General features: G+C 32.9%; 6 protein-coding genes and 1 long non-coding RNA gene across 9 annotated transcripts; 6 read left to right on the top strand and 1 right to left on the bottom strand.

The window, feature by feature from the left end:
• The first annotated feature begins 1,093 nt into the window (after nucleotides 1-1,093).
• On the top strand, nucleotides 1,094-1,864 carry LOC131608015 (thaumatin-like protein). The gene has a single exon (XM_058879959.1). The coding sequence runs from the start codon at nucleotides 1,151-1,153 to the stop codon at nucleotides 1,682-1,684; it is 534 nt and encodes a 177-aa protein (XP_058735942.1). The 5' UTR covers nucleotides 1,094-1,150; the 3' UTR covers nucleotides 1,685-1,864.
• A 6,278-nt stretch (nucleotides 1,865-8,142) lies between these two features.
• Nucleotides 8,143-11,760, top strand: LOC131603599 (uncharacterized). 2 transcript variants are annotated; one of them, XR_009284467.1, is made up of 4 exons: nucleotides 8,143-8,412; nucleotides 8,513-8,551; nucleotides 8,641-10,445; nucleotides 10,951-11,760. It is a non-coding gene; the product is annotated as an uncharacterized LOC131603599 (long non-coding RNA). The 2 variants fall into 2 exon arrangements; XR_009284466.1 differs by having other exon boundaries at nucleotides 8,148-8,412; nucleotides 8,641-11,760.
• Nucleotides 11,761-23,059: 11,299 nt separating this feature from the next.
• LOC131603598 (bifunctional UDP-glucose 4-epimerase and UDP-xylose 4-epimerase 1) lies at nucleotides 23,060-26,291 on the top strand. The gene is made up of 9 exons (XM_058875963.1): nucleotides 23,060-23,422; nucleotides 23,512-23,561; nucleotides 23,723-23,858; nucleotides 24,418-24,519; nucleotides 24,709-24,936; nucleotides 25,248-25,329; nucleotides 25,515-25,597; nucleotides 25,705-25,796; nucleotides 25,928-26,291. The coding sequence occupies exons 1-9, from the start codon at nucleotides 23,228-23,230 to the stop codon at nucleotides 26,010-26,012; spliced, it is 1,053 nt and encodes a 350-aa protein (XP_058731946.1). The 5' UTR covers nucleotides 23,060-23,227; the 3' UTR covers nucleotides 26,013-26,291.
• A 4,252-nt stretch (nucleotides 26,292-30,543) lies between these two features.
• On the top strand, nucleotides 30,544-31,401 carry LOC131603597 (uncharacterized). The gene has a single exon (XM_058875962.1). It carries the CDS (start codon nucleotides 30,750-30,752, stop codon nucleotides 31,215-31,217), a length of 468 nt encoding a protein of 155 aa, XP_058731945.1. The 5' UTR covers nucleotides 30,544-30,749; the 3' UTR covers nucleotides 31,218-31,401.
• A 115-nt stretch (nucleotides 31,402-31,516) lies between these two features.
• Nucleotides 31,517-37,909, bottom strand: LOC131603595 (CBS domain-containing protein CBSCBSPB1-like). Of its 2 annotated transcripts, none has more exons than XM_058875960.1 (15): nucleotides 37,751-37,909; nucleotides 37,527-37,666; nucleotides 36,443-36,602; nucleotides 36,192-36,324; nucleotides 35,920-36,090; nucleotides 35,697-35,781; nucleotides 35,477-35,590; nucleotides 34,857-34,923; nucleotides 34,660-34,765; nucleotides 34,519-34,586; nucleotides 33,099-33,208; nucleotides 32,882-33,015; nucleotides 32,629-32,714; nucleotides 32,451-32,540; nucleotides 31,517-32,052 (listed from the first exon to the last, which is right to left on the bottom strand). In XM_058875960.1, the coding sequence occupies exons 2-15, from the start codon at nucleotides 37,661-37,663 to the stop codon at nucleotides 31,879-31,881; spliced, it is 1,635 nt and encodes a 544-aa protein (XP_058731943.1). In that variant the 5' UTR covers nucleotides 37,664-37,666; nucleotides 37,751-37,909; the 3' UTR covers nucleotides 31,517-31,878. The 2 variants fall into 2 exon arrangements, with proteins under 2 accessions (XP_058731943.1, XP_058731944.1); XM_058875961.1 differs by having other exon boundaries at nucleotides 35,953-36,090.
• A 16,090-nt stretch (nucleotides 37,910-53,999) lies between these two features.
• LOC131608014 (uncharacterized) lies at nucleotides 54,000-54,608 on the top strand. Its single transcript, XM_058879958.1, has one exon. It carries the CDS (start codon nucleotides 54,128-54,130, stop codon nucleotides 54,335-54,337), a length of 210 nt encoding a protein of 69 aa, XP_058735941.1. The 5' UTR covers nucleotides 54,000-54,127; the 3' UTR covers nucleotides 54,338-54,608.
• Nucleotides 54,609-67,275: 12,667 nt separating this feature from the next.
• On the top strand, nucleotides 67,276-67,872 carry LOC131608013 (uncharacterized). The gene has a single exon (XM_058879957.1). It carries the CDS (start codon nucleotides 67,452-67,454, stop codon nucleotides 67,659-67,661), a length of 210 nt encoding a protein of 69 aa, XP_058735940.1. The 5' UTR covers nucleotides 67,276-67,451; the 3' UTR covers nucleotides 67,662-67,872.
• Nucleotides 67,873-72,089: the final 4,217 nt, after the last annotated feature.

The following is a 72,089-nucleotide window of genomic DNA, read 5'->3' as shown; positions in this document are numbered from 1 at the left end:
GCAGGGATTAATGGAAAGTTTGCCACTTTTCCCCTCGTTTTGTTTTTCCATTGAGGTGAAATCCTCAACTTTTCTCGTCGGTCGGTTCTTTCACCGAGGTGAAATCAACAACAAACTATTCTCTAGGATATATTTGTTTGCATTTCAACACTCTGCATTTAAGGCAAATTTCTGTAGTATTTACATTCTAATAGAATAGTTTTCATCAGTAGGAATTTTATGATGCATGAATCTCCAAACAACCATTGAGTGAGAGGGTGGAGAGTCTTTATCCCAAGGAAAGTTGGACCAGAGTATGGAAGGATTAGGTTTAAGAATAGTATTATATGCTGTTTTGAAATTGAGGTCTCCATGAATAAAGTTTTTCCAAACCAAAGAATCCTCCACATTAAAATCTGGAATGCTAACAGTAGAGATTATGTTAAGAAGACTACGAATAGCCAGTTGCAAGTTATTATTGATAGTTCAGCCCTGAGGAGTCCACCAATCACTAACCATGGTTTTCAAATTCTTGTGGAATTTTGCAGGCACGTTGAATTTGTCTGTCAGAGGTTCACCAATCCAATTGTTAATCCAAAAATTGACCTTGTTGCCATTGCCAATTATCCAGATGTTGTTCTCTTTAACTATGTAAATATACCTGGATTATAACTTTCTTATAATCTATTCTCCTTGAAGGATTATACCTGGATTCTAAAATAAATTTCCCTAAAAATATGCATTATTTTCCTTTTAAAAATATGCAGTTGCTAGAAAATAAAAGAAATATTTACATACATTTCAAAAAAAATAATTAATTAAATAGAGACATTAGTAAAGTTATTAATACAACAAACAATTTTTAAGTAAGAGTCCTACCTTATTAGTTATTAACTTACACGTGGTACTACTAGAATGTTGGATAAAATATAGAAGGATTTGATTGATTAATAAAACAGCAGAAAATTCAATACACATGGCGTCTAAATAATAGTCGTTATATGCAGTTTTTAAAGACTTTTCAGTTTAAACAATTTTTCACATACGGCACTTGAGTTTCATACTAATAGAAATATTGTTTGTGGCCTATATAAACTTCCATCATCTCCCACTTTCTACTCACAAAATAATCTCTTCTCTTCCTTATTATTACTATTGTCTCCCCAAAAAAATGTCTCTCACAAAAATTTCATTGTTGCCTATATTGGCTCTCTTCTTGATATCTGCACATGCAGCAACATTTGACATCGTCAACCGATGCTCTTACACTGTCTGGCCAGCTGCCACTCCCAGCGGCGGTGGTAGGCAGTTAAACTCAGGCCAAACATGGACTATAAACGTCCCAGCAGGAACTTCATCGGGCAGAGTTTGGGGCCGAACTGGTTGCAGTTTTGATGGCTCAGGTCGTGGTAGTTGTTCAACTGGTGACTGCGGTGGTGCCCTAAGTTGCACCTTATCTGGTAAATCTCCACTCACACTTGCCGAATTTACCCTTAACGGTGGAAACAATCAAGATTACTTTGATTTATCTGTGATTGATGGTTTCAACATTCCAATGCAATTTGCTCCAACCTCTAATGGATGCAACAAAGTAAGAACTTGCCAACAATCTTCTTGCTCTGATGCTTATCAGTATCCGAGTGATAACACTAAAACAGTTTCATGCCCAGGTGGTACCAACTACAAAGTTGTCTTCTGCCCTTGAAATACATATATAGCTCCACAACACTTTTATGTTTCTTTCTAAAGCCAATAAACAAAATGTAATAATTTGTCTGCACTATGTGTAAGATATGTAACAAAATTTTGCTTAATTTAGGCGTAAGATTATTTATAAATAATTTATCGCCAAAGCAATATAATGGAATAAATAAGAGCTTCTATAGATCCGGTCGTTTTTTTCTAATTTCTTTTTTTATTGTTAAATAAATGACAGCTTCTATGAAGACAATGGAAAAACGATATTTTTTTTAATTTATAGTTTTTTAATAATTATTAAAAATTATATAATTTTTTGAATATTGGAGATATATCCCATCGACATTTAACCACGTCACCACTTTTTAGTAGAGTTTGATGAAATATAATTTTTTTGAATAGGCAATGGAATTACTTTAGAGCATAAGGGGTGCTCACCCGAAAGTACATAACGGAAAAACTTCTACCGCTCAAAACAAGATAGCGGGAGAGTATTCCAAGAGTAAAAGTTACAACAAGATTTGCGCCTATAGAAGGAGCAAAGCCACCTCCAAGAATTGGAAACCACCCCACCCCAACATTCATTAAAGCTAAAAGACTCCTGTTTGAAGATAATACCGTTCCTTATCATCCAAATACCCCACACCGTCGCCAACCAAATAACCGCTATCGTGTCCCTAACAACCGAACCTTTCACCTTATGCATTGCAAACGGGTACCTAACAAAGTCCTCGTATGGAAGATTCTTGATAGTACCAATCCACCGATAAGCCTTCGTCCACACTTCCTTCACTACCTCACAACCACCTAAGAGATGAGAAATGTTCTCATCCTCCTTATTACAAAAGACGCATAGTAAAAGACTAGAATCCAGAATGCCCCTCTTAAATAATTAGTCCTTCGTAGCTATACGGTTGTGGATGATTATCCATCCGAATAAAAGAAGTTTAGACGGAGATTTTACCTTCCATAAAAGCTCAGCCGCTTTAACAATTTTAGGATCAAGAGGAGGACCGGAAAGTTTTTCGAAAAATCTGTTGTAACAAGATTTGACCGAGAAATTTCCGTCCAAGGAAGGCGTCCATATGAACCTGTCAGCTTCGTTTGCGGCTGGAACACAGTCTTTGATATGCTGCAACAGGTCTGTCCGCAGCCCCTCATCCGTCACTGCCTGCATTACGAATATAGCACCTTCATTCCAGACCCAGCCATTACATTGGAACCCTCCTGCCGCAGCCACAGATAACAAATCACTACCAGCTGCCACGAACAGTTCTGGATAAGCTGCAGCTAGAGATTGTTTCGCTGCCCAGCATCCATACCAGAACGGTATGTCAGCCCCACTGCCAATGATACAGTCCACTGCCCCTGCAAAACCATGTGTTAAAAGAGAAATATAATTGTCAGATAATATCAAGTCCCTCCACCAAATTGATTAATTCCATGGAAATGTTGTATATTTTTAAGACAATGAATAAAATAAAAAGATATAATGTTCCGTACTTAAATTAGAATGTGATTGGTTCGTAATGATGAATTCTTGCTACAGTGATATAAATCTCTCATACGGCAACATAGAGGTGGACCAATAAGATTAGCATTTCAACGTTCAGTTGTAGAGTCTAAAAGAGTGAAACGTAAGTCTGACTTGAGAAAGTGTACCCTAAAACTAATGTGTGTTACTTATATATGAAGGACAATTTTATCGGGCTTTGCACTATTGGGCTTGATAGTTGAATCTTACGCATATTGGACATTTGGTCTGCCCAAAACAGTTTTTCCCAAAGCTTGTCGGGCGTTTTATGGGCTAGGAAGTGTTTCAAAATTTAGGTCGACATCTCATCATTAAGACATTTTGCTGATTTTCAGACAAGTGTTGTTAGCCTCAGAGGTTATAGTAATGCGTTCATTTATATGGCATTAAAGTGTATTCTGGTTTGCTTGTATTTACAAGGTAAAATTATACCGTTGATTTCAACTTTACATCTTCCTTTTTCACCATTTCCTCAGACTGAAATTCAGCTTTATCTTCGTGAAAGCAATTTTTCCTCCCATCAAAATATTTGTCTGAGGTGTTTACTTTGTCTTTATAATAGGATATCCTTCACCTTGCATTTGACCTTCATACTACTACAAAAAACACATGACACCTCAGAAGTGAAATGCATTTAACATCGGCTAAAGAAGCGAGGTAACGAAAGGCGTCAAAAAAATTGTCACTTAACACCTCGGTGATTTAAATACTTAAGGGTCAAATTATATGCACATGGGTTTGAACGCCAACAGCATCACTTTTATTATTTTCAAAACTAGCGTATCTTATATCTCGGTTTATCTAAAAAAAATCGAGGGGTAAGGTTATTTCTTTTTGTAAAATAACTATTACATTGTTTACCCAAAATATTATATTGTTTACAGCGAATATTAAAATAAATAATAAAATAAAAATCATTTTCTCTAGAGACCTAGATAAAAATCAAATTCCTTGAAGATCTAGATTTTAAATATTTGAATTATTGAATTTTGGAGAAGATCAAATATTGGGTGCAAGATTATTCTATACGGATCTTGCACATTGTTTATGATTTAAAAATGATAAGATAATTAAAATTAATATTCAAATATATAATTTTCGACTCAAATAAATATTTAAGAAAAGATATCTTGAACCCAAATAATTTTTTGCTCTTGCAATCCATCATAGAGAACTTTTTCAAGCGTCTTTAAATTTCAAGCATTTCATGTTTCATTTAGGTTAGAAATATTAATATTCATCATGCTTTTGTACTGGATGTCTCTTAGGTTTCACGCAGATCACTAATAGAAGGTTCTTTAGCATTGATACTCGTGAAACAGACGACACGAATTTGTTTAAGGACGGTGATCAATATTCTCAATTATCACGCCAAAATTATTCAATTCCCTCGGTTTTTGACGAAAACAAAGGTAAAAAGTGTATATTTTTTTTTAACATTATATTGTTTACACAAAATATTAAATTACATTATTATAACAAATACAGTGTTATTATAGTAGCTGCTGTTTATGGAGAACAACACATCTTTGCTCTAATCTAGATCTCATTGCATACCTTTTTGTGCGCACTTTTCAAGTTCAAGAATTTGAATCCATCCAACTTTTTATAAGTTATTCAAAGGTTGATATCCTATCTTTATTTAACCGGAAGCAAAAATAATTTTCTGCACTTGGAATTCATCATTGAGAACTTTTCCAAGATTTTTTAAGTTCCTAAATTTCATTATCGTTTCGTAATGGTTAAATCTTGTATCGTGGAAGCTCATTCTTCTTTTTGCCAAGTATCCGATGAGTTAACTCTTCTGTCGGATTTTAGGATTTACCTCCACACATATGTACATATAGGATTCAAAGATGTTGGTCCAAGGTCCATTTTAAATAGGGGCCTCATAAATATGTCATATATTTTTATTTCGTTACCCTGAAGATATTTTAATTGAGGAAGAACTTTATGCTTTCTACGAATGTCTTGGCTATGAAGAAGGGTTTCTTCCTTCCAAGGTAGGTCCCTCCATGCATAGGAAGCAGTTGATCGTCAATCGTTCCATTGTGGAATCAATCAATAATCTTTAAAAAACATAGATCTTTGGTGATAATAGAGAGTCACCCTCACTCATTGTCATTTTTTACATGGCTTGTTTTTGCACTTGCACATAATATGGCTTCCTTAAGGAAAATTTTTGATCTTCAACAAGAATGATTTTAAGGTCGCCGCTACAACTTCTTCAGTTCGAGCTCTTAGTCCTCATCCGGATGGATCTGATGTTCGTGCCACCAACCACACTCCTTTGGTCTTATGTGGTCGAGATCAGTCTTCTGTCGGGCACTCTACAAATAATACATTTCATGTGAAGCTTTCATCTCAGCCAAAAATAAAATGAGGTATAATGCCAAGGCGTGCCATGTTTTTTATTTTAAAAACAACACATTTCCTCGTTTTTTGATTTAACCGATGGGACAAACAATTCAGGCTACAAATCTCAGATATTGTAGTTTATGTTTTTATTTATTTATTTATTTATTTATACGTGTAAACTAAATGATCTATCCCTTTGGTTTTCATAATAACCGAGGGATAAAATAATCAGATTTTACTATAAAAACACTTGTTAAATAGATTTTATCCTACTGCTAACTTATATGTAGCCTCCCTGCACCCGTAGGCATCATTCTTTTGGAATGGATTACAAGACTGGAAAAATCTTCAAAGTTCTTCTATCTTGAATAACACATTTTTCTGCCATTGCAATCTATCTCACATAATGGTGTTGATTTTGTTATTGTTGTTGTATTTTTGGAATAACCTTCAAATGTTGTCAATAAAAAAAACATCATTGTTTTTCATGGGTTGACAACATTGAGAAATATATTCGTAAAAATGGTGTAAATTGCATACAAAAACTGGTGACTAGTACAAAAATAAAATGGAAACATGACATGTTACTTTCAATTATTTATCATTCACCATTTTTTTTTAAACCTAATTTTACTAAAACTGAGGGGTTACCTTATTTTATTTTATTTTTCTATTAAAATAAGAAAATATTTTTTCCTCGGTTTTTAAAAACACTGAAGGGTTTTGTTACACAACCGCAACAACGAATCTCTACCATATATTCATAAAGGAATAACACTCAAGATATTTCCAAGTCATCAATCCACAAAAAACTATCTATCTTTCTTGTGAAATATTTACCATGCAAATATTTTCTCAAGATAATGAAATATTGGAACTTAAAGAAACTTGCAAAAGTTCTCTATGATGGATTGCAAGTGGAGAAAAAATATTTTCCAATGTTAACAAATAAGTCCGTAGTTGGAACGAATAACTCCTTAGAGGTTAGATGCATTCAAGTTTTAGAAGTTTGAATTACAACGACTATGATGAAACTCTATTTGTTGTAATAATGTTTTTTAATATTCTGTGTAAACAATGTAATGTAAAAAAAAAAGTTATTCACCTAGTTTTTCTAATGAACATGAGAGATACACTTTTTTACCTCGGTTTTTGAAAAAATCGTGGGTATAATTGTTGCATGATTATTAAGGATATTGATCACCATCCTTACACAAATCATTTTCGTTCATTTCATGAGTATCAAGGCTTAAGACACTACCCTTAGTGATTCGCGTGAAACATAAAAAAAATTCATTATAAAAGCATTCTGAATATAAAAAAAATAATGTGATATCATGGAGCGCTTGAAACTATATAACATTCAACACTTTAAGGTCTTCAAAAACATTCGCCGTAAAAAGATCTCTATGAAGGATTGCAAGGGCGCAAAATTATTTGGCTTTAAGGTTTATGATCTTAAATATTTATCTTTGCATAAAATCATTTATTTATCTAACCTTTGTTTTGTTTTATATCAGAAACAAATACAAGCAAAAGCCATAGAGAATATTCTGCACCCATCATTTGATCTACCCCAAAATTTAATGATTTGAAAATCCAGCATTTTATCATCATTGACAAATCAATTTTTCACTACAACATTTTTGGCCTACGGCCACGCTAAATTTTTTCACAACTCAAAAATTGTGGCCACGTATAAGCTTTGGTCAGGGTTTTTAAATCGTAGACATATGTTTTGAAAAATTGAATCCGGAGTGTGAAACTGTGGCATTTACTTTATTTGCCATGATTAACAAACTGTAGATATTTTAAGCCACAAATAAAAACCACGGCATTATAATTTTCCCTTCAAACTGTGGCCCAAACCCAAATAAATATATCCGGCCAGAACTTCCCCCTTTTTTTTAGATTCCCTCTTGTTAATTAGTTTCTCTCTTTCATCATTCGCCTCTCTCCCTCTAAGGGTATGTTTGGTAGTGAAGAGAGAGTGAAAAGAGAGAAATAGATAAGAAAGATTGTGAAAAGAGAGAAATATATGAGAAATAGAGATGATTTGATGGGTTGATTGTTTTAAGAGAAATACAAAAGAAATAGAGAAGAAAGAAGTATCAATTTTTTATAAAAATACCAAAATACCCTTAATTAAATAATTTAATTTAACTTATTAGCAATTCAATAAAAAATATAATAATGTTGATACAATAGAGATTATTATTATAAATATTAAAGAAACCCTCGATTTATATTATCCACTTGTTTGAAATGTATTTTCAAGCAAATTTTTATTTTGTGCATTTGAAACAGAGGCTTGAAGACCATTTGCTTTAATTTGCTATTCATTTCTTCAGCATAAATAACTTACATAAAGTAATAATATAACATTGGAATAAAGGATAAAATTGGAATAACAAACGTTTGAATCATTTCTCTCGTCCTTCTTCTCTAAGATGAAGAGAAGATAAAAGTAGTGGGTCCTACAGTTTTTAAATCTCTCTTCTCTATTTCTCTGCATTCCAAGCAAGAGAAAGTGATAATCTCTTCTCTCTTTCTCTCTTCTCTATTTCTCTCTTTCTTATTTCTCTTCAAACAAACAAAGCCTAAAAGAAAAACTCAACCGCTTCAAAGAAACACTCAGTCGCTTCTTCTCTCCCTCTCATCATTCGCCTCTCTCCCTCTCTCGATTCATCCAAACACTCAGCGGCCGGAGGAACAAGTTCAGATGTCGCGAATGGAAAACGATATGAGGATCGTGTTCGATGGTGAACGAATGGAGGATAGAAACAGGGTCGTGTTCGATGGAGAAATTTCTTGTTCTCACTTCTCTCACTCACTCATTCATGGTAAATTTCTTGTTATCACTTCTCTCACTCACTCAATCCAAGATTTTTCTGATTTCTGTATTTTTAATTTAGGGTTTGTGATGATTGTTGTTGTTTACAGGTGAGTAAAGGACTTTGAACCAATTATCTCACTCTACAGGTGATTAGGGTTTGCGTTTTTCATTTATTGTTGTTTCTATTACTCTCTCAGTTCTCTAACTCTAATGTATGTTACCTGTTCTTAACAAGGATTTTAACAAGGTCAAAGTGGAATGGTTCAAGGTCAAAGTGGAACGGAAGTTAACTGTAAGTGTATTAACTAGAAGAGATGTTGCTAATTGTTATGTTTAAACTGGTATTGGTATGTTTAAACTGGTATTGGTATGTTTAAACTGAAACTGAAACTGATGTATGTTGAAACTGATGTTGAAACCGAAACAAAAATAATGTTGTTCAATCGAGCTTTGTTCGTTTGAGGAGTTACTATCTTGACTATTCTAGATTACACAAAATTACTATCTTGACTTTTCATACTACTATTCCAATTCCAACTATGTCACATTTGCTTCATCAGTGGCTTCATTTTTTGAAACAACAGCAGCTTGGACCATAAAACCTTTCAACATGCTGATTTACTTATTTTACTCTCAATTGTTTATTTGGATCCTCAAATTCCCAAGTATCAAGGTTTTAAACAAAGATCAATGTCAATGTGACCAAGTTTTTTGTTATGTAGCTGAAAATGCAACATGATTGCAATCGACCGGGATTCTTTGCAATATCAAGAGTTGTGATGCGACTACAACCAGTTATTTAATCTCTATTTGAAACCTTACTCCCTATCTCTCTTGATTTCTCTCACTTCCTCATCTCCTCATGCTTACTTTTATTGTTATAGAGTTTATCTTCAAGTTACCTTGTTGACCAAGAACCCGTTATCACTCCTATGTAAAACTTTGTTATATGTAGTTGGAAAACTATTAGGTTGTCTTAAGAAAGGGTAGAAATATAATAGTGATATATCCTCATAAGTACTTAATATAGAAATGTAGTTCTTTCTATCTGATTTAGTTATTTCTCTTTTAAATAATTATGATCATGGTTTGTTATTTTGAGAGTTTAAAGATGAAGCCCCTGGACTGATTCATGATGGTTACCTTTCATGGTTAGTAGAAATCATTTTTCAATTTTTACTTTGCACGTGAGAGTGAGACATTTAATTATGAATTTGTTATTTTTAATTGTGATAGAGAGATAGTCAAACTCAAATGTCTCACACTCTCACCAAATGAAACTTGCTTGTGAGTGTGAGGTATACACGTGAATACAAATCTTGGTGCTTATATATACTTTTTAAATTAATTTATATTATCAGGCTTGCTATTTCTACACCAATACTTCATACACCGTACAGTACACTGTATACTATTACCAAACAAAATGGCATAGCACAGAAACCAAAGTAAATATGTCTTATTAAAAAATTAAATTTAATATGCTTTTTGTATATATCTACGGTGTAGTGTTTGAAAAGAGTGTACATATATCATTTCTCTTATATTATTGGGCTCTGGTTAGTGATTAATTGCATTAAATCAATTTATCTTTTATATTGTAAGCCTAACTCTCCAATTTCCTGGAATCAACATGGCTTATATTTGATCTTCTTGAATCATCCAAGGAGTTTATTATTCAACAAAACTGGGCTTCATCCTGTGACTCAACATAATTCATTTGTCCTTATTTGAATTATTGTAGCAACCTGTTTTCATACTACTATTCCAATTCCAACTATCTCACATTTGCTTCATTATGTCACTATACATGTTTTTCCATTTGCCATATTATTTTCACACTAATATCAATTATTGAATCAGTATTCCTTCAATACCATCTTGTCGTGAGATTTGCTTCCAGCTTTATAATTTTGTTTTATATTATTACTATTCATTCACATGTGAACCTCTCTTGACTATATGCTTTGCCAACCATTCAAAAGAGGTGCTATCCATTCACACACAAGTCTTTATTTCTACTGAAGATGGCTCTTCTAGGTATGTAACTAACTCTTTGTTTGTCTTTGAATGGTTTACAAGGGTTATTTTATATGGCATCATTTGCAATGTGTCACTGCTATTCTCTGATGTCGATAATATTAGGCTTGTTGAGTATGATATCTTGCTGTTAAATATGATCCATTCCGTCCTGAGTCAAGCCATTCCATTAGGTTTTATTCCACTCTGCTATGTACTAGTCTATCAATCCAAACACAGCTTAAGTCAATTTTAGGCTATTAAAGTTTGAAATAAAAATGTAGTTTCCTATTTTGAAAAAAACTTACAACATAGAACTGCATCTGAGGAACATCTGCTTTCATAAAAATGTGAATTGGAAGTTATGCAATGTGTAAGGTCAGTACCAAAGTCAATTATTGAGTGTACATATAATTATAATTTCACTTCAAGTAGGTAGCTGTTGCCTTTTTAATTGAAAATCAATAATTCATTGATGACTTTTTGATAGTGTTGCGGGCTGACTTCATTATCTTTGTCTTTACAGGGTCTTGTGAGTGTTCTTATATCACTAGTTGATACAGTTGGGGAGTGTTGCGGGTTGACTTCATTATCTTTATCCTATTCAAGCCTATATGTATTGATACAGTTGGGGAATGTTCGGGTTGGTCAAAACCAAATATTGAATACAAGGAAGCACCTCTAGGGATGATTATCTGTTTGTAGTGTTTATAGCAACTTTTTATCACTCAAGTTTTTATATTTAGTTTTTGATGATTATCTGTTTTGATGTTATTGTTATTGACGTATAGACAATAAAATAATTTGTATTCATACAATTATAGTAATCAAGCTTTAAATTCTTCAAAATTGACGCAAGTGATTGGTGTGTTGGTTTGAAAAAGAAAATTGATTTCACTATTGGAGTACTTAGAACTGATTCAAAAATTGATTTTTGATATGTAAAATTGACATGTTTAATTGAATGTAAAATTGGCCTACATATAGCCGCGATTTTAATTAGTGGCCATAAACAAACCGTGGCAAGACTTTGAAACTAAACCGTATGCTATAAATTAAATAGAAACTGTGGTTTTACGATCTGGCCACCGTTTTGTACTCATGGCAAAGACAAACCGCGGCCTCAATCTAGATACCTAAACCGTGGCCTATACAAGCCACGAATGTCCATAAAATCTGGCACAAACAAGAAAACTGTGGATTATACTTTAGGCCACGCCCGCATATCTCACAGTCGGTTTTCTGTGGCCAAACTGTGGTCAAAGCGTTACACCACGGTTATTTTGCATATAGCCGCGGTTTCGTGGCCGTGGCAGGAGACCTTTTTTTTGTAGTGTTACTTTACTATTATGTGTATAAGATGTAATATTTTGGGTAAACAATATAATTTGAAAACAAGTTAATTTATTAATATTATGTGTAAACAATGTAATGATTTTAAAAATCTCTCTTACCTCTCAGTTTTATTTATAAACCGAGAGGTATGATGCGCTACTTTTGAAAATTACTAAAATATAGATGTTGGAGTTCGAACTCATGTGCATATATCTTTACCCCTCGGTTTTTAAAGCTTCGAGTCCGAGGGATAAAGTAGAAGCTTTTTATGATGCCCTTTGTTACGTGGCTTCTGTATTTGAGGTTAAATGTGTTTCGCATCCGAGGTGTAACGTGTTTTTGGTAGTTGTGGGGACACTACTAAAAAAGTATCTTTTGTAACGCCATCGAATTTTATTTCACCACGTCCAAAAGATTCACTGTAGTAGAATCTATTCAATTAGACGTTTTCCTTTTATTTTCATTTTAAAGTCCACTTTCACCACGGTTGGAACTTCCAACCATGGTGAAAAGTGGCATATGGTCATGAGTTCGAATCTCGATGTTGTTGTTCTACTGTTGTATTTTAAATATTTTATTAAAATACATACAACAACGGTTGTTTAATACAACCGTTGTTGTATGCAACGCATGGTCATGAGCTTGAAACTTGTTGTTGTTGTTGTTGTTGTTGTTGTTCTACTACTGCATTTTTTTATATTTTATTAAAATGCATACAACAACGAATGTTTAATATTACTGTTGTTGTATGTAGCACATGGTCATGAGTTCGAATCTTCTTGTTGTTATTGTTGTTTTACTGCTGTATTTTTTTTATATTTTATTAAAATAGATACAACAACGGTTGTTTAATACATTTGTTGTTGTATTGTTGAATGCAGTATAGGGCAAGCAACAAAAAAGATTTGGAAATATTGATCCGGGAATTATCGTCCTCAGAGATGGAGAGATGTCATTCAACAGTTTCTACGGTTTCGAACTTTGGATTGAATGAGCAAAAAGTAAACAAAGATATAGACATGAAAAGAATAAACATATTCTTAGAAGAGAAATAACTTATCAGGAATGTAAATATATTCACTCTTCACAAACATACACTTGTTGACCAGTTATACTCAACCTACGATACTCATCTATGTCATCACGTATCTCTCACATAAGCGTCCATCTCTGGAGCACAAACGAGATCATCTCACAACCAAGGTTATCTCTAACACGAAGTTACGAGAACATCGGTATTCTCGCGTCGACGATCTCTCGCGCGCTGCTCAAACACGAAAGCATTAAGAACGGATACCCACAGTGATTGCTAGCTCTAAATATATCTCTAGAGTTCATAACCAACAGATTATCATCCTAGATAAGGATTCAAGAAGTTTATCTCTAAAGCAACCCAAATCCCCAGCATAGAGCAAAAATCCAGAACAACATCAACACAGATTTGTAAAGCAAGTTAAACATAACATTATAATCGGTAAATATACATAAGATTCGAGTAACTATACAAAAAACCCAACACAAAGAAATACACAGAGAATAGAAGAGATAAACCAAACATCTCGTGGGTTGTCCGGTTGATGAGAAATCCACCTCCGATCTTCCAAATGCATGACCCGGTGTTGTTTTCTAAGCCAATCTACCCCTAAGAATGAAGTTGATGGTGTTGGGACTCAAAAATACCCAACCCATAACCTAAAAATGTGATTTTTCCCCTTTTTAACAAGTCTGAAAATTCGTCAGCTCGCTTAGCGGCACAGAGTCCGCTTAGCAGACTCTGCTAAAAATCAGATTTTGTTTTCGCCATAACTCAAGAACCGTAACTCCAAATTACGCCCAGTTCGAAGCGTTGGAAATCTTATTCAATGATCTATCTAATAACGAATGAATGGAAACCAAAATGATGATTTTGGTCATCCTTATTTTGAGCCTATGGAAGTCAGCTTGACGGTGGCTAAGCGGGCTTGCACCAAAATTGCGAAATCGAAGTCGTGCCTTTGACACTTTATTCCTCAAGGCTCCAATATGCATAACTACCTTCAAAACACAGGAAAAACTATCAAATGGTATAAAAGTATATGAAAATACAACTATTCACAAAGTATACGTATTTATACACAAAACGGGGAATTATTCAAACGGTATTAACAAAAGTATCGACAAGTGCCACTATTTACATACACAAAATAAGGACATTTTGGCACTTATCATGTATGTAGCATGTTTATTGAGATTTTTCATCGTCCTTAAACAAATCTTGGTCATCCATTTAATGATTATCAACGCTCAAGATACTACCATTTACAAAATACTATTTCTTAACTAAACCAAGCTTGAAAATATCATTTCTTCCATAAACAAAACTCGAAAACATCATATCTTTCATTAACATAATTAAGAACTTCATCATCTCATCTATAACTTGAATGAAACAAGGAAAATATAGATTCAAGTTAGAAATGTTAGTTGTTGCTCTTGTTGTTATTTTTTTGTTATTGTTGTTCTTGTTGTTATTATTATTTTTGTTATTGTTGTTCTTGTAGTTGTTCTTTTTGTTGTTCTTGTTCTTGTTATTCTTGTTGTTATTATTTTTCTTATTGTTGTTGTTGTTACTGTTATTTTTGTTCTTCTCCTGTTTTGTTTTTGCTCTTATTGTTGTTGTTCTACTGCCGCATTTTTTTATTTTATTAAAAGACATACAACAACGATTGTAAATAACTCACTTACAACCACACCCTTCATAACAATGATTGTTCAATTGTTATTATTGGTCTTTTGCAACCATTGTTATATGTGTTTTTCGTAGTAGTGGGACTGCCACCAAAGGGGTTAAAGACCAAGTTTCTCTTTCACCTGCTAATAATAAAAGGGGTCGGGTTGTGAACCACGCCCATTTTCAAGGAGATATCTCATATAAATGGGCTCAAATGTTTGGGGACGCCTTTTCTAGGAATGTTGTTGCCCTCGACTTCCAGATCCTTTTCTCCTTTGTTCAAATTATCGACCATTTTTCTGTCAAGGATTTATCGTACCTCCCAAAAAGAATTTGCTTCTTTTTCTAAGGAAGATTTTCCTAAGGCGACTTTATATGTTTATCGGACGACTTCTTTATTTTCCATGGTTGTTACTGGTCGGGATAATGTTTTAGCCATGGAAAACCCTTCAAAGTAGAGGGATACTTGGATGGGTAAATGTGACGAAGTCAAGCATTAGAAATTTCAACTTCACAAGAAAGTGATGGGCCTTCAATAAGAAGTAGACAAGCTGAAGTCAATATCTTCAAGAAGAAGTGAAAGTTCATGGGATCCCTCCTTATTTCCTTGCTGCTAGGACCGCTGAGCTCCAATCCTCCATGGATCTTAAGAAGGTGAAGGAGTTTCGGGAAGAGAAGTGGGAGATCTATGAGAGGTTCACCATATTCTATCAAAAGTCTCTGACTTAATAAGATTACTATGATGGGAGATAGTGTTAAAATATTAAAGTAGTACAAATCAACATCATTTCCACTACTCTGCAAGATTTTGGACAAAGGATTGTATGTTAATACCAACTTTCTCAATATGACTCATCCTCACCTTCCACTATGTTGCTACCGCCACTGTACTAATGTACTACTCAACATCTTCATGTGAGCAGTGGATTATGAAATTCCAAATTCACCCTCCAGCAGATCTATTTTCATCTATATAAATGAGTGTTTGAAGCCATGGAAAACAAGAATGAAGAATAGAAGAACATCAAACTTATATTCAAAAAGAAATAAATCGAAACATGAGAAAAACACTAAGTAAAGAATTAGCACAAAGAAGAAAGCTGTTATTTTTGAAAGCTTCATAACTTTCATTCTTTGTAAATCTTGTTATATTGAAATTGTGTGTATCAGCTTTTTAAGAAGCACTTTGTAATTTAACCAGGTTGGTTAAATTTCCCTAAGGGACTAAAGGTTTAGTCATCTTCTGATGAAGTCACATACAAAACCAAATCAAGCCTCAAGCACATAAAGTTGCACCTGGTTTTTTTGCATCCAGTCACCATTACTTTTCGATTGAAAATGTGCTAGTCGCTAAGCTTTTGCGATGAATTTAGTGACCGAATTTGTGACCGAATTCAGTGACCGATTTTAGACACCGATTTTAGAGTTCTTTTTCATAAAATAAAATTAAAATTTGTGATACCTAGGAATCGAACTTGTGACCTCCGTGTATTTTAATAACAACTTGCCACTACACCACTTAAAAACTATTGTTATATTTTATATTTAAACATATATACATATAGTTTTTTATAAATATATTATATGTTAAAACAATAAAAATATGAAAATTTTAGTAAAAATTTAAATTTGAAAGAGAATTAAAATCTTTAAAAAAAATGGAAAGGAAATAGTAAAATAATAAAGAGGATTAAAAATAGAAAAAGAAAAAAAAATATTAGTGACCGAAATTTCGGTCTCTAATTTATATATAAAAATTAAATTTTATATAAAAATATTTTTTGTGATCAATTTAGTGACCACTTAAAATTAGCTTGTGATTATTAAATTTTGGTGGCTAATTCGGTCACTATAGTGACCAAAATTTCGGTCACAAAATTTTGGTCTCTAAATCGGTGACTGATTTATTTTAGTGACCGATTTAATGACCTCTTAAAATTTTCTCATGAATATAAAATTTTGGTGGCTAATTCGGTCACTACAATGACCAAAAATTTTCGGTCACTAAAAGCGAATTTTTTAGTAATGAATAAGCATTAAAATTTTGGAGAATCAAATCAGAAAGATTATTTTAGCACTCAGTTCTAGAACTTTGAGAGCACTTCTAAGCTCCACTAAAACTCCACCATCTATATATGGTACCGGGAGCATTGAAACATGTAAGCTTATCAAGCTGAGAAATGGAAGTGAACGTGACAGACCAACACAAACAAAGGAATATCCACCAAGGGATAATCTGAATATTCCTGACACATTAGAAGTGGAAGAATCAGAACCTACATAAATAACAATCTTGGAGAATGACATTTTTAAGTGAGAATATTAAAATGAATTTGAACCATTAAATTTTAAAATAAATAATGAAGATTATGTGTCACTGTTTTTCTCTCTCACTCGCTTAACTTAGTTTAATGAAGATGTGTCAAGTATGCCTTTCCTACAAATTATATGTATTTCCAAAACTGATTTCACACTAATAAAGATTTTGAAAATAAAATCTATTGATAATTTTAAATTGTCCATCGTTCGACATCACCCTATCATAAATCATCTTTTTTTAAAACACTTCACTCAACTAATTTTAAATTTATAAATATGAATGAAAAATTAAAATTGGAAAATTTGAAAATTGAAAAACCAATTTTAAAAAAGTAGGAAAAAATGTAATTAAATAAAAAAGATGATATATATATATATATATATATATATATATATATATATATATATATATATATATATATATATATATATATATATATTTAATTGGTTAATAAATTAATTGAATAATATTTGACATCAAGTATATGTTTATAAAAATAATTTCCATAAAAAAAATATCAAATACAAAATACTAGCCCAGTAGTACAGACGTTGTAAGGAGGTTATGTATAATTTTTTTAAAAAAATTAATCAGGTACGTAGTGATAATTAATATAATTTATTAATTAATATTGTTTACATGATAAATTAATAGTTTTAACCAAAAAATTTAAAAATTTAATGAATACAAATTTTAAAATATATTTTTTTTGACTTAAGCCCATAAGTTTACAACATTCCTCTAACCTACAAGTTATAACACGGCAGAAATGACACCGTACTCTCGAGGCAAAGCTCTATTATGTCTTCTTGTTTAAACTTTAACTTTTTTTAAATTATTTTAAAATGGTTTTTTATAAATATTTTTTAGAACGTGTTGCTTTTATAGTCTCGGATTCGAATCCTATTAAATATAAATTATTTATAAAAAAACAAATAAATATTTTATGGATAGAGAGTATGGTTGTGATCAATAATTTTAGAAGATAAAAAGAACTATCAACAAAATACTGTACATTTTTGTGGAAGGAAAAGGTTTCTTAAAAAAGGTTTCTAGATTCATATTTTCACAACTTGTTTATGTGACATGCCTTGTCGAATATGCTATAATGATCTCTAGTGTTTCTGTCAATTTCCGTCCTTGACCGGGACCTCTTTTACGTGTTTGTTTGAGCTCCCTAATCGTTTTCAAGTGGGCAAAAATGATTCACAATCACAACTATATATCGTTATCAAGATCATATCATTGGCAGGTCATTATTATCTTAAACTCGTAAGGCATGTGCCTCGCCAAATCCTATCATGAAAAACACTTTGAAATATCATTTCTTTGGACGAAAAAAGTTTGGCATCTTAAGCATTGATATATAACATAGTTTTTAACTCTTTCTAAGTGATTAATTTAAAAGCTATTATTATTGTTTTTGTTGTTGTTTCAAGCAAATTCCATTAATGTTGAACGTGATGATTTTTCTACAAAAATGACTTTAGCTATATTAAGATGGCCCAATAAATTTAAGAAATTTTTAAAATCCCATAGTACCTCTATTTCGGAGATACATCTCCGAATTTTTTTTTTAAAATTTTTTTAAAATTCGGAGATGTATTTCTGAAAACATCAATTAAAGAGTGTTTTCAGAGATGCATCTTCGAAGTAGGGGTATTCCGGAGATGCTAACCGAAGATGGTCCAATAAATTTAGTTATATTTGTAGGTATGTCAAATAGTAGTATATAGAAGATGGATATATGATAAGAGAAGATGAATATATAATAAGAAAAGATGATAAATAACTAAGGAAAATAACAACAACAAAAAACTAAAAATTCAATCTTAAGTTTCGGTCTTAAACCAACAATTACATGCACATAATTTGTAAGAAGAATGTGTTGCAGGTAGAAGGGGTAAGAGATCAAAGTCTTGAGAAAATTATGTAAAGATGTATTGAGAAGATCGAAATGAACATGGTGAAGTAAAATTCTTATTAATATTGAAGTGAATACATGGTGGTTTATATACATATGAAGGTAACTTGCACCATAAAATTCTATATCTCATCACACTATCACATTACAGCGTAGCATAGATCTCAAGTAACTAAATCTATCCATATTCTAACTAACTATTTAACATAGATCTCAAGTAACTAAATCTATCCATATTCTAACTAACTATTTAACATAATTACAAGTTAGTTAGTGGTGTTAAGCTTTTGTCATCATGTGTTACATTGGCTTTACTATCCTACTTCAATATCCCCCCTCCCCACAAGTTGAGGGTTGGTAGATGCCTATTTTCTTAAACTTGGCTAATAAATCATGAAATGCTTGAGGATGCAATGGCTTGGTGAATAAATCAGCAATTTGATCTTTCGATTTGACTGGAAGTAGTTTCATAACTCCTTTCTTTGTTTCTCTCTTATAATATGGCAGTCGATTTTCAAGTGTTTAGTTCATTCATGAAAAACAGGATTGGAGACAATGTGAAAGGCATTTTGATTATCACGATATATGATAGAAATTCCGGTGCACTTTATATGCAAATCATTCATGAGATATAGAAGTCATTGAAGCTCACAAGTGGCGGCTGCAAGGGCTCTATATTCAACTTTTGATGAGGATCTCGAGACAGTCAATTGTTTCTTTGATCTCCATGAAATAAGTGATCAACCATGAAATAAAAATTGGCCTAAAACTGATCTTCGAGTGTCTATGCATCTTGCCCAATCAGCATCTGAGAATCTAGTCAATTGCAGAGTTGAGTTTCTAGGAAAAAGAATGCCTCGAGCTGGACATGTTTTGAGATATTTACCTACAGAATCACCCCTCCATAATCATTGTATATCTATCTATTTCTTTTTGGATAAAAGGAAATCTGGACAGTCATATCGACCAACTTGCATAACTTCCATGCTCTTCCTTAGTTGCCCCATGGAAGGGGTTTCCAATTGTACCTAACATTTAGTGCGCGTAACCGTTGTGTTTCATCTCACACCTTCTCTCCGTAAACCAAATTATCATATTAGACAAGCTTCTATTTGTTCGTGTTAAAGGGTTGTGCACAACTACGGATGGAAAAACGGGTCTGGCCCGTGGGAAAAGCCTGTTTTGCCCACACCTTTTCGCGGGTCGGGGCAAGGTTTAGGCCCGCTCTCTTTAATATGTCCGTCTTGCCCTTTTTTTGTGGGCTTTTGCGGGTATGAGTTTTTTCATACTATTTTACTATTTTTAGGCCTAAAAAGTTCAATGCATGCGGGACTTCTCCGCCCCGCCTTCACTTTTTGCGGGGCGGGGCAATGTTTTAGATCCGCACTTTCAAATATGTTCGTCCTATTTTTTGTGGGCTTTTGCGAGGCAAGCCTAAACGGAGCAGACATGCCCGTTTGCCACCCCTAGTCACAGCCTTTAACCCATTTTGTACTATCTTCCACCAAATCAAGTTCATCCTATGATGGACCATGGTTCTCATGAGTAAAACCTAGTAGGGTTTTTATCAACAATGCCCTTTTTTTTTTAACAATGTTGACTTTTTAAAGATGTAAATTAAAATTTGTTTAACATGATCGAAATATTTGATAGACTCAAAGTTGTCGACGCTTTTCACTCAACCATCTTTTAATAATTTTTATTTTTAATTTATTACATTTAACAATTAGATTTATTAAGTAAAAAAAAGAGACAATTACGTTTAATAAATGTGTCACATATTTTTGTATTAAAGAAAGTATTATAATTTATGACAACATCAAAATGAATCTAATATTTATTGATGTTTAAAGCAAACTTTAATGCTGATAATAATAAAATTTAGACTGAAGATCATTTTTAGTCCTTACAAAAATTAGAGAGTCTAAATTAATTTCTGGAAAAACAATTTTTATTTAATCTCTTGCAAAATTTAACCGAGTCATGCTAGTCTCTCTTAAAAATCAAATTTTCAATAAACAAGGGTCGAACCAACAACCTCTTGGTGAGGAAGTTATTTTCTCTACCACTAATCCAATTTATTTTAATGTTTTAACTTGCAAATAACACTTGTATCAATATATTTTCTTATTATTTTTCAATTATTAGCAATATTTAATATATATTGATATAAATTTTCAACTAAAATTCACGCCTACTAAAATCACATTTAAATATTTTTCAAAACCATTTTATATAAATTAAAATTAATTTCTAATAACATCTAAAATAAAATTCATAAGTTTAAATAATTTAAATAAAAAACATTCAAATATATTCAAATACTATTAGAACGTGTTTGAACTCAAACAATATAGTTTAAATGTAATTTTTTATATCATCCAAACAAATTTATAAATTAAAATATAATATATATATATATATATATATATATATATATATATATATATATATATATATATATACAAGTTAACATATTAAAAAAATTAAAAAATAGTTTTAAATTGTTATTAAATGTGTTTGAATAATATGTAAATGTGATTTTAGTGGGTGTGAATTTTAATTTTAAATTTATTTTTAAAATGTAATATTGTTTCTTAAAAATCACATATTTATAAATAAACTTATATTTAATAAGAATGAGTTTAAAATATGTTTAAATGTGGTTTTAGTGGGTGTAAATTTTTTAAACGTGTGAGTTTTACTTTTGATGTTATTATAAATTTATTTTAATTTATATAAAATGGTTTAGAAAAAATATTTAAATGTGATTTTAGTGGATGTAAATTTTATTTGAAGATTTATTATCAAAACATATTAAGTCTTGCTAATAATTAAAAAGTAATAAGAAAATGATTGATATAAGCATTATTTGTAATTAAAATTTACAAATAATGAAAATTATATTAATTGAGTGGTAATGTATGTTGTCTGATGACTATGGGGTCTCTAGTTCGACCCATACTTAGTTCAAAATTTTTATTTTTTTTATCTAGTTTTCTTTAATAATTCAACTAAATTAAATAAAAAGAGAATGAATATTACTTAAATTTAAAAATAATTGAAAATAAAACTAATAATTTTATGTCAACAAAATATTACAAGAAAGACTACTTGTGTCGTTAAATTTTACAAGAGACTAAATATGAATTTTGTTTTCTTAGAGATTAATTTAAACTCTTTAATTTTTGTGAGAAAAATGAATCTTCACTCTAAAATTTATTAATACGATTTTGTTTAAGATGTAATTAATACTATTTTTTACACTTGTAATATTTTTTTTTACATATAATACTATAGAGTTTAATATTTTTTATAAGAAAATACTTAAATCATTTCTTTAAAAGTAACTTATTAAATTCTGTAAAAAGATAATAACTTATTTAATACATGTTGATATATCAATAAAGTGTGAAAATTAATTAAAGGTTGGATTATCCGTGCCAAGTATGAAGAATTTCGTTAATATGTTTTTCAACCTTCCTTTTAATTCTTGTTATCTGATCTTATGGGGGACTGATTGTATTAATAAATTAAATTCTCACTGTGTCTGTTTACTTGCAAGGGCTTCAAAATTTTGTATGAACTTAACCCAATTTAAAAATTACTTAGATATCATATCCAAATATTAATTAAACTCCATTAAAATAGTAAATTGTCATTGAAGTTTAATCTTATGGGAATTTAATTTATTAAATAGTGTTTATTTTATTGGAGTTTAATCTCATGTATTTAACTAATGTAAAATTAATATGGATGTAATAAATTAAACTCTTATGAAATTAAACACCACTAAAATAATGTTAATAAAATGTCATAAAACTATTAAGTTGTTTCTCAAAATTGAAACATTCACCTTTAAATCAACCTTTAAATAATTTATCATTAGAATTTATAAAATAAATAGTTAATAACCATTGCTTTATCATATTATGGCCTTAAGCTATTTTAAGTGGATTCCAAATCCACATCCAACCATGCATATCAAACCCCATTAATAATAACCTACTCTAGAAGCTATTATAGCTAAACTTCTAGTTCAAGAAACAACTTTCGCAAAGTGTGTCTTCTTGTTCACCGTTTTAAAATCATATCTCCAACATAAAAAAAAAGTACAATCGAACACTTCCTCTTTTAAAAAAGTGTAAGAAACCAAAATAAGAAAATAAAAGCTTAATGGTGACGCGCGGTTGAAAAGTCGCTTACTTGGCGATCCAATCCCAAACCCAAAAATAGGGACCCACACACACACAAAACAGAACGAAACTACTAATCTTATCCTAAATTTACCCGCGCGCCAAATTTAACAAAATCAAAAACCGATTACAGCGAAAAAGAAAAATCATTCACGATCCCCAATGCCTTATCTCCTACTATTTATTTCCATAACAAAAAAAAATCAATTAATAAATTTTCATAACTGTGTATATAAAATCCTAAACTCAAATTCCAATTCTATCACTTTTTCTCATTTCACAACTTCAAAATCAAACGCCTCTCTCTCTCTCTAAACCATGGTGGCCTCGTCGCAAAAGGTACTTGTTACCGGTGGTGCCGGTTTCATCGGCACTCACACGGTGGTTCAGCTTCTCAACAACGGCTTTCACGTTTCCATCATCGATAACTTCGATAACTCCGTTATGGAAGCTGTAGACCGTGTTCGTGAAGTTGTTGGTTCGAACCTTTCTCAGAATCTTGAATTCACTCTGGTTCGTTTCGTTCTCGTTTCTAGAATTCGTCTTCGTTTCTGTTTTTTTAGTAGATTGAGTTACGAATTCACGAAACGTTTCAATTGCAGGGAGATCTTAGGAATAAAGATGATTTGGAGAAACTATTCTCGAAATCGAAGTAAGAACGGAAAATTTTACGGTTTATTTTGTTGTAATTGATGAGATTATGTGATTAGTTAGTGGATTATTGATTTTAGTTGGTGTTAATTATGTTGTAATTGATAAGATTATGTGATTAGTTAATGGATTATTGATTATGATTAATTATTGATGAAATAGATTCGATGCTGTGATTCACTTTGCTGGACTAAAAGCAGTTGGTGAAAGTGTTGAAAATCCTCGTCGTTATTTCGATAATAATCTTGTTGGCACTATCAATCTCTATGAGGTTATGGCTAAGCATAATTGTAAAAAGGTTCGATTCTTTTTTTTTTTTTTACCCTATTTTACATGTTTATGGTTCAAATTCCGTTATCTAGACGAAAAGTATCGTATATGATTCTGTTTTGTTAGTGATTAAAACAAGGAATAAAAGTCTTACAGTTGTAAATTTTATTTTAGGTAAATCTAAAAATAGCTTAATCTAAAAATCACTTTTAGAGTCAAAAGCTATTAAATATGTCAAAATTAGTTTTATACAGCTAGAATAAATTCTGGCTTTTTCTAGAATGGAACCAAGCATAAACTTACATTTTGACTTAATCAAATTGAATTTAAAATATAATTTAAATCTAATTCGTCTGATATTCATTCCAACTGTCAAGATCGTGGCGTCTTGAAAATTAGTAATGCGGTGTGATAGGGTTGAATATTTAGATTCTGTACAGTTATGCATTCTAATATTTGTGAATGATTATATGATTGGATGGAAGTTGATTTTGTGAAGTTAGAAAATGAGTTGTCTGAGTTTTCATATATAACAGCGGAGATCTCTTGATTATAGGATTGGCTAACATGTTTGTGCTTCTTCACAGATGGTTTTCTCTTCATCTGCAACTGTTTATGGTCAGCCTGAAAAGATACCCTGTGTGGAGGATTTCAAGTTACAAGCCATGAACCCTTATGGACGGACCAAGGTAGCCATTTGCTTGTTCGAGTTACTTCTATTTTTTTCTTCTTGTTTTTCCTTTATATGGTTTCAACCTGGTAGTTTTCAATTTAATATTATTCTACTTTTTTTAAAGTGTAAGCTCGCTGAGTTACAGTTACTTTTTTTACGGTTCTAATGAATTGTCTTTGTTTTTCCTTTGCACTTCACATTGCAGCTTTTCCTTGAGGAAATTGCACGAGATATTCAGAAAGCTGAGCCAGAATGGAAAATCGTTTTACTGAGATACTTTAATCCAGTCGGGGCACATGAAAGTGGTAAACTCGGTGAAGATCCCAGAGGCATCCCAAATAACCTTATGCCTTATATACAGCAAGTAGCCGTTGGAAGATTACCTGAGCTCAATGTATATGGTCATGATTATCCTACAAGGGATGGCTCTGCGGTACGTCCAAGTCACACATATACTGCAATTATTTCTTTACACCACCATATAACAATGACACTTTAAAATATCTTACATTAGAGAAAATAAAGTAAGTCATTTCAAATCTTGGTTAGAAAATTAAGATAAGTGGTTGTTTTGTCTGTCCATGATAAATCTTGAACTTTTTTATCAACCGTCAAAATACTTTATTAACTTAAACATAGTAGTTCACTTCTCTATAGTGGGAGACAAAGCAAATAATGACGGATATGTATTTCTTACTACTGCAGAACTTTTAACCCTCTTTCTTTTTTCTTAAATAAAATAAGATACGGGACTATATCCATGTGATGGACTTAGCAGATGGTCACATTGCTGCCCTGAGAAAGCTTTTCACAACAGAAAACATAGGTAAATTGTTCTTTATCTCCCTTTATTTACAGATACGAATAAACCTGTTTTTATCAGTAAGATTGTTACGTTAGGCATGTACTGGAATTTCAACACGTTTGTAGGAAGTTAAGTGTTTTTGCATATGCAGATTGATTGTCTTGCATTCTCTGTATGGTGAAATAAAATGGCAAATTGGTTTTCAGGTTGTACTGCTTACAATTTGGGAACCGGTTGTGGTTCATCTGTGCTTGAAATGGTTGATGCATTTGAGAAAGCTTCTGGCAAGGTAATCATTTATCTTTCTGATATACAAGTATATTTATATGCAGTAATGCAGAAAATAATATAATGCATGAAGGGTTCTCTTGTTTACATTGGTTATTATATCTTCAGAAAATTGCTTTGAAATTGTGTCCAAGAAGGCCAGGAGATGCTACAGAGGTTTATGCATCTACAGAGAAAGCCGAGAAAGAACTTGGTTGGAAGTAAGTACTTGATTTCGGTGTTTTTAAGTCGGAATCAATCATGCTTCATTAAACTTCATTTCTGATAAACAACTTTTGATTTTACACTGTAATTCTTGTTTGGTTATTAATAATTTGGACCTTTTCTTCAGGGCGAAATATGGTGTAGAGGAAATGTGCAGGGACCAGTGGAATTGGGCAAAGAACAACCCTTGGGGTTACTCAGGGAAGCCTTGAATCAGCATACACTACACATCTGCCAATATTTTCTATACAAATAGGCCTACGATTGTTAAAGAATACTTGATGCTTGTTTAGGCGATTATTGATCTGGAGAATAAAGTTGTCTGCTTTTTCAAAAATAAGAAAAGGCTAGACATTCGATCATGAAAGAATAATGATAATCTTGTTTACATACATATGTACAAAAGAAATAATAACATCTAGCTTGAGAGACAAACGAAACTTAAAAAATATTATCTTGAATATGAATATGATGATTTGTTTGCTTTTGAAGTTGAAGATAAATTTGAAATTAAAGTGATTCATGAAACTGAAGTGATAATGTGATAAGTCATATCATTATCAAACTCCCATCAATATCTTGTAGCCATAACGTTATCAAACTCCCAATCTTTGGTCGTAAGCTATAGTAGTCAACAGAATTATAGGGAATGTTGTTCTTGATCAAGGTCCAATATCCAACCCCTGTCGTGTTTAAAAATAAAATAATTGTCGAGATAATCTTCTGCCTCTCATTCCCATGCTGTCATCTTGACATGAAAAATGAGAACAATATAAATTAGAATTCTTATTTTTGAAGTCAACGTAACGCCTCCTTTATAATGTCTCCTTTATATATGAGATAAAATGTGGCAAAAATAAAATAGAAAAAGTGATGAACTCTAGGCTAGAATTGCTCTCTAATCGATTAGTCTATGGTGCCAGTTCAGGTCTAACTAATTAAGAAATAAATTAACCATGTTTGGGGTCTAATCAATTAACAGGGTTGCTAATTGATTATTAGACATGTGTTATGATCGATTAGAGAGTGAATTTTTGCTCTTCTAATTGGTTAGGATGCTTTCTAATCGATTAGCATAAGGTCAGAAATTATTTTTACGGATACTTTAAAAGAGACTAAATTTTTAAAATTATTTGGAGTGTGGGTGCATTGCTTTAGTACTTTGAGAGCTACTCGCAATTATTTACATATTAATGATCTTAAAGAGACAAAAATACCCGAAAGAATAGAATTAGGCAAGCTACTCGCATTTGAATTTCATTGCTCTAAACATCAAAATCTTCTTAGCTTCGCTTTTGGATAAACTTAAATTTCATTTTATTTTTTTTCCTTGATGATGCCATTAATTATATTACTTTATTATTTTGTCATCATTCAAACCATAGTTGAATTCACAATTACATACACAACACATAAAACCACATCATTGTCTAATAATTTTATCTAATGAGTCGGCATGACTAAAAATCAAACACGGTCAGACCATGCGTTCTTACCCTGAATCTAACAGAGAAAAAATTGATTAAACTGGAGGCGAAGAAAATCTAGTTTTTTATTACGGGGCGAAACATACTAGTATTCGCCCCGTCACGCACACCTATCTCCTCCCCCGTCCCGTCCCGACTTATTAAATTTATTTTCTTATTTTTTATTTTTAATAATTTTACTGCCCACTTTTCTTAACTTTAAGATAGCAAATTTATTAGAATTATTATTTGGTTTCTTAAAATTGACCAAGTATTTATGATTATTATTAAAATAATTAAATATTTAATTTAATTATTACTTTTTGTTTACATGGAAACGTCACTTGGAATCTTGAAAGTCAGATAAAGGATTTGTATCCGAATCTGCTCATTTGAGGTAATTTTCAAGGGCAAAAATTATTTAAGTGAGAGAGAGAGAGAGATGTACCACCCCGTTTTTCTTATTAGATAATTCATTGTATTTTAATTGATGGAAGTATGCCTTTTGATGATTTATGTAATTAATTGTTGTGGTATTGTGGGAGTATGTATGCTTGAGGTGGAGTGTAGAGAGAGTTAGAAGTGATTAGGATTATTTAGAATTTATTTAGAATTTTAAAATAATTAAATAATGGTAATTTCAACCGATTTATTTAAATTGAAATAATAATGTTGATCGAATATTGAATTACTCGATTTTAAAATAAAATAATAAGAAAAGTTGAATGTGTAGCGATTTTAAGGACGAGGTGGTAATTACAAGGTTAAGTTGAGGGTAGTAAAGAGAAAGCCTTATAGGATAAATAGCTAGAAAATAGAGAATATGAAAAAAGAGTCTCATTCTATCTATACGTGAAACAAAGAGAATGGAGAAAAACAAGGCTTTGGGAAAAGGTGTGCTAGGGCTTAAGGGAGATCTTTGATCACAATCTTCGCTAAATTTTTTGGAGTTACAAGACACTTAGGAGTAGCATTGATGCAGTAGGTAGAAGATAGCCTTGGAGTTACTTCTTTAGTTTATCGTTTTTATTAGTGGTTTCTTGCTCTGAACATGTAACATTGGGTTGAGATAATGTTTAAACTGATTCTTACATCTTTTATGTATAAGCTAAAGACCAGTTATGTTGTGGAGGCTACAAAGTTGTTTTGAGCTGACTGTTATATCTCTTTTGTTTATGCTATGAAGTTAACTTTTATGAGACTAAATGTGGTGAGTTGAATTTTTTTATTAATTGCTCTATTAACGATTCTGCTGTAATGACATATTATGAAAATGCATTGTTACATAAAAATGTGATACCGATTCAGATGTATTGGATGTTGTGTAAGCATCCCTATTTCAAATGTGTGTATCGAACTTTTTGTTGAAATCCGTGTTACGAAGCAAGATGTGTGTTTTTTATGTGTGTGACACCCTATTTGATTGTATTTATAATTAAATTATGTGATATTTCATGTGCGGTCCCATACCACAGCCTCATGATCCCTCTCATTCCTATGAACGTCACAGTTAAGCATGTTTGACTTAGAGTAATTTTGGGATGGGTGACCTTCTGGGAAGTTTCCCAGAAAGCATGTGAGTGGGGACAAGTCATGCAGAAAAGACTTGTGTTAGTTTATGGGGATAGTCGATAATCTTGAAAACAGTTTAGGAAATTACATTTTTTATGTGTGTGACACCCTATGTGGTTTTGTTCTTAATTAAATTACGCGATATTTCATGTGCGAAGTTTAGGGTGTTACATGCCCTATGTTTCTGCACTAGGCTGTAAATTCTTGTTTTTGAGTTTGTTCATTTCTTGTATCCAAAGCATGACTTGAAGCTTTTAAGGTTCTGAGATATTTTGAGTTCAGACACTTGCATTCACGGTGGAGGTTGTTTTGATGTTTGATATTGGGGTAGTTGTTTAAAAGTTGGAATGATGAAAGAACCTGGAAAGTTTCTTGACTAGTCGTGGAGGAATCATAATCTAAAGAGACGAGTTAGTTGGAGATTTCACTAGAATTAAATCACCCCCTCACAAGGATCGGGGAAGCAACGCAATTACAAAAACGATGTTGCGATGAGAAGTAGATTGTGTTGCTTTGAAAGTTATAATTCTTGGTTAAGAAAATTCACAGTAACTAAATTGATTAACAAGAATAGTTGTGGTGGCATAACATGAGTTAAAAGGAGCTCCACGTGGGTTTTCATGTGAATCAATCAATAGTTTTTCATACAAAGCGCCATTATTCTAGTGGGGCAGAGGAAATTATTATGTGTTGATGAGGTTTGTCGTGTAATCTCTTTGGTACGATGACGAAAGTCTTTAGTATGTGAAAAGAAGGTGAATTATGGAGGTCAGAGAGGTGTAACTAACAAGAATGAATAATTTGTACCTTTGTATGATGTGTTATTAACGACGATTACAACCACTCACGTTGAGTGCGATCCAGAAGATAATTAAATCGACTCCAACGGTTGATATTAGCTAATGCGCTGCTCCATTATGTGACTCCCTAGCGAGTATCTACATGTTCGTTATCCTTGAGCGAGGCAATAATTCTAGATTGTATTTCAAATTGAGTCAGTCTTATTAGACCGTTTGGCCGGCACATAATACAAGATCTAAAAAAATTGAAAGAGATGATTTAAAAATCTTTTTTTAAATTTTGTTTAGGTTTAAATGCATTTTCCATCCCTCTATTTTAATATTTTTAATGTTTTAGTCTCCTTTTAAAAAAAACTTAGCTTTTTAAACCCCCCATTAATTTTTTGAATTTTCTTAGTGTCCCTCCACTTTTCTGGACGTGGCACTTGAAAAGTCTGACGTGGTCTAAAGTGTGTGGCGTCACCTCATTGCAAATATTTAAAAATCTAATTAAAATATTATTTTATCAAAATATTAATATATTAAATAAGGGATCAGAATATATATATATATATATATATATATATATATATATATATATATATATATATATATATATATTACGAAAAATATTTGCGTAGACACAAATCTAATACATAGTTTTACAAACAATCAATTATAAATTTTTTACCAATTACAAATTGTTTATTAATTGAAAATAAAAATATAATTTTCTCTCTATTTTATAATCACAACCACCCCATAATTTCAATTAAAATAAATTTAAAATTTTCTCTATTTTTAGTAATTGTTTCCAAGAATATTAGTTTAGGTGCATTTCAATAAAAGTATTTCTCTTGAGTTGCTCATCTAAGAATAATACTAATTATTTTAATATTAATATATCGCATACTCATTTCATACTTAGTGTATGGAATTTATAGCCGAAAACTAAAATTTCCACAAGCTAGATGATTGGATTTAAATTCCATCCAACAACGTGGAAAATGCAGAGTGACTATTGACTCATTGAGCACAACAGCTTGCAACTATTCCAGTTCCACGCTCCTCCTCATCCCTCTTATTTCTCCATTGTTAATATCATTATTCCGTTTCTTGATGAGTTACAATCATGACCGTGATATTAGAACTCACCCTCGTATCAACAGAAGGACTAAACAACTATACTTCCTGTCTCAACCCCATCTTAAAACCCTTCATCACAGTCACCAAATTCCCACCATTCACAACAACCACACCTACTACAGCATGGGATAATAACATGATCCGCGTCCCACTCGATCCTACCTTCTTTTCAGAAGCATCTTCATGTCTATACCTTCAGCTATTCATCAAGCGGAGAATCATGGGCCAGGACCAAATTGGGTGGTGTTTTATTCCGGCTTCAGATATTGGCCTTCTTACACCGGATTCTGTCCGGTACCTGAGTTACAGGCTACGAGGCAGAGACGGTTCAAGGAGACACGTAATTATCAATATCTCCGTCCGGTTGGATATAACAACGTCGCTGTCACCTAACATTGACACCACATGTTACACTGTCATTGGGATACCAGTGACAGCCATTAGGAGAGCTTAATTTCCATGTTAGTAGGTAGTTTAGTGGGGGCAAGGTAATAGTTCCTTGTTTTGTCCTAACGTGTGTTTTTTTTCCTTAATTTGAGAAAGTGGGCATGGCCACTTGTTTTGTGGTTTGTTTTGATGTAACACCACTATCTTTGTTTAACCGTATGAATCTGACTGTTTCCAATGTGATGTTTTGATTGGTTTTACTAAAGCTTTGTATACCATAATTGTCATCTAATTGACAAATAGCAAACAGCAACAGATACACAACATTGTTTAAAAGAAATAGCAGTAAAACAATAAACAATAATGTTCCGTAATCCCGATCAACTGACCGAGTTGTTAACATGTCATAAATAAATGGACAGGTTACAGATACATATGGCTATGTCGACTGCTCTTGTGTGACGAGAATGTGAAACCTTGAATTACAAATTTACAAGCAGCAAGGGATAATGCATCCCTACTTACAGACAGAAATAAAAATGATTTTACTTTTTTTTTTCTTGTGTGATTACATGTTGTACTAATAGTTAGAACTTACAGATTGGCAAGTGTAAAAAGTGTGCCCCTCCAAAGTTCTAACTTACTTCAGTATTGATCTCTACCCCCAACAAAATAAAAAACTTCTCTCTTTCTCTCGCATTGCCTTCGCCTGTAGAACGCTTATAGGCCTAATGCCTTCGCCTGAAGAACGCTAATAGGCCTAAGGCAGCGATAACTGCTGCTCCAGCTGCAACAGTGTGAAATGCCGAGGCCCATGCTTCTGAATTAGCATGTTCCAAATTTAAATTTGATTCTGCTCCGTAACCATGTGCTCCTGAGTAGTCTAAGTGCAATCTCAAACCCTACAAAGTTCACCAATTCAAGCTCCTTAGAATTCGACGGATATGTACAAATACTAAAATGGATGTGGATCATATGTCAAACTCCCAATTAATTAACAGAAAACTTTCAATTGGAGGTATCAAAGCCTGTTACACTTGCATTGTTGTGACGTTTTTGTTTAATAAAAGTTGAATTTAAGCACAAGCAGTACCTATAAGATGCATACAATTTATATTCTTTCCACACTAATGTTTTGCTATTCAATTTTTCTGTTGTAATCCTATATTAAAAAATAGACAATAAAATACCCATTACCGTTACTATGTTGCTCGAAATCCATATTTTCTTCAAAACAAATCAATAGTCCCCAGAAAAATAAATTATATTTAACACTAGACCAGCAACAGATCGACAATACCTTCAAACCAGCCGTCTTTGCATGGTCCACGGCTGCTGCAAGATCACTATCTGAAGCCAATACAACTTGATCGTGTTCTTCATCTTCATACTAGAAACAAATTGACCAGTTTGCATTAGAAAAAGGAGGAAACTTTGACAAAACCATGTCAATATAAATGCAACATCTTGAATTTTACCAAAATTTGGGGCAGGTTCTTGGTGTCAATATCATCGCCAACTCTCTGAATGATGGAAGTTATAACCTCTGTCAAGCTCCGAGTATCTGAAGTTGCATGTAAACATACAAACCACTCAACTGATAATATTTTACTTGACACGTGTTTCACTTAAATAAAAGTACAGATTACACAAGATCCATAATTTCTTTACTTTTTTCATTATAGAAGAAATTTATGTAAAGTTAAAAGTAAGATATAGCGGTTGACATACCACATGAGAATCTATGCAATCTACCCTTCTTATCTTGTAGTTTGAAGGAAAATGTGGTTTGCGTGCTTGACATATTATAAGGAATGGACCTCCCTGTTTCTCCTCCCTCAGAAACCAATTTAAAGGAAGTGTCGCTAACAATGTCATTAATAATGTGTAAGTGCATTAAAAATATTAGAAATAATTTTTCCTAAAAACATGACTGCACATGTCTAACCTTTGTGAATCTTCTTCATCGTCATTTGGAGTCAAGGCCATGGCCGAATCCCAAAACTTTTGTATCATGCTGTTGGCAGCTTCATTGTTCAGATTAGCAGTATTCCCAGCCTAATTAATGGAGAAAAATGATACTGTCATTGCAAATGCTTCCCAGGAAAATATGATGGGAAGCTGAAACAAATTAACAAACGTGGTTTTGGTATCATTACGTCATTCTATTCAAAATTTCAACATTAACATCAGCAATTCTCCGAACCCTGTTAGCTAATATTCATTTGAGAGAAACAGTTGAATATTTTCTTCTTTTCTTAAGTAGTTGCACATCCCAAGCAGAGGGCTAAGAAAATTCCAAAATTTCTACCTTTTGAAACTCGAACATCACTTAAAAGATCTTTCAAATCTCATTTAATCTCCATCAACTTTCAACTTCTAAACATTTTAAATTATTTTTCATGAACTTCCAGTTGTTTAAGTAGAAAATAAGGATTCAAGAGCTTTTTGTTGACAAGAACTTGATTGTAGCAATTTAGAGATTAAATTCGGGCAAAAACTTATTGAGAGGTCAAATTCACAACATTGACCAATAACTAAGCCTTGAAACATTAGGCTCGTATACCAACTCTGGTTAAGCCCCAAAATTCTAGATTTCAAATTAGATAAATGAAAATTAGTTTACATCTATATTCTTTAGTTGCTTGGGAATAATCAAGCTTTCGGATTCTAATATTCCCAATATGCTCAAGCCGATGGATAAATATAAAAGGTGGTGATACTTTGCCAGGTTTAAGACCAAAATGCTGACTGCTGAGCTACACACCCTTAACTTGCATACATGTGATATTAATATTTATCAGTTCATAGAAAGTATAACTTGAAAACTACTAACAACATCAGTAGTACCAATTAAGGACATGATAAGATAGCAATTATTTTGACAACAATTTTCGGTAAGCAAAGCATGAATGATAGGCCAGTAAAACATGTGTATCAAAGGAAGGGTAAAGATGGAAGAGGTAAAGGAGTATTTGGAGAGCTGATAGTGGGTCAGGAGGAAAGGAAGGAATGAAGTTGTAACTAACTGTACACGTGGCCAGCTTGGAGTGGAGAGTGTGGATGAAGTAATGTTATGCCAGAATGAGAAAAATTGGTTTAAAAGGGGAGGGACGCGTGGAGAGCAGGGTAGTTTTGGAGTGGAAAAGGGTGTTGAGGAGTGAGAGCTTTTCTCACCTCGGTAGGGGAATCCTCACACTGAGGGTTTAGTTTACAGTTTTATCATTCTTGCAAGGAGCTAATTCTCCATCGACATTTGTAGTTTCCTACAGTAGAGGCTCGCGTCGGTTCATACATTAATATATTATTCTTGTTCCCTCGTTCCCCCAGCATTATCCACTGTTCTATTAATGAACAAATCCACATACCTGACTAGCTGTAGCCACAGCAGCATGAGTGATATGAATGACATCAACCGTAGCAACAACAATGCCATCTGTTTTCAAAAACAAAACTTAGAAGAATATCTATGCAAGGAACTTGTTCCCCATCTCATGCTAGTATATTACCTCTATCAACCACAGGAAGATGCAAGAATTTTCCATTATGCATTAAGTGAAGTGCATCAACAATTGGTGTGTCGATTATTGCACATTCTGGATTTACAGTCATGACCTGTAGATTGTGTTGAGTATACTACGTCATATAAAAAGGAGAAGAAACGCAGGAAAAATGTGATCCCAAACAAAACTAGGTCTAGATTTACCGTTTCAACAAGAGTTGATGATGGGGAGAGATTTTGTGCTATTACCCGCATCAAGATATCCTTTGAACTGAAGTTTTTATGCACATATAATCCATCAAAATTATTCAGCAATACTTATGACATAAAAAAAGCTAAATTCTGTCTGTTACTAGAATAATTTTTGTTTTTATTTTATTCTTTCATTTTTAGCTATAAAAAAATAGTTTTGTTTTCTATTTTTAATGATTTTTAAAGCACTAAAAGTTTTACTTCATTGTCTTCATGTAGTTAAAAAATTGATAAAATTATAATAATACAACATTTATGTAAGCCACAAATATATACTTAAAATCGTTGAGATATAAGTATCGGTTAGGATATTGTGTTATTATTTCTTGATCATATTTATTTAGCTTTCCTTTCTTAGTTGATTTTTTTCCTAATTCTTGGAACTGATTAGGAGACTCATGTGTATATATATTTGTACATTCCCTCCCAAAATACTGACAATATATTCAGTCTCAAGTAAAATAAACATAAACATGATTTTTCAATGTGGGGGAGGAACCGGCAATAGTAGAAAAGGTGTGACATTTCAAAAAAAAGTAAATGGATGGCGAAGTTCAGAGCAACACACTTACGTAAGGATACCACAAGGTTTGTTATCAACTACCACAACAGCAGCACTTGTACGGAGTTCAAGCATCCTTTTTGTTGTTGTCAAAACTGAGTCTCTTGATGAGACTGTAACAACGCTGGAAAGTGCCATCTTCTGAATTAGCTTTGGATGATAACTCCGAACATATAAACAAAATAAAACATGCGTGATTTTTCTTCAACTTAAAAAAAGGTATTACCTACTTTGAATTCTCAGGAATGATTGTAGACAATGATGGCTTAAATATCTGCTCCCGAAGAGTCTCATAGAATGATGAATTGGTGGAGCCTGCACAAAATTAAATTAGCATGAAAATTTTTTTGCCCTACAGGGGAAATCAGAGCCTAACTTAAAACACTGTCCTCCAATGTTGTCCGAATTAGAAATAAGAGAGTAAGAAATGCAAAAAGAAATCACTCCACAAACCAGAGGCAGAAGCTCCCCAGTGTTTTTCGATACCTTCAACAGCCGCTGCAATTGCCTTTCCTTTCTCCGCAGCCCTTTCCATACGGGCAATGGCATCATATAAACACTTTGCTATGTCAAGGATAGCAACCACTTCTCCATTCTCCACCACAGGTAAATGTCTGAATCTCCCTGCAAAACATAAATCAGCCTTGTATTCAGAAGGCAGGACAGAAAAACAAGGAAAAATATCATCCATGAAGTAACATGCCTTGCAAACATTTACTACCAACCTTGCACCATTTTTTGGAGAGCTTCCACAGCAAGAGTGTCGGTAAGGACAAATACTGGATTCCTTGTCATAACCTTGGAACAAGGTGTGTCTTCAAGATTAATCTCAGAGGCAATTACTCTTGTCATTATATCCTTTAACCACAAAAATATGATAGTAAATTATGCATACTAAAAGTGCAGGAATCCAATTCCAATCCTTTCCCTTTTTTCCTTCTTGTAAACAGGTAATAAAACGAAGTTCGAGTCATACCTTGTCTGTAAGGATTCCACAGAGCAAAGCATTAGCATCAGTTAATAATAGAGCATCTACTCTGCGAGCAGCCATCCGACGGCAAGCTTCATAGATAGTTGTTGTTTCAGGCACTGTCAGTGCCTTTGAAAGTCGCAATGATTTCACAGTTCGCTCACCCCTGATCCAATTCCAAGAAAAGCTATCAATCCATAAAAATAAAAATGCTGACAAAGCAAGTCCAGGAAAACACAACAGTATGTTATAGTGTAGCATCCTAGATTGTTGTTTCCTCCTAAAAGATTCAATAATAATCAGCCAATTAGATTTGCTTTATATAGTGACCTGCATGTGATGTTAAATAGATTAATAATTTATTCTCTCATTTATTCTAAGTATTCATGATAAGATCCTTGAAGCATCAACACTGGTAGGTTTCCATCAACATGCATAATAAAGTCATGATCACATCAATTCAGTATTCTTCAATGTGATCAGCATAATCTGATTCAAATTAGTAGAACCTTGCAATGTTTTTCTTTATCAAAACAGAAATAGAATGCAAAGCAACACTATATGGTAGATGAATCCCAGAGGCTATGTTTGGATATTGTAAAATGAACGGAGCAGAATTGAGCGAAGCTGGGCGCAATGGAATAAAGATCTCATTCCATTGTTTGGTATTTCATGATGGAATGAGATGGAATGCATTCCACCAAGTTCTCCTCGATTCCATCTTTTTTTAATCAATCCAAAGAACATAAATTTATAATTTAATCCCATTCTACTCTATTCATTTATAAATCAGGTTTTTTCTCATTAATTACTGGCTTCATTGTAATGAATCAACAATCGTTTGAATTTGACATTTTTAAGATGATTTGTCGTTGTAATTATAGCAACACAAAAAACCTAATTTAAAAAAAAAAATTCAAAATCAAAACACATGAAGACGATCAATCCAATTCCAAATTCAATTTATCATTGGAATTAAAGAAAACATTCAATTAAACACGAAACATTTCACCGTGGAAACATTCAACATGAAAAACCATCAATAAAAGCGTTGATTCAGAAAAAAGAGGGATTGAGGAAGAGAACGTACGCGGTGGTGGAGCGCATAGATGGAAATTTACGAAAACTGGGATCCGGGGGTGAAAATTCAGATCCCTTCTTCTTAGACCGCGCAGGGCTAGTCGAGAACGAACCACTCTTTCGCGAAGAACCACCGTGACTCGACATTTTCTGAAGAATTCAAAATCAAATGTTAGAGTAATGAAACAATGATTTAAACAATTTCAGAAAAGGAAAAAAAGATAAGAAGCTCGCCGGAAGAGGAAAGAATTGAGTTGAAGTTGTTATGGAAATGTGGAGAAATGAGGTTGAAGTGGTCGGAAAATGATCGGCGAATGGAGAAAACCGGTGACCAGCCGGTGAGGAGAGAAGGAGAGATAGAGAGGGGAGAATGCATGTTTGCGGGGATGGTTGGAAAAAAAGGGCGGGTGATGGGAGAGGAGAAGTTGAAGCCGATTCTAATGGGTCCAATCACACTGCTGCACGTCGACACTTGTTTTCCTCCTTTACTTTTTTATTTATTATTTATTTGTTTGTTTGTTTTTCTTTTCAAATGTTTGTTGGTTTCTCGCACACACAAATTCAATTTTTTGTTTTTTTAATCTAAAAATATCAAAGAGCAAATGCAATTAATTTTTTTATGTGTTAAATATGTTTTTTTCCCTAAAAGTATTTTAATTTTTGTTATTTGCCATCCAATATTCCAATTACTATTTGTTATTAGAATATCTTGTTGTTGTTCTATTATTAATCATCATTAAGAATCCATTACTTTTTGGTGAACTCTTTTATGGGATTACATTATAGATTTTTATTTGGTTGCTGAGTACTTAGTGAGAAACAATGAACATAATTTGCCTAACATTATTAATGTGGATCTATGTGTATGTAGTTATGACATCTAGAATGATATGTTTGGTTTTGATGTTGACTATTATATAAAGATATAGCTCTCCCTAGTGGTGGAGTGTTAAATGATTTGTGTTAAAACTTTATTTTCTCCTGTTCATTAGGAGATGGAGTCTGGGTTTGTATTTGTGAAGTTCATCATGTTTTTATTATTGGTACTTGCAAACATTTAAAAGAGTGTTTGAGCAGAAGTAACGGGATCTTAGATTTAAGGGGCGAGTTAAAATTCTCAAATAATAATAAGAAAAGGGTTCGAACTAGGGATTATTCATATAAGACGATCATGTCCTATTAACTATTTTTTATTATTGAATTTTCTTTCTACTAGATTACTGCCCTCCAAACATATGAGACAATTGTATTAAACTAAATTAATAATTTCTTGTGTTTTTTATTTATTATTGTGTGATAGTTCGTCTCTAACCAATTAGGAATGGTTCAAATTTGAGTGAGTTCTAGTGCTTATAATGATGATTATTTTTTTATAAGCATTTAGAATTTATTCAAAACTTGTTGTTGAACTCTAGTTTATTCTCTTAACAAATACTAGTCAAACTAGAATGTTGTGAAAAACGATACCAATAACAAAGTATAATAGGGAATTAGGGAAGAGAATAAGAACACAAGAATTGGTTATAACTGCTATTCTTTTACTTTCTCTTAAAACAAGATTACAAGTTTACAAGAATAACAAATAACCTCTCTCACCCTAAATTAGGATTTGCAGCTTAGCAATGATGAGAGACTAGTATGCTATTTATAATAAAACCTAACATACTAACTAATGGGCTTTTTCAGCAAGGCCCATTACACAAGCCAACTTAATAAACAAGCTAACTTAACAAATTAGGGTTTAAACACTAAAACCTAATTTAACATGCTAACAACTCTAGCATCTTCGACATCTGCATGCTAGACCCATCTTCGACTACAGCATGCACACTTCGACACCAGCATGTGAACAATCCTTCGACTTCATGCTTAACTCTGTCGAACTGTCGAACCAAGAAGCTACCCTTCGACAATACTAGAGTTCGATCCAATATCTCACAAATCTCCACCTTGGACCTAACTCTACAACGTCAAGTAACAAACTAGCTTTCTTCATGCAGCTTTATCAACTGCATACAGTGGAAAAACTTGCAACTCGGCAATGTCTTGGTGATCATATCAGCAGCATTGTCTTCAGTCGAAACCTTCAGCACTTGGACTTCTCCACGCTCGATTACTCCTCTGACGAAATGTAGCCTCACATCAATGTGCTTAGTTCGCTCATGATAGGCTGAATTCTTCGACAGGTGTATTGCACTTTGACTATCACATTTAACAGTGATACCTCGACCTTGAAGTTTCAGCTCCTTCGCAAAACCTTCAAGCCACAATGCTTCTTTCACAGCTTCAGTTAGGGCAATATACTCCGCTTCAGTGGTTGATAGAGCAACAACCTTCTGAAGTGTTGCTTTCCAACTAATTGCAGTGCCAAACATAGTGAAAACATATCCAGAAATAGATTTTCTGGAATCCATACAACCTGCATAATCAGAGTCGACATATCCTTCTATTATTGCTTTACTATCTTCACCCAAGGCTCCACCATAAATTAGGACTCTATTCAGAGACCCATTTATGTACCTTAAAATCCACTTCAATGCTTGCCAGTGAGCCTTTCCAGGATTCGCCATGTACCTGCTTACAAGACTTACTGCGTATGCTATGTCGGGTCTAGTACAGACCATAGCATACATCAAAGAACCAACTATATTAGCATATGGGATGGTATTCATATAGGCTCTTTCGACATCAGTACGGGGACACTGATCAATACTCAGCTTGAATTGAGGGTTTGTTGGAGTCACAACTGGCTTCGAATTCGACATACCAAACTTTTCAAGAATCTTCCGTAGATATGCCTCTTGAGATAGGCATAACTTCGACTTTTTTCTATCTCTTCGAATGTCAATTCCAGGAATCCTGGAAGCAGCTCCCAAATCCTTCATATCGAACTCCTTATTGAGTTCAGCCTTCACCCTCATCACATCTTCGACACTGTTGCTTGCTATGAGAATATCATCCACATAAAGCAACAAAATAACAAATGAATTACCAGGTCGAAATCTGAAGTAAACGCAGTGGTCGAACTGACTTCTAATGAAACTTATGCGTGCCATGAACTTGTCGAATCTCCTATTCCACTGTCGAGGAGATTGTTTCAGCCCATACAAAGATCTCTTTAACTTGCACACATAATCTTCCTTCCCCTTTTCGACATACCCTTCAGGTTGCCTCATCAGGATCGTTTCATCTAGATCACCATATAAGAACGCAGTCTTCACATCCATCTGTTCCAGTTCAAGATCGAACTGTGCCACCATGGCAAGCAACATTCGAATGGACCTATGCTTCACAATAGGAGAAAACACATCATTGAAGTCGACACCTTCTTTCTGAGTGAAACCCCTTGCAACTAACCTTGCCTTGTATCTTTTCGACGTCACTCCTTCAATTCCTTCCTTAACTTTGAAAATCCATTTACAGCTGACTAACCTTGCCCCAACAGGTTTCTTGATCAATTCCCAAGTATGATTATCATGAAGAGATTTCATCTCATCATCCATGGCCTTCAGCCATTCAGTCTTATTTCGACTCCTCATAACTTCCTTATAGTCTCTAGGTTCTTCGTCTAGAACCTCACTTGCAGAGATTAAGGCATAAGCTATAAGATCTGCATATCCAAGTCTCTGAGGTGGCTTGATGACTCTTCTCGACCTATCTCTCGACAATAGGTAGTCATCGTCAGTTTCCTCAACTTCAGCATCTTCTGCTTCTTCTTCGACTTCATCTGGGATATGCAATTCAGCATCAACATGCTCCACCTCAACAGGAATCTCTACCTGTTCCAGCTCTTCGTCAGATGTTTCTGTACTTCGACCAACATCATCAGTTTTCTTAAAAGCCATTTCAGCTTCATTGAAAACTACATCTCGACTGGTGATACACCTCCTGTGACCTGGCTCTAGGCACCATAGCCTATAAGCTTTGACTCCTTCAGGGTATCCCATGAACATGCATTTCAGAGCTCTAGGTTCGACCTTGTCTTGCCTAATGTGAGCATAGGCTACGCAGCCAAATACTCTCAGTTTGTCGAGATCTGGTGGATGTCCCGACCAAACTTCTTCAGGTGTCTTCATATCTAACGCTGTCGAAGGACATCTGTTTATCAGATATGTTGCTGTCGAAACAGCCTCAGCCCAGAACACCTTCTTTAACCCCGCACTAGTCAACATGCATCTGACTCTCTCCAAAATAGTTCGATTAAATCTTTCAGCCAAACCATTTTGTTGTGGAGTACCTGCAGTAGTTTTGTGCCTTGCAATACCAAAGGCAGCACAAAAACTGTCGAATGCCTCATTGCAAAATTCAAGTCCATTGTCGGTTCTCAACCTCTTGACCTTCCTGCCAGTCTGATTTTCAACCAGAGTCTTCCAACTTTTGAAATTCTCAAAAGTTTCATCCTTAGTCTTCTGGATGAATACCCATAATTTTCTGGAATAATCATCTACTATGGATAGAAAATACCTTGCTCCTGAATGTGATGCACACCTTGCAGGCCCCCAAAGATCATCATGGATGTAATCAAGGGATCCATGTGTTCTTTGTTTGCCTTTGTTGAACTTCACTCTGCAAGATTTTCCAAGTACACAGGGTTCACAAAACTTCAGCTTTTCGACTTTGTCTCCACCAAGAAGATTTTGTTTCCCTAATTCGACCAGACCCCTTTCACTGACATGGCCCAATCTCATGTGCCAGATTTCTGTCTTCGACAACGGTTTCGTGGATACAACATTTGTCGAACCACTTACAACTTCGGCCTCAAGAGTATACAAGCCTTGTTTCTTCACGCCTCTCAAGACTTCCTTCGACCCCTTCATGACTCTTAGGATACTTTTCTCTCCTTGGAAAACATATCCTTTCTTGTCGAATTCACCAAGAGAAAGCAAATTTCTCTTCAAATCAGGAACATACCTGACTTCAGTCAACAACCTTATTGACTCATCATGGAGCTTGAATCTCACAGATCCAACACCTGCAATCTTGCAAGCCTTGTTGTTTCCCAGCAATACTGATCCACCATCTTGATCACATAATTCCTCGAACAAGTCTTTGTTTGGAGTCATGTGCCAAGTGCAACCTGAATCCATAATCCACTCCTTCTTAGAGTCACTGCTTGAAACCACAAGAACATCAGATGATTCGAAATCATCTTGAACAATGGCAGCGTTGCCATTATCCTTACCTCCATGATATTTCAGGCGTTCAGGGCACGCCTTTCTTGTGTGACCCTCCTTCTTACAATGGTAGCATCGAATGCCAGATGCTTCGCCACCGTAAGACTTCGACTGGCTTTTGCCTTTCTTCTTGTCAAACTTACCATCCTTTCGTAAGAGTTTTCCTTTAACGGCCAAACCTTCGCCAACAGTCGAAGGTTTATGCTCCTTTCGTTCATTCAAGTCCTTAGAGTACAAGGCTGATTGAACTTCTTCAAATGTCAGGGACTCCCTTCCATACAAGAGAGTTTCTTTGAAGTGAGCATGTGATCGAGGCAAAGAACACAATAGTAGCAGCGCTTGATCTTCATCATCGATCTTCACATCAATATTTTCAAGATCAAGAATCAGCTTGTTGAACATATCCAACTGCTCAGCCAATACTTTGTCTTCAATCATCTTGAATGAATACAAAGCTTGCTTCAGGTAGAGTCGATTTACCAGCGATTTGGTCATATACAAACTTTCAAGTTTCACCCATAACCCTGATGCCGTCGTCTCCTTTGATACCTGCCGGAGAACCTTATCACCAAGGCTCAACAGAATTGCGTTGTGTGCTTTCTCGATCATAGTTGTCTTCTCCGCTGCCGTTAATGCAGCATTCATGGTTGTCTCTCCCTTCAACGCTTCCAAACAACCCTGCTGAACCAGTAGGGCTTTCATCTTCAAGCGCCACAGACCAAAATCATTCACTCCAGTGAACTTTTCAATCTCATACTTTGTTGAAGGCATCTTCTCCACGCTCACCGCACCAATTTGTTGTGAAAAACGATACCAATAACAAAGTATAATAGGGAATTAGGGAAGAGAATAAGAACACAAGAATTGGTTATAACTGCTATTCTTTTACTTTCTCTTAAAAGAAGATTACAAGTTTACAAGAATAACAAATAACCTCTCTCACCCTAAATTAGGATTTGCAGCTTAGCAATGATGAGAGACTAGTATGCTATTTATAATAAAACCTAACATACTAACTAATGGGCTTTTTCAGCAAGGCCCATTACACAAGCCAACTTAATAAACAAGCTAACTTAACAAATTAGGGTTTAAACACTAAAACCTAATTTAACATGCTAACAACTCTAGCATCTTCGACATCTGCATGCTAGACCCATCTTCGACTACAGCATGCACACTTCGACACCAGCATGTGAACAATCCTTCGACTTCATGCTTAACTCTGTCGAACTGTCGAACCAAGAAGCTACCCTTCGACAATACTAGAGTTCGATCCAATATTTTTTATTATTGAATTTTCTTTCTACTAGATTACTGCCCTCCAAACATATGAGACAATTGTATTAAACTAAATTAATAATTTCTTGTGTTTTTTATTTATTATTGTGTGATAGTTCGTCTCTAACCAATTAGGAATGGTTCAAATTTGAGTGAGTTCTAGTGCTTATAATGATGATTATTTTTTTATAAGCATTTAGAATTTATTCAAAACTTGTTGTTGAACTCTAGTTTATTCTCTTAACAAATACTAGTCAAACTAGAAAAAATCAAATAGCTTCAAGATAGATTCATAATCAAATAGCTACAAGATAGATTCATACATGTTTGGTAACTTTGGAGAGTCAGCGTAAAAAAAAAAAATTCACTGAGTCATTCCTAAAACTACTTATTTTATTATATTTATATTAAATTAATATTATTTGTATATTTTTTAAATTAAAACACTTAACGTCGTAATAAAAAAGAAATAATATTCACCACGAGATAAACCATATATATATTAAAACAAGTGTCAATAATACTTAAAAAAAACTTGTATAATTTATATTATATTTAAATTTTAAAAAAATTTAATCAAATTTTTAGTAGATGTAAATTAGCAAGTCTTATAACTAGTAGATTGATAAGTGTCAAAATGTCGATATTTTGAGTATATAATTGTAGCACTTATCGATTCTATTCGTATAGTTTTTGTAATAAAATCTCAACTTTTGTGTAAATATGTGTATATTTGAGTTTTGATGCGTTTATGTACCGTTTTATAGTTTATTCTTTGTTTTGTAGGTATTTATGCATATCGGAGCCTCGAGAAATAAAGTGTCGAAGGCACGACTTCGATTGCGCAATTTTGGAGCTGAATAAGCAAGATTATGCAGAACAGTTTGCTCAGCGGCCGTCCAACGCGCTGAATAAGCAAGATCGAAGGTGGATTTCTCATCAATCGGAGCTGACAACGCGCGAGACGTTTGGTTTATCTCTTCTATTCTCTGTGTATTTCTTCGTGTTGGGTTTGTTTGTATAGTTACTCAAATCTTATGTATATTTATCGATTATAATGTTATGTTTAACCTGCTTTACAAATCTGTGTTGATGTTGTTCTGGATTTTTGCTCTGTGATGGAGATTTGAGTTGCTTTAGACATAAACTACTTAAATCTTTATCTAGGATGATAATCTGTTGGTTCTGAACTCTAGAGAAAGATTTAGAGCTAGCATTCATCGTTTGTATATGTTCTTAATGCTTTCGTGTTTGAGCGGCGTGCGAGAGATCGTCGACGCGAGAATACGGATATTCTCGCGACTTTGCGTTAGAGATAACCTTAGTTGTGAGATGATCTCGTTTGTGCTCCAGAGATGGGCGCTTATGTGAGAGATACGTGATAACATAGATGAGTATCGTAAGTTGAATATAACAGGTTGGTAAGTGTATGTTTGTGAAGAGTGAATATATTTACATTCCTGATAAGTTATTTCTCTTCTAAGAATGTGTTTATTTTTTCTTGTTTATATATTTTTATCTTTTTTTATTCCCGCTATGAGGACGATAATTCCCGGATCAATATTTTCAAATCTTTTGTTGCTTGCCGCTATGCCTGCTTCAACATAGATATAAATTAATTATGTGTTGTTAAAATAAGTTTTTTTTTAAAGTTTAAGTGAGTCATATTTCAGAGATTCACTATAATAATAGTATATTTTAAGGCTCAAAATACGCTTACAAAGATATTTACAAACTATGTATGAGAGATGTCATTACATCAAAAAACAGGAGTTGAATATATGAAAATAAACAAACTTTATAATAAATTGCATAAATTAACAAATTTTGCGTTAGTTAATGTAATACCCCAAGTTTCTAAGCATGAAAAAGAGATGTTAAAAGAGAATCTCTAATATTTAAATCTATTGGTAAATTAATGAGAAGTTAGTGGAAGAATCAATGTGGGCCTAGCGAGCAAGAGGGATGACATGCTTAGAAATTTCTCTTTAAAGTCAAGGGCAAAATTGTATTTTCATTCAAGAAGCCTATTTAAGTGATTTGGTTTCTCTTTCTTTACATTTCCCTCACACTTTCATCCAAAGATCAGAACTTAGAAGAGAGGAGCAAGCGTGGAAACGTGAATGGCAAGAGGGAGATGAAGCAAGGGTTTCAAGTTCTTCCATAAATGCATGCATGAAGCTTTGTGAAGAACCCTAATCAAGACCATCATCTTCATCATCTCCATTATCATAATCAAACTCGGAATCGCCTCTTGATCAAGGTGAGTTTCATAGTTATATTCTTGGGTAGGATTTGGGGGATGAATTGCATGTTGATAGGTAGTGAGTTACTTGCCTGAAATTGTCAGTAATGTATTGCATGTTCGTTTAATCGGTGAAAATTATGTTCTTATGACGCCATTATATGTTTGGAATACTGATATATGTTGGGGAAGAATGAGTGATGAATTGGTATGCAAAAAAGGGTGTTAGAACCCTAATTTTAGTGAAAGTTGTTGTCGTGTTTTGCTTAGCGAATTCTGGTCCGCTTAGCGAAATCAGCAAGCTGAACCAAAATTGTATTTCCACTAAAATGAGCGTATCTTGAGCTTTACATCTCGAAACGGAGCACGAACAAAAGTGTTAGAAAGCTTATCCAATGCTCTATCTCATAAGGGAATAACATCATGCTTTTATGACTAAGTGGAATATGTGATAAGCTTATGATTTATTGCTGGTTAAATGCTAAATTGGGAATTACTCTACTAAAACGCAATTCATACCTTGTATCTTTGTTAACCTCCTGAATCGATGTAAGGATGTTATGGTATGTATGAAGGTTGACCTAGGGGCATATTTGGTGGATGCATGTTGGTGGTTATGAAGTTCTAGTACCTTTTGGAAATTTTGGTTTTTCAGGACTGCAGAATTTTCCCTTAGCGAAAGTACCCAGTTCCAGAACTGAGATGTTTCTGCCAGGTTTCACTAGACCTTACTAGGTCTCTCTTAGTGAACCTGACTGGGTAAAATTTTATATGTTATTCCCCTGAGTGTAGTTTCGTTTCGTGGTACGAATAAAACGCCTTTCCTTGCTCGTGTGACTAGCATGATGTATTGATGAATGAAATCATGTGATCACTTATACATGCCTCGCTTGTATATGTGGGTTTTATGTAATACACCATGGTTGATAATGATATGGTATGATAACTTGTTTAACTTGTTACCCGTTTGTTCTGGTTAAACCTTATAAGGTGTTTTGCTTGATCGTGGCTTGATTTGTATGTGATTTGATCACTTATTTCCATTTGTTTCAGTTGAACGTTCGGATGTGGATGTGATGTATGCTTGAATCTAAGTAAGTCGAAGATACTAGGTGGTAAATCACTTGGTACCGGGACTAGGTCCTGATGTACACACCTGAGTTACCAATAGAGGGGCCTAGTGAGACGTGCACTCACTTAGGATCTCATCTGGATACCAATATGGTGGAGTCGTGATGCCATGTAGGCGATATCACATTGTTACTCACTGATAGCGGGCTTGTGTAGCCAAATAAGCGTAAATCACTTGGTGCTGGAATTGATTTTGATGTACTCGCTAGCACTTTTGCTGGTGGGCTCGTGCATTCATGTAGACGTGGTTTACACTAGACGTTAACACACCATCGTATTGATGATTGACGGGTTTGTGTCGCCACTTAGGCAATGACACTTGGTACGGTGCTAGAGCTTCATGTACTCGTGCAGATGGGCTTGTGTAGCCATGTACGCGTATATCAATTGGTACTAGATCAAGTTCTGATGTATTCATCTGATTCATTGTGGGGTGTGCTTGTGCAAGTCTCTTGACGCTGGGCACTTGGTTACTCATCGAGGATGTGATTGTGTGGCCTAGGTAGACAAACGGGTACTACTTATGGATTCCTCGTGCATAGGTACGGGTCTGCATACTTGTTTGTACTAACCTTGTGTGAATTCAGGGTAATTTCTGATAGTAGATAGGTAGGTAAACCCGGAAGACCTATTCTGGAGGAAACGTGTACCCAATAATTTGTTTGTATAATTGATGATTAGACTTGGGTAGTCAAGGGATTCCAAATTGTGATGTTTATGTTTTCCTATACTTGATCGTGAGGAAACCCTAGATCAATGGTGGATCCATATTCGATGCATGTACCATGTAGAGCCGAGAGGACCCATAAGATAGGGAGACTCACTGAGATTTAGTAATCTCACCCCAATTCTATTAATTGTTTTTCAGGTACAGTGCAGAAGTGAAGGAATTGCTAGAGGGTCTCAAGTAAAGACTTCGATGAGCATATGACATGAGATCTTATATTTCTGTTGTGCATTATTGTAGAAAACGTATTGTATACATTTTTTAACTGTAGAGTTGAATTGTATACGATTTTGATTTTCTTCAATTCGAACTTTTATATGTTTCTATGTACCATTTTATAACATCAGTACATATTATTCTAGACGTATATTTATGGGGTGTTACATTTAAATTAGCAAACCACATGGACAACCAAAAAAGTGTTTCTTTAGAATAAGACATATAAATCCTAAACTTATATATATATATATATATATATATATATATATATATATATATATATATATATATATATATATATATATATATATATATATATATATAAGCCACCCAGATGATATTGGCGCCTAAACTAGGGATAATTTTGACTTTTGTAATTTTTTGTATTTATTATTATTGTTCTGTTCCGTAACCAGGAATGTATAGAGTCACGAAACCTGTGGCAGAATCTGTGGAAGGTTATACTTTTCTATTAATTAGATTATTCGTCTTGTCATTATTGAATTGTATACGATTTTGAATTTCTTCGGTTCAAACTTTTTTATGTTTCTATGTACCATTTTATAACATCAGTACATATTATTCTAGACGTATATTTATAGGGTGTTACATTTAAATTAGCAAACCACATGGACAACCACAAAAGTGTTTCTTTAGAATAAGACATATAAATCCTAAACTTTCATTCAATTTCAAATATGAGAAATTATATATATATATATATATATATATATATATATATATATATATATATATATATATATATATATATATATATATATATATATATTTTGTTAAGCCACTCAAATGATATTGGCGCCTAAATTAGGGATAATTTTGACTTTTGTAATTTCTTTTATTTATTATTATTGTTTTGTTCCGGAACCAGGAATGTGTAGAGTCACGAAACCTGTGGCGGAATTTGTGAAAGGTTATACTTTTCTATTAATTCAATTATTCGTCTTGTCATTATTATTTTCTCACGTGCCTTGATTTTATTTTATTTTGTTAATATTTGCTAATTTTTAGTTAGTTTTTTGATATGTGTTAACTCTGAAGCAATAAAAGATAAAAATTTACATGTAACCATAGATATTTCACTTCTTCTTCTAATTCTCTCTCTATAATTCAACTTCTTCAATAATATTTTTACCAAGATTTTTTTATAATTTTCTAATGCTTAGTCATATTTCCCAAATCATATATTTAATATGCAATTACTATTTTATGAATCATGCTTTTATTATTGTTGAAGTTGATAGTTGTGTTGTTGGAGTTTGTTTGAAATCTCACATTAATTATATTTTCGGGTTGTTAGGTGTAAAAATATGTAAGGACCTCATCTTTAGAATTAACTTTTAAGGTTGAGATCCAAACATATTTAATAATTATTATTTATGAGTCTTGTTTTAATTTTTTTCTATTTTATTTTATTCATGATTTCATTATTCTGTTATTATCATCTATATTATTTCTGTAGATGTAGGGTTTGAAAAATCGTCACATATATATATATATATATATATATATATATATATATATATATATATATATATATATATATATATATATATATATATATATAATGAAATTGTTGTTGAAGAACGGCTATTGAGATAAAAAATAAATGGAAATGTTTGTTGCCACAGAAAATATTAGTTAAAAAATTATTTAAAATATGTTAATGTGATTTTTTATGTCGATTGCATTTATAAAACATTATTAATAATTTGATAGTTTGTATTTTCAATATAGTTTAAAAATAAAGAAAAATATAAAGGTTTAAACATCGTAAAATTAAAAAATAAATAAATAAAATGTTAAAATAATGGACTTCTTATTATTGATGTAGGAAAAAACTTTCTCCTCTTCCTCATAGTAACATTTTGCTTTCTCTAATTTTATTGGAAAAAAAAATTAGCTATAATTTTTTAAGCATCAGAAAATATAATTTTTATAATTTTTTTTTTAAGATTTTGAATTATATAATATGACGATTTAGAAGATAAATTTTTGTTATTACTTTGAAAAAGTTACCAAATTAATTTTGTTAGCTTAGGTTGTAAATTATTGAATTAATATTAATAAATTTTATCATTTATTTTAATTTTAAATTTCCACCTCTCCTTTACTTCTCTCCTTTACTTCAATTATATTTCAATTGATAATGTAAAATATTATTAAATAATTGGTCTATTTAACTTATTTACTATTTCTAAACTAATTTCATTTTAAATAATGAAAACATACTATTAAACATCAAAATAATTATCTTATATATTGAGTTACAAGACAAGCAATATTAAAAATAACCATTTCTCTTAATGATAATATTTATTATACTAATAAATTATTATTATTGTTATTAATGATAATAATAATAATAATAATAATAATAATAATAATAATAATAAGGATTTAATGGAAATACACTGACAATGTAAAGCAGATTTACACTATCAGTGAATCGTAACCCTTAAATATTTATTGAATTTTGACTTTTATTTTAATTATTTATAAAATAATATCTGTGAATGATTGTGATGCATTGAATGTGTAAAGAATTTTACACTGATAGTGCATATCCATTAAACTCTAATAATAATAATACATATAACTTATATTTTTTATATAATCATTTTTGAGTTTTTATAATTTTTTTTTTAATAACATTTATGTTGTCTGTGTACGTTAACAAAATTAAAAATATTTTTAAGTAAATTATCGATAAAACTATTATTTTATTATAATTTCATATTAACATTATGTGTATTTAAGATAGATAAATTATATATGAATATGGTAAATTTTAATCATAATATTTTAATCAGTGCTCCCTAATATTTTAGTCAAGATACGCCACTGCACCTAACCACCTATACCAGCAACTTTAAAAAAAAACGGCACACTTAAAGGTAGATTGGTAGATGATCAAATCTCGTGTGGTTCTAAGTCATTTAAGTTGTTACAATTTCAGGATTCTCTAGAAAATAAAAAATGGAGAATTTGTCTTTCTCACAATTAAAAGCGTTCAAAAAGATATCATCCCCTTAAATTTGGTTTCTTTTCTATTATTTTGAATCTTTAAAATTAGGTTCTCTTAATTAATTTTGTATCTTTGGTATGAAGTGAATCATCCCCATTTGGGCAAAATGTAGGCATCCATATACGTATAATAATATAATCACTTTCTACTTTATCACTTTCCATTATTAGTTTGAACCTTTTCCAAAAGAACAAATAGGTTTTATCCAACGTTAAGTGTTTTCAAAATAAAACTTCAATGGACCACCACGCGAGTGCTTGGTCCAAAGCCAAGTGCGTCATTCATTTACTTCACGCAATAATCAAAAAAGTCAAACGCTTGATCCAACATCAATTCATTTTCAAAACTTCTTTTTACAATAAAAATATTTTAAAGAAAAACAATTTTAATTTATTTTAAAATCTTACAAAAAGTAAGAAAGTCTTAACAATCATCTTAAAAAAATTTAATTACATGCGAATGCGAATGAAGTTACATATTCTCAGTTTTTGGTGAGAGAGGGCATATGTTCAAAGGAGGAAAAAAACTACAATAAAGTTAACATCGGAACAGAGGTTCCTATAATATCATAGGTCACTAAATGTCTAGTAAAAACCAGAAGATCTTCTCTAAATATCTCATCTTCTCCACTTGTGGCCCCAAACTTTGCTAAAGCGTCAGTACAATAATTTGCTTCTCTATAAGTATAGGTCACCTTCACTTCTCCAATCCTCCTCACAAGCCTCATAATTTGTTTCACCAAAGAAAATCTATCTATGTCTGTTGCATTGCTTGAATTTAACATTTCAATGGTTAGAGCGGAGTCGACTCTCAAAAACCTAGCTCCTTAGCAAGCTTAAGACCTTTAAAAACTCCCCATAGTTCCGCTCAAAAGTTTGTTTTGCCTGCATGATTCTTAATGTCATAGTATATACTTTTGGGCTTGATCAACCTTTTCTCTCCGATGAGACTGCAAGATTAATGGCTGAGTATTTCTCTCCGACGAAGATAACGTGTTTATTCCTTTTTAAACCTTTTCCCTTTTAAGCGGAACTACATTTGCTCTGACTTCTCTATTGCACCGAGGAGGTATGTAGGCACAAGACGTAATGTCTTGCCGAGCGTGTTTTAAAAAAATCCTTTATTTTGCACACACACAACACATATGTTCAAAAAGGTTCCTGTGGAGTACCACATATATGAGGAGTGCTTAAAACTTTCCCCTTGTATAATCAACACCCGTACCTTAGATCTCTTTTTGTTTTAATTTTTGGTCAGTCATGATTAAAAATCACAATTAAATTAAAATTTTATTTGGGCTTTTTAATGATATGTTAATATTTGTTTTTTTACTCTTTATTTATTGACCAAAGTTACACTATAAATAGATCCTTTTTCTCCGACATTACATGGTACATACACCCACCCATTCCTTACGCACAACGTATATAATTCAACCATGGTACATACAATCTTCCATTACACATAATTCCAACCCTTGTAGTTGTTTGTTCTCCCTCCCTTTGGTAAACAAGTCAAACCAAATCCATTTTCTTCCATATCCTCTTCTCACGTGTGAAACCTAAACCTTCTCTTCTATCTTTTCCAAACAATAGAACAACACTCACAAACCATTTTCCATCATCATCAATTCAAAACTTCCATCACATGAAACACTACCCAATTAAATAATTTATTTTAATTTTTTTCTAATTTAATAACTTATTTTAATTTTATTTTTTTAATTTTATATTTTTAATTAATTTAATAACAAATAAAACTACATAAAACTTAAAATGCAATACAATACACTGAACACACAATACACCTAAAGTGAAACACACGTAACTTAATTAGTATAATAGACTCGACTCACAAACAATCTAATGAAACTAATATCTATTTATAAAAAAATGATGAATTTTGATAAAAATAATAATAATAATAATAATAATTTACTGTGAAATAATTGAATGATAAAATAAAAATATAAAGAATTACAACAGTCTGCCAAATATTTTTGTGGCCCTAGTCTCTCTTATTCAACGCAAAATTAATTGGTTTAGACAAAAATTGCCCCAAAAAACCAAAGAGGAAAGGGTGTCTTAGGGAATTCTAGAGCATATCATTTATTTATGGGTTAATTGCAATTTTGGTCTCCCTATCATTTTTTTGGGTTTTGGTCCCCCTATTTTAAAATAGAGAATTTTAGTCACTTTATTTTAGTTTTTTGAGGATTTTGGTCCCCTTGCAAATCCGAAAGCAATTTTTAATAAAATGAAACTCAAATTGATGACATATTCAACATAAATTTTAAATAAAATTAGTTTTTTTGATCAGTTCATTGTTGAACTGACACTGACACATCATCAATGTGAGCGTCATTTCATTTAAAATTGCCTTTGAATTTGCAGGAGACCAAAATCCTCAAAAAACTAAAATATAAGGACTAAAATTTCGAATTTTAAAAAGAAGGACCAAAACACAAAAAAACAGATAATAGAAGGACCAAAATTGCAATTAAGCCCTTTATTTATTTATATATTGTTTTTTTTATTAAAAAAAAACCTGAATCTGTATCAACATATTACGGAGAGGCATCTGAACCGTCCAAATCATACAAAAAGCGAGGCAACACGTGTCGATCATCTATTTTTTGTGTTTCTCAAAACAAACGTAAACGTCTCATTTCTACTCCTCCTCTTAAACGATTCTAGATCTTTCCTCACTCCACAACCACACTCCTTCTCACACAAACCCTCTCTTTTCCTCCTCTTCCTTGCTCGTGTACGGCTTCAAAAGGGCGGAGAAGATGGCCGATTGGGGTCCGGTGATAATCGCGGTGGTGCTGTTCGTGATTCTGTGTCCAGGTCTGCTGTTTCAAATACCAGGAAGAGGAAGAATAATCGAGTTCGGAAGCATGCAAACAAGCGGTGCTTCCATTCTTGTTCACGCCATCATTTACTTTGGACTCATCACTATTTTACTCATTGCCGTCGGCGTTCACATCTACACTGGGTAAAGCAAACTCGTCGCACTGGATGGAAAGGGGATCTAGAATCTATAGATGCATTTTCTTTTGCTTTCTTGATTTTCAAGATCTTTTATCTGTTTTTTTAGGTTTTTTATTCTGTTGTGTGTACTTTTCACGTGTGGTTTAGAAGGTGAATTTTTATCTGTGATACTGTTTTTTTGTACTTGAAAGTTGTTGATACTGTGTAACCCCATTACCCCACCTTCCTTTTCGGAATAAGAAAGTAAGGGATAAGGATGATTTTGTTTTGTGTTGTGAAGATATGGTTCTTGATTTTCTTTTGCTGTGTGACGGTGGATTTGCCTTAAATGCATTCACTTTTCCTAACTTTTTCCATTACGTCGTAGACCTTGTTAGTTTGTACAGACAAAATATTTAATATTTTAAATAAAAATAGAGAAAAATGATATGTTTTTACACTGGCCACCAACCAATCAATGTATACAATTAAAACATATAACAAAATTAATACCCGCTACGATACAGATTCAGATTTTATTTTTGGCTCGTACAAATTTTTGTTATTTATTTTGACTTAAGAGTTTAATTGTTATATGCACATTATATCATCACAATATCATAACTTTTATTTTAAATTTCTTTTAGCATATCATAACCTTTATTTTGAAAAAATTAAAATGAAAATCAAATATTTTAAATAAATTAACAGTTGTGAATACTGATAATTCAACTTATTTAAATAATAAAATAATAATATAAAAATTAATTTAAAAATTACAAAGTTTGTTTGATTATTTTTTTAAAATTTGTTAATGCGGAATTAGGGGTGGTCCGTCGGGCCGGCCAGCGCACCTACCAAAAAATGACGGGTTGAGTTGAGATTTTAGACCCCCCACCCACAGAAGTCTGCCTTGACAAAACTCGCCGTTAAAATTCACTCTTTTTTTTTGTTAAATCTAATAATTCTAATTTTGGATGGTTTTATTTTATACATTTAATTGTGAACATATGCAATATTTTTAAAGTAAAATTTATTAAAAAAATTCTTTATAAAATATCATTCTAAAAACTATGCGAAAAATCTAATTAAAATGTAAAAAAAAAAAAAGTATATTAATGTATTAAAAAAATAAAATAAAAAAATTGGCGGGCTTGTCCGCCCCGCTCTTTTTTTGACGGGCATATGGCAGAGTGGGGTGGGTCGCCTGCTTTGACAGCCCTATGTAGAATAATGAGCGAATATTTTGTGATTATTATGCTGATTCTAATTGATTATGATTGTATATTTATTTTTAGAATAATCTATTTTAGGAGAGCTAGTTGTATTAGTGGTGGATAAAGAGACTATAGGAGAAATCTTTGCTAATTGGTTTTGAATAGCTTATGTATATATGTGTGTGTTTTTTGTGAATAAGATACACAGGAAATTCTACTCATTACATTTTCATATGGTGTCTAGAGCCATATGACCCTAGGGCAAAATATTCCCTGGGGACTGCTATGGAAGAAAAACTAGATCAACCAAAATCTAATCTTGGTAAAAGAAACTCATCACCTTATGATTTACACTTCGGTAACAATCTTGGAAGTGTGATTACGTAGGTGCATCTGCGAGGTGAGAACTACGACGAGTGGACTCGTGCCATGCGAATGTCCTTGAGGGCGAGAAGAAAATGGGGTTTCGTTGACGGAACCATTAAGCAACCAAAGGACGAATCACCTGAAATTGAAGATTGATGGACTCATCAATCCATGTTAGTGTCGTATTTCGAAAACGCGAAAGATCTATGGCAAGACATCAAAGACCGGTTTTCAATTGTGAATGGACTTAGAATTCAACAATTAAAATCTGATTTGGCAGAATGAAAGCAAGGAGGAATGACCATGGTGGCTTACTATGGAAAGTTGAAGACTTTTTGGAATGAGTTGGCTAACTATGAACAAATGCTAATTTGCACTTGCGGATGTTGCAAGTGTAATATTGCAGTGAAATTGGAAAAACGGCGAGAGGAAGAAAAAGCTCATCAATTCCTAATGGGGTTGGATGATGTGCTTTATGGGACAGTTCGTTCCAACTTTCTTGCTACAGATCCTTTGTCGTCTATGAATAGGATATATTCTACATGGTGCAGGAAGAACGAGTGAAAACTATAACTCGTTCTAAAGAAGGAAGCAATGAAATTATGGGGTTGGTTGTCCAAACAGGTGTGAGGCTGAAGGGAGGTGGTGATACAAAGAACCAAGGAATGACGTGTTCGCATTGCAATCGTACTGGGCATGATGTAGCTTCCTGCTTCCAGGTAGTAGGCTATCCTGAATGGTGGGGTGATCGACCACGAGGTGAAAACAACCGAAGTGGACGAGGCAAAGGGAAGCAGCAAACTGACAATATTACGGGACGTGGACAGGATGGCGCGGTGCGTGCAAATGCTGCAAAAATCATAGGAATAAGTGCCGGTACCTCTAGTTTCACACTAGAAAATTTTGGACTGACAAGTTTGAGCAATGAGCAGTGGCAAATGCTGATGGATCTTCTCAGTCATAAAGGAAGCACCACATAAAGAATGGCAGATAAAAATGCAGTTTTGGATTATTGATACAGGAGCCTCTAATCATATGACTGGAGATTTGAAACTCCCCCACGAGCTAAAGATGGTGCGAAAATGTCCGATGGGACTACCCAATGGAGAATAAGCTATGACAACTAAGGAAGGAGTTGTGACTATTGAAGGGGGCTGAAACTTATGAATGTGTTATATGTGCCCGAATTTAATTGCAATTTGTTATCAGTGTCCCAATTAACAGATGATGCAAATTGTATTGTGCAGGTCACTAACTCTTTGTGTGTCGTGCATGACCGTACCCTGAGGACGCTGATTGGAATGGGTGAACGAAAAGATGGGCTCTATTATTTCATAGGAATTCGACATGAGAAAACTTTCAAAGTGGGAGATGTGCGTGTGTATGATCTTTGGCACAAGCGTATGGGACACCCTTTTGTGAGGGTTACTCAATTAATTCCAAATGTTGGTAGAAGTACAAATGGAAATACAACATGTGATGTCTCTCAGAGGGCAAAACAAACTAGAGATAATTTTCCATTAAGCAATAATAAAGCCAGTAGTAGTTTTGAGTTAATTCACTGTGATTTGTGGGGTCCTTACACAACAACCTCTTCTTGTGGAGCTTATTATTTTTTAACTATAGTGGATGATTTTTCTCGAGCTGTTTGGATTCATTTGTTGGGTGATAAAAAGGAAGTTTCACAAGTATTGTCGAATTTCATTACTTTTGTAGAAAGAAAGTATGATAAGAAAATTAAAATAATTCGAAGTGATAACGAAACTGAATTCGTATGTTTGAAAATGAAGTTTCTTGAGTGTGGGATTGTTTTTCAGACATATGTGTAGGAACGTCCCAACAAAATGGTAGAGTTGAAAGAAAACATAGGCATATTCTTAATGTTGCACTAGCTTTAAGATTTCAAGGTAATTTACCTATCTCCTTTAGGGGAGAGTGTGTCTTAACAGCAGGATATCTAATAAATAGGATGTCGATGCCATTGTTAAACGGAAAGACTCCTTATGAGATGCTCAATGGAGATCCACCTTCATATGAACAATTAAGGGTGCTTGGGTCTCTATGTTATGCTCATAATCAAGCTAAGAAGAGAGATAAATTTTCTAGTCGAAGTAAAAAGTGTGTATTTGTAGGGTACCCTCATGGAAAGAAAGGGTGGAAGCTATTCGATTTAGATAATAAAACTTATTTTGTTTCAAGGGATGCTAATTTCTTTGAGAATGAGTTTCCATTTGTGACTGGTGATGAAACTTTGATCATGTCGTCACAACATGTCAAAAATGTTGAAAATTAAATTGAAAGTGAAATGAGTCAGCACACAGAAGAAGCGTCTGAACATATGATTACAGAAGTAAGGGGGTACCAAATTGGAGACTAGTCAAGATGTTGAAGCATCAAGAGAAGTACATCACAATGTTGATGCTGAATTGAATGATGAGGAACCTCTTGGCCGCGGTAAACGTGACAAAATCCCCTCTGTGAAGCTGCAGGATTCTGTGTCTTATACCATCCAAAAAATGAGTCAATCCAACTATTCACTCCTTCCACGATAAAACTCAGGTACACTGTATCCCATAACAAACTATGTGAGTTGTGATAAATTTTCTCCTTAGCATTACAGGTTCCTTGCTGTTGTAATTGCAGCGACGGAACCATCAACATTCTCGGAGGCAGTCAAAGATGAGAGATGGCGGCGCTCTACTATGCAGATGAAATACAAGCCCTTGAAGATAATCACACTTGGATCATGTGTACACTTCAAGCAAATAAAAAGGCTTTGGGATGTAAATGGAGTTACAAGATTAAGTACCACTCCAATGGCATTATAGAACGATTTAAAGCAAGATTATTGATTCTTGGAAATCATCAAGTGGAAGGAGTAGACTACACATAAACGTTTGCACCCATGGCCAAAATGGTCACTGTTAGAACTGTTTTAGCTGTCGATGCAACTAAGGGGTGGGAACTACATCAAATGGACTTGCATAATGCGTTTCTTCATGGCGATTTGCAAGAGGAAGTGTACATGAAATTGCCTCCCGGGTTTCGCATTACACAATCAGGGAAAGCGTGCAAACTAAGGAAGTCACTTTATGGATTAAAGCAAGCTCCTCGGTGTTGGTTTGCAAAACTTTCCCTGGCTCTCAAGCATTACGGATTTCGCCAATCCAGATCAGATTACTCCTTGTTCAATTATAAAAATATTCAACTTGTGGTTCTGGTTTATGTTGATGATCTTATCATTTGTGGAAATAACTCTGCATCTATTAAAAAATTCAAGGATTATTTGAGCCAATGTTTCCACATGAAGGACTTAGGATTGTTGAAATATTTTTTGGGCGTGGAAGTGGCCAAATCACCTGCTGGTATATTTCTTTGCCAAAAAAAATGCTCTAGACGTTATTAGTGAAGTTGAATTACTTGGATCAAAACCTATGGAAACTCCTCTAGAGAAAAATTACAATCTAGGGCTGGCCAAAGGACAATTTCTTGACAATCCAGACAGGTATCGCCGACTTGTTGGTCGTCTTATTGATCTTTGCTTCACCCGACCTGAGCTATCATATAGTGTCCATGTTCTCTCTCAATTCATGCAGCAGCCACGTGCAGAACACTGGACTGCTGCCTTGCGAGTGCTGAGTAGTAAGGTATCTGAAAGGGAATCCCGGGCAAGAAATTATTTTAGACAAGGATTGCGATATGAGATTGTATGGGTGGTGTGATGCTGATTGTGCTGCTTGTCCCATCACTCGAAATTCTCTTACTGGTTGGATAATTTCTTTAGGTCGTTCTCCGGTATCGTGGAAGATCAAGTAGCAGCAAACTGTGTCTCGATCCTCTGCTGAAGTGAGTAGCGATCAATGGCTAATACAACATGCGAACTTAAGTGGTTGAAAGGAATTTTATCCAGTCTTGGCGTTGTTCATCCCATGCCTATAAAGCTCTATTGTGACAATCAAGCTGCTTTCCACATTGCTAAAAATCCTGTTTTTTCACGAACGTACGAAACACATTAAAGTAAACTGTCGTTTCGTACGCAACAAAATAGTTCATGGTCACCTCCAGCCTTCTTATGTCCCTACTAGTGCACAACTTGGAGATAAATTTACTAAGGCTTTGGGTCGTGCATCCTTTCACTCATTTCTTGGCAAGTTAGGCATTTGTAATTTTCATGCTCCAACTTGAGGGGGGGGGGGGGGGGTAATGCAGAATATTGAGAGAATATTCTGTGATTATTATGTTGATTCTAATTGATTATGATTAAGATTGTATATTTATTTTTAGAATAATCTATTTTAGGAGAACTAGGTGTATCAGTGGTGGATATAGAAACTATAAAAAAAATCTTAACTAATTGGTTTTGAATAGCTATGTATATATTTGTTTTTTTTTTAATAAAATACACAGAAAATTCTACTCATTGTTTTCATATTTGTTTTTTTAAAATTGTTTTGTTTTTGTTGTTTTTAAAACTGAAAAACCAAAACAGCCAAAGAGGGTTTTCAATTTTTTTTTGTCTATTTCATGTTTAATTAAAATATTGAAGTTATGGCTTGATGATTGAAATTCTCTAAACAATATTACTCTCATAAAACTTTGTATAAGCCATGTACAGTTAAATTTCAACTTTTGTTCCATATTTATATTTATGTTATTATATAGTAGTAATAATAATAAAGTTACTAACAATTTTTTTTTTTTTGGAATAACAAGGTTTTAAAAAAAAAAATACGCGAATAACCACATTTCGAAGTTAATTACCTGAATAACTATGTTTCTGGAAATGAATATATGGTGGCGCCAAATGGATTGGCGACACTTTCTAAAATTGTATGGGAGGCGCTAAATGAGATGACTCCTCGATGTATGACTTTTTGACCCAATCACATGGAATGATGGCTCCTTATTAACTTTGTGAGTAGGAGCCAATTGATTTGACTCCTACATGTATTTAGTTTTTTTTTTTTTAAATAAATAAAAATTACATAATTAAAATACTCCATTAATAATTAATAGATTACATAATAAGGAAAAAGTGACATAATATTTAGTGGCATCCCGGGACGTTGCGGGTGTGGAACAACGAGTCGTTTTCACGTCCCGGGACGTCACTAAATATTATGTCATTTTTTTCTTATTATGTAATCGATTAACTATTAATGGAGTATTTTAATTATGTAATTGATATTTATTTTTAAAAAAAACTAAATACATGTAGGAGCCAAATCAATTGACTCCTACTCACAAAGTTAACAAGGGGGCGCCATTCCATATGACTTGGTCAAAAAGTCATACATGGAGGAGCCATCTCATTTGGCGTCTCCCTTACAATTTTAGGAAGTGTCTCCAATCTATTTGGCGCCTCCATATATTTGTTTCCAAAAACATGATTATTTAGGTAATTAACTCCGAAACGTGGTTATTCGCGTATTCTTTTTATAACCTTGTTATTCCAAAAAAAAAAATCCACTAACAACAATGCTATCTTACAAACTTTGTTTAATTTTTCAAGTGCTTTTTATTTATTATATCCTTACGATATTATTTTATTTTAATAATTACTACTCTATTTTTAATTATAGCTGCAGTTTAAAAGAACAAAATTCTTCTCTAAACATAAAAGTATCATTTTAAGTTATAATACATATTTATTAATATTTAAATTTATATTTTAACTATATTAATACTAATTTTTATCTATACTCTACATAATTTTCTACCATAATTTCTTTTAATTATTATTATTTAATATAATATAATAAATTTTAAAAAATTAGAATATCAATTTTTTTTTTATTTTCTCATCCTAAAAACAGTTTTATTGCCAAATAGATTTTCTCATTTTTAATCTATAAAACTATTTTAAAAACTTAAATTGCCATACACAATTTTTTTAAATTCGTTTTTCAAAAAGAGTTTTTAATACAAATTTACAAAACACTTTTTAAAAACTAAAAATCAAAATTGATTCAAATATACCCTTAATAGTTTTGAAAATTTTCAAGATGGTTTTCACTTTCCAATGAGTAAGTTGTTCCCTAACAGTTGAAAACTGGTCTTTTTAAACTAAAGATCCGATTACCCACAAAAAGTGAATTGATTCGGTTTGTATTGGTCCAAGGGTTTTTAGTGTTTCTACGTATTTTGAGAGGTCGAAATAATATCGAAAATGAGGATGACATGTGTCACACAGACGGTTATCAATTTCTGCATTTTCCGAAACCCTCAAAACAAACATAAACGTCTCTTTTACTACTCCTAAACGGTTACAGATCTTACTCCACTCCACAACCACACTCCTTCTCACACAAACCCTTCTTTTTCCCATTTCCAATTCCCAATTCCCTCCTTCTGTGCTCGTGTTCAAAAGAAGAAGAAAATGGCCGATTGAGGTCCGGTGGAGTTTAGAGAATTGAGAGAAAATAAGAGAGAAGATGTAACCGGTTACACCAGATTGTATTGACTCGCCGTAACCGATTACACCCTATTTTGCAGGCCTGAGAGTCTGTTTTTGCTGCTCGTAACCGATTACGCCAGATTGTACTGGCTGGCTGTAACCGATTACACTGGGACCGACAGTGCCATTTTCTTCAAAAATCACATCTCGATTTATTGCCATCTTCCGAATTCTCGCATCAAAGAGTTTGTAACCAACTATGGAATGATATCCAACAAAAATCATTTCCTCTCCCTTGTCGTCCAACTTCTTTCTAAGTTGACCCGACTAATGTCAATATGCTACTAAACCAAAAACTCTCAAATGGCTTAGATTCGAATTGAATCTGGACCATACCTCTTCCGGTGTAAGCTTCTCATGCTTCTTAGTAGGGCATATATTTAACAAATAGGTGGCTGTAGAAACCGCTTCTCCCCATAGTTCCTTCGATAAACTTTTACCGCTTAACATGATTTGATCCATATTCATAATCGAACGATTTTTCCTCTCGGCAATACCATTTTGTTGTGGCGTATATGGTGGCACAATCTCACGCACTATACCCTCATCATCACAATACTTCCCAAACACGTTCGAGGTATACTCACCTCCACCATCTGTTTCGAGAATCTTTAACTTGTGGTGGCATTGCCTCTCCACCATGGACTTAAACTTCTTGAACACATCAAACACCTCATATTTCCTCTTGATAAGGTAAGTCCATAGCTTTCTACTAAAATCGTCGATAAATGTGACAAAATACTTATTACCACCAAATGTGTTGACTTGCATCGGCCTACAAATGTTAGAATACACCACCTCAAGGTGAGTTTTGGTCCTATAACCTGCATCCTTGCTAAAACTCCCCTTGTGTTGCTTTCCTCTCATGTTCCTCACACAACTCAACTGGAATGTTAATGTGTGGCAGCCCGGTAATCATATCATTTTGTTGCAACGCTTTGAGATCATGAAAATTCAAATGCCCAAGACGGTAATTCCATAATCACCCCTCTCAACTTGCAGCTGTAGCTAAGCACCTATGCCCCAATACTTCCAACTTAACTTTGAAAGTCGTATTAGAAGCCATATGAGCCTTAAGGATAAACACTCCACTAGCATCAGCAACACGCAAAATCTTGTCTTCCAAGCGTATATTGCAACCTTTCTCAAGCAATTAGCCAATACTCAAAAGGTTACACTTAATACCCTGAATATACAACACATCTTTGATCATACAATGTCCACCATTCTTCTTCTCGATCAAAACATCACCGACAACTTCGGCCATAAGAGTGGAATCATCCACAAATTTCACTATACTTTTCACGACTTGATTGATTTGCACAAACCAATCCTTTCTCCCCGTCATATGCATTGAACTACCAGAGTCCAAGTACCATTCATCGCCACCTTGAACTCCATCTTGCAACAAGATCATCGCATTTTGTTCCGAGCACAAATCTGTCCCCTTTTTTGAACTACTACAGCTGATGTCTCACGACATGCAACTGCTGTTCAACACCTCTGAACTTCCATCAAACTCCCTGGTAGGGGTGGAAATAGGCTAGGCTAGGCTAGGCTTTAGAAGGCCTGAGCCTGGCCTACGATAAACTTAGAAGGCCTAAGCCTGGCCTAAGGCCTATCATAGGCTCGGTTTTTTGGCCTGGCCTGACCTTTTTAAAAGCCTGGCCTGACCTGAAAGCCTATTTAAAAAGCCTGTATCTCATTAAAGTTTTTAATTAATTTATATAATTTAAGAAGTCTTGTAGGTCGACCTATATATACATATATAAGTGGACCTATTTAGCATTTGTTATATATATATATATATATATATAAGGTGGTCTAGTTAGCTTTTTTTTTCTCTAATATATATACATACATGGACCAACTTATTTAACATATCTTTAATATATATATATATATATATATATATATATATATATATATATATATATATATATATATGAAAATATAGGCCGGCCTATAAGACTTCATAGGCTTTTTTAGTAGTCTAAGCCTGGCCTATTTAATGAAATAGGCTTTTAAAAAAGCCTAAGCCTGACCTATTTATTAAATAGGCCTGGCCTGGCCTAGGCCTATGTAGGCTGGGCCGTAGGCCCCTGTAGGCCGGCCTGGCCTATTCCCACCCCTACTCCCTGGTAATCATCACTAAGAGTGTATCTTCATTATCTACCTCTTACCTAGCAACCTTAGCTTCATCCTCTTGAGATTCCCATTGTTTTGCACTACATCTATTTGAAAAATGTCAAAATTTCTTACATTTCCAGCATTGCACTTTACTCTTATCCCTCAGTTTTCTGCCTCTCGTGTTGCTTCGATCACCATACCCATTGGATTTACTGCTTTCACCCTTTTTCCCCGTCTAAACCTTCGAAGCTATCTTTTCCTCTGCCTTATCATTTTCTCTCTCGTCCATTCTTTGTTCATGCGCCTCTAGAGAACTTTGAATCTCATCCTTGCTCAACGTCGCAAGATCCTTCGACTTTTTAATAGCCACTACAATATTGTCGAATCTTGTCGTTAAAGAACGTAAGAATTTTGACACAACATTTTGCTATAGAATGGTTTCTCCACATGCCTTTATTTGATTTACCAAACGCGTAATGCGCATCATATAATCATTGATCGTTTCCTTCTCTTCCATTTGCGTTAACTCGAATTGCCTTTTGCGAGTTTGTAACCTCACCACCTTAGGCTTAATAGCCCCAACATAAGCTTTCTCCAAAATTACCCATGCTTGTTGTGCCGACTCCGCGACTCGCAATGACCGACCTTTTTAAAATTATTGCCATCAACACAAGAATGAATCAAGAAGAGTGCTTTATAGTCTTTCTTCTTCTCTTCTTTGAATGTAGCTTGATGTGCAGCAATAGGTTTAGCCTCAAGTGGTGTAACACCATTGTTGACGATATCGAGAACTTCTTGATACCCAAACAAAACTTTCATTTGTTTGGACCACTTGTCATAATTCTTCCAATAAAAAATAGGTAGGATGGTAGGAATTCAATCGTTGGAAACGACACTCATTGTTGCAGCGAAATTGGATCAGAACCAGAGCTTTTGATGCCAAATGTTAGAACGTACAGATTTACTTAAGGTGAATCAATGGAGAATTAGGTTTAATTGGAGAAGATGAAGTTTAGAGAATTGAGAGAAAATATAAGAGAGAGAATATGAGAGAGAGAGAGAGAGAGAGAGAGAGAGAGAGAGAGAGAGAGTAATTGAGGGTGAGAAGTGAAATTGACATTAACAACAATAAGGTGTAATGAGTCCCTTATATACAACAGTTTCAAAATGATTGGAATCATCAAAAGCAATTAAAACAGAAAATAAAATTGGTTAGCTATAGTATATCTGGTTACGGCAAATAGCGCAATTGACACGACACCTCTGATTCTGTTTTATTGGTCCGTAACCGGTTACACCAACTGAAATACAGAAAAGCAACATTTTCAACAAAAATATCTAAAATAATATTTTAAGAATTCAAACTAAATTTTCATTTTGAAACTTTTATTAAAAAAAATATTGTACATTTCTTTTACAGAAAATAATATAACACTATAAAAATCATTAAAAAAAACAAAATAAACGGACTCAAAATCGATTATGATATGTTTTATGTTTAATAATCAATAATAATTCAAAGAGTAATGCTATTCTTACACCAAAAATTTACACCAATACATACACCAAACACTGTTCACCGTATTTATACGGTGAACAGTGCTTTTTAAAATAAAATAATAATATTTATAAAAAATATTTTTTATTTTTAAAATTACGGACGACACTGATCATGTACGGACGTGCATTAACCAACTTCATTAATGCATTAACTAAGTTTTTACACTACATTAACCAAGTTTGATGACTGCTAAAAAATATTTTTAATACCTGGATATTGCATTAACCAACTTTTACACTGCATTAACCAAGTTTTTACACTGAATTAACCAAGTTTGGTGACTACTAAAAATCATTTTTAATACCTGAATATTGCATTAACCAACTTCATTACTGTATTAACCAAGTTTTTACACTGCATTAACCAAATTTGAGTAATGCTATTCTTACACCCATGAATTGTACTTTATAGTAGTCACCAAACTTGGTTAATGCATTGTAAAAACTTGGTTAATGCAGTAATGATGTTGGTTAATGCAACATCCAAGTATTAACAATAATTTTTAGCAGTCATCAAACTTGGTTAATGCAGTGTAAAAACTTGGTTAATGCAGTAATGAAGTTGGTTAATGCAAGTCCGTACATGAACAGTGTCGTCCTTAATTTTAAAAATAAAAAATATTTTTTATAAATATTATTATTTTATTTTAAAAAGCACTGTTCACCGTATAAATACGGTGAACAGTGTTTGGTGTATGTATTGGTGTAAGTTTTTGGTGTAAGGATAACATTTCTCGGACTGTTAAATTTAAGAGGGGTGCCAATAGCACTACTCTACTAATTTTTTTAAGTGGGATAATTTAAGATTTAAGAGGGAAAGTGAGACGCCATGTGATATATACTATGGTGAAAAACATGGATAATTTGATTTTAAAAAATCCTAGTTGTAAAACTGCACTGTTTTGACATATATCTTGTGATTTGGTTTGTTATAGCATAGTAGTACTATTTCTTATGCCTTTAGAATATTTTTTTGGAAAAAGTACCAATGAGGGCAATATTCTGTGCGATGAAAAAGAAGTTAATAGTTTTGAAAATTTTCAAGATGGTTTTCACTTTCCAATGAGTAAGTTGTTCCCTATCAGTTGAAAACTGGTCTTTTTAAACTAAAGATCCGATTACCCACAAAAACTGACCCGACCCGGTTTGGATCGGTCCAAGGGTTTTTAGTGTTTCTACGTATTTTGAGAGGTCGAAATAATACCGAAAACGAGGATGACACGTGTCACACAGACGGCTATCTCTTTCTCTATTTCCCGAAACCCTCAAAACAAACGTAAACGTCTCTTTTACTACTCCTAAACGGTTACAGATCTTACTCCACTCCACAACCACTTCTCACACAAACCCTTCTTTTTCCCATTTCCAATTCTCTCCTTTCGTGCTCGTGTGCACCTTCAAAAGAAGAAGAAAATGGCCGATTGGGGTCCGGTGGTAATCGCGGTGGTGCTGTTCGTGATTCTGTGTCCGGGTCTGCTGTTTCAAATACCAGGAAGAGGAAAAATAATCGAGTTTGGGAACATGCAAACAAGCGGTGCTTCCATTCTTGTTCACGCTATTATTTACTTTGGACTCATCACTATCTTACTCGTTGTCATTGGCGTTCATATCGTCACTGGGTAAAGGGGATCGTGATGCATTTTTTTTATGAATATCTTTATCTCTTTTTTAGGTTTTATTTTCCTATTATTTCTGAACTCTTGGTATGTATGTGATTTAGATGACAGATCTGATCTATAATACTCTTATTTATGTACTTGATAGTTTGTTGATACTTTATGTTACTTCTCCATCCTTAAAAAGAAACAAAGGGATAAAGGATGATTCTGTTTTATGCAGCAAAAGATTTTGATTTTTGATTTTTTTTTTTCCTTTGTGTCGGTGAATTTGTCTGAAATGCATCGCTTTTTTCGTAACTTTTTAGGTTTTTCACTATTGCTCTGTCAAATGAAAATTAAAAGGAAGACAACACCTTTGCTTTTTTTTGTTTTTGTTTTAAAGGGCTCTTGTAATTTACATTTCCGACACACTTCCATTGTGGGTGCACTGTTTGAATGTAAATGAATTGGGTTGGGTGTAGTTACGCAGTCAGAGTGTCTGTGGATCTTTTCACACCTTAGTTGCATAAATTATAATACTATAAGCTACTGGAACGTGCTTATGATCAAACAGTTTTTTTTTTTTTTTTTAAACAACTATTCAGATTACATTCCTTACAATTCAATTTACCAATCTACCGAATTTATTCTTTCATCAAAATAATTTTACATAACAAAAAGAACAATTTCGTAACCTATTAATTAAACCATCTTTTCATTACAATCTACCATAAAACCATTTGATCAATTACAATATTTCACCTTTCTAACTTCTCTCATGTCATGTGTTCTCATTTAATTGGCTGATTTATTTAAAAATCATTTTAAATCAACCTGACACTTATAGTGATTAGTTAATATAATTGCTAGACATAGACTCTGTTTGATAAAACTAGCTGGTGACTGGTAGCGGATAACTGGTGACTGATAGCTGATAGCAGGTAACTGATAAGTGTTACACTAGCTGATAAATACAAAATTACACAAAAGAACATTCTTATTAAGAAATTTGTGATTTATTTATCTTATCATATTATATTATTATATTTATTAAATTAATTTATATTTGATAAAAATAAATATATTAACACAAACTTACAAAGCAATTTTAATATATGTGAAAAATTTAAGAAACATCAAAATATTTTAAATTGGTATATAAATTATATAAATAAATTTAACGAAATACATGAAATTTGAATTCAGTTAAATTAATCAATTTTTTTTTTGAAAATAAAAGATTATATATAACCAAAAAACCGTTAATACAAGCGACCCTGAGGGTCCAGCAAATGGGAACAAACCCAATCAGCTCACATCAATAAAAAGGCTAGCTTTTCTCTAAGTTTGGGAATAGCCCAAACTCTATTCACTATATTATCTATAATTTGACTCACTATATGATTATCCCTATTGTCGTTTCTATACACTTTGCAGTTTCTATTATGCCAAACACTATACACCGTTTCAGCCAAAGCCACCTGCAGAAATTTCCTCCTCCAATTTTTGCTCTTGCAAAGTCTGATAGCCCAGGTCTTTATCTGATTCCAACCATCCTCATGTTGCTCTATGTGTAACGAGTCCATTACTCCCCTCCATATACCATTTAATGATAAATTAATCAGATAAAAATAAGTTTATTATTTAATATTATACCATAAAAATATAACAAAAATTTTAATTTTCTTCGTCTCGGTTAATCTCATTGATTCTTCGATTACGTTTTACTAACTTGATAATTATCAACACTATTTCAAAATTTATTGTATACTTTAGATGTTATTAAAAACATTAAAGATTAAAAAAAATTAAACATTGAATCATAATATATATCAAAGGGTAAAAATAGATTTTTGTTAAAATAATAAGGATATAAATGGAAGAAAAAGTCACAAGCTTAAAGCTACTAGCTCAAAAGCTAATTCAAATAGCTTTTCAAATAAAAGACAAAAGCTAGTAAAAAAGGTTAAAAGCTAAAAGCTAAAAACAGTTGCCAAACAGAACTTTTTTATTTATATGAGCAGAAAAGCTAAAAGCTAAAAGCTCTTTTTATGGTCTTACCAAACAGACTCATATTACTTCTAAAAGAGTGAAAGAAATTCGCATGCTATAAATTCCAAAATTTACTGACTTAGTTTTTATTCTTATAATAAGATTGACTATCAAATACATATTTATATGCAGATTTGTGACTAATATATTTTTTATGACATGTATTTTATATTTCACTTAAACACTCAATAAATCATAAACCACTTAATAAAATTTATCAAGTTTGTATCCTATTAAGTTTAATGGTAAAATTTTTATTTTTAAATCAATTAAAAAGAGTTGTGATTATATATATTTATATTAATTATGTTGAAATATATTTTTAGCTCTTACTTTTAAAATAATAAAGTTTTGATCATCTATTTAAATAATACAATATTTAACTATTCGTATTCTTCATTTTCACTTTTTTTCTTAATTTATGAATCTTTTCATATTTATTCTCATCATTTTTATAGAGAGCACCAATATTTCATAATTTTTTCATATATGAGATCTAAAATGTTATTAAATTTATTAATTATATTTAAATTTATTTTCAATTATTTATATATAATATTTAAATAATTTTTCCTTTTTTTAACAAATATAATTGAAATACTTCTTGAAATAACATGTGACACTATCATTTGGATTCAAGTAAAAAATCATACATATATATTACTTTTAAATAAGAATAGTAAGATTTTCAAGCACTACTATAGTTTAATTTTCAAGCACTACAAATGTATAAAGTTTTACTATGTTAGTATATCACTATCAATTATGTGTGTGCTTTTAGAATTGGTTATGATAAAATTCAAATGTTTCTAATGATAGAAGTGCTTTTAGAATTGTATTTTATCTCATTGAATAATACTATATGTCATTCACACAACTATCTTTTTATGTTACGGGTCACTATCAAATTATTATTTTTATTTAAAGACAAAATTACTATTTTCAAATACACTTAAATCTATATGATTATTGTTCAACTTTGCACTTACATTTCTTATAATATTATGAAGTTAATATTCTATCAAAATTTATATTTTTTTGATGTCTAATTAATTTACATAATAATTAATAAAATTATTCATAATGGCATTTAACATTGACTCTCATTCAAAATATATTATATCAAATAGATATGTACCTGTGCGGCAGTACGAGTCTCTTACTTATTATGAGTATGTAATGACCTGAATACACATGTAGGAATTTCATTTTTGTGACTCTACCATATAATCTTTACTTTTTTTTATTTGAAAAAGGTATTGATTCTAAAAAGACTCTTTAAGAATTCTAATAAAAGATATGATACACAAGAATTTTATAGGATTTTACAAAAATATAAGGTATGAAAATCTATGTCTATATTATAAAATTTTATGAAATTGATAAGAAGAAATATAATATATAATATAAGACTAAAGACAAAGGAGAAAAAGAGAAGAGAGAAATAGTATTGTATTTTCTCTAGTTCTAACCCTATTTATAAGAAAAAATTTATATTTTAGGTTTATTGAAAACACAATGTATCTGACTCATATACTATTTAAATATATTAGTTATTCAATGTATTTAAAAAGCAAAAATTTTCTTATAAATAGGACCAGAGATAGTATTATTTTTATTATCAGTGTTGATTTTAAATACAATATGAGTCATATTTATAGGACATGTGTAATAATGAAAAATCAATATGAAATCTCATTTGATGAATATCTATAATCATGCCATTTATTACACTCCTCCTTGGATGTCTATAAAAAATACAAAATCATCGTCGATGCTCCAATGGATTTGTACGGAGGCTGGAAAATTGGGGGTTGACATTGTAACCGAGAGGTCAGATTCTAGTAATGATAAAATACCAACATTTATGACAATGAGATATGAAAGAAGTGGAAAGTGCATAAAATCTTTTCGGAAGTTGAAACAGGATGTCACATATTCGAGGAAAAATGAGTGTACTTTTAAGCTGCACACATACCTTAAGGAGAGTAATACAGGGATATTTAATGTGGTTTGTGGTGTATATAATTATGATTTATGTTACAAATTAGTTGGTCATCCCATTGTATGTCACTTTAAGTTGCACGGGTACCTTAAGACGAATATTACTGAATGAGAAATTATTCAAGATAGATTTTTGAAAGCTTATAACAACATGAAGCTGCACAACAAAGATCATATGAGGAAGATTTTTAATCTAGAAACCATAGATTTTTTAGCGAACATGTTGACACATATTTTCTATATTCTCCAACTTCAAAATCTTAAAAAAGTGATTTCAAAGGGGATTGCATTAGCAAACCATCTCCTTCATGACCTTTAACAAAAATCAAACGCATTTAAGAGATGTCAATTTTTATGCACAAATACATTGAATTAATTGTAGATGTTAAAGGTGATA

Source organism: Vicia villosa, linkage group LG5 (genome assembly GCF_029867415.1).
Source record: "Vicia villosa cultivar HV-30 ecotype Madison, WI linkage group LG5, Vvil1.0, whole genome shotgun sequence".
NCBI classification, from domain to species: domain Eukaryota; kingdom Viridiplantae; phylum Streptophyta; class Magnoliopsida; order Fabales; family Fabaceae; genus Vicia; species Vicia villosa.
The sequence above is the reverse complement of the archived record's forward strand: the minus strand, read 5'-3'. Positions and strand labels throughout refer to the sequence as shown.

What these genes read in the sequence shown, in the direction of transcription:
- LOC131608015 (XM_058879959.1), top strand. Translation starts at nt 1,151, where the DNA reads ATGTCTCTCACAAAAATTTCATTGTTGCCTATATTGGCTCTCTTCTTG.
- LOC131603598 (XM_058875963.1), top strand. Translation starts at nt 23,228, where the DNA reads ATGGTGGCCTCGTCGCAAAAGGTACTTGTTACCGGTGGTGCCGGTTTC. An exon ending in TTGAGAAAGCTTCTGGCAAG is followed by an intron (nt 25,598 to 25,704) that starts GTAATCATTTAT and finishes TTATATCTTCAG; the next exon opens with AAAATTGCTTTGAAATTGTG. An exon ending in GAGAAAGAACTTGGTTGGAA is followed by an intron (nt 25,797 to 25,927) that starts GTAAGTACTTGA and finishes CCTTTTCTTCAG; the next exon opens with GGCGAAATATGGTGTAGAGG.
- LOC131603597 (XM_058875962.1), top strand. Translation starts at nt 30,750, where the DNA reads ATGACCGTGATATTAGAACTCACCCTCGTATCAACAGAAGGACTAAAC.
- LOC131603595 (XM_058875960.1), bottom strand. Translation starts at nt 37,663, where the DNA reads ATGTCGAGTCACGGTGGTTCTTCGCGAAAGAGTGGTTCGTTCTCGACT. An exon ending in TCTCCAAAAAATGGTGCAAG is followed by an intron (nt 36,091 to 36,191) that starts GTTGGTAGTAAA and finishes TATGTTTTGCAG; the next exon opens with GGAGATTCAGACATTTACCT. An exon ending in CAAAGACGGCTGGTTTGAAG is followed by an intron (nt 32,053 to 32,450) that starts GTATTGTCGATC and finishes TGAACTTTGTAG; the next exon opens with GGTTTGAGATTGCACTTAGA.
- LOC131608014 (XM_058879958.1), top strand. Translation starts at nt 54,128, where the DNA reads ATGGCCGATTGGGGTCCGGTGATAATCGCGGTGGTGCTGTTCGTGATT.
- LOC131608013 (XM_058879957.1), top strand. Translation starts at nt 67,452, where the DNA reads ATGGCCGATTGGGGTCCGGTGGTAATCGCGGTGGTGCTGTTCGTGATT.